The sequence below is a fragment of the Nicotiana tabacum genome, chromosome 17 (assembly GCF_000715075.1).
Source record: "Nicotiana tabacum cultivar K326 chromosome 17, ASM71507v2, whole genome shotgun sequence".
NCBI lineage: Eukaryota > Viridiplantae > Streptophyta > Magnoliopsida > Solanales > Solanaceae > Nicotiana > Nicotiana tabacum.
The window spans coordinates 147,858,747-147,930,835 of NC_134096.1; the positions used below are offsets into that span (position 1 = coordinate 147,858,747).

The 72,089-nt window shown below is 37.8% G+C and overlaps 3 protein-coding genes across 3 annotated transcripts; 2 read left to right on the forward strand and 1 right to left on the reverse strand.

The window, feature by feature from the left end:
• Positions 1-8,148: 8,148 nt before the first annotated feature.
• Positions 8,149-14,951, forward strand: LOC107764674 (uncharacterized). The gene is made up of 6 exons (XM_075235946.1): positions 8,149-8,268; positions 8,352-8,817; positions 8,919-8,938; positions 9,074-9,620; positions 14,759-14,812; positions 14,869-14,951. The coding sequence occupies exons 1-6, from the start codon at positions 8,149-8,151 to the stop codon at positions 14,949-14,951; spliced, it is 1,290 nt and encodes a 429-aa protein (XP_075092047.1).
• A 27,235-nt stretch (positions 14,952-42,186) lies between these two features.
• Positions 42,187-48,890, forward strand: LOC107817365 (sugar transporter ERD6-like 6). The gene is made up of 19 exons (XM_016643171.2): positions 42,187-42,539; positions 42,705-42,767; positions 43,036-43,125; positions 43,402-43,461; positions 43,564-43,629; positions 43,719-43,784; positions 43,883-43,958; positions 44,343-44,407; positions 44,487-44,579; positions 44,711-44,791; positions 44,874-44,958; positions 46,772-46,818; positions 46,893-46,955; positions 47,039-47,098; positions 47,227-47,286; positions 47,399-47,458; positions 47,869-47,983; positions 48,064-48,193; positions 48,544-48,890. The coding sequence occupies exons 1-18, from the start codon at positions 42,348-42,350 to the stop codon at positions 48,174-48,176; spliced, it is 1,455 nt and encodes a 484-aa protein (XP_016498657.1). The 5' UTR covers positions 42,187-42,347; the 3' UTR covers positions 48,177-48,193; positions 48,544-48,890.
• LOC107817366 (uncharacterized) lies at positions 48,395-51,307 on the reverse strand. The gene is made up of 4 exons (XM_016643172.2): positions 50,413-51,307; positions 49,022-49,111; positions 48,849-48,916; positions 48,395-48,652 (listed from the first exon to the last, which is right to left on the reverse strand). The coding sequence occupies exons 1-4, from the start codon at positions 51,112-51,114 to the stop codon at positions 48,487-48,489; spliced, it is 1,026 nt and encodes a 341-aa protein (XP_016498658.1). The 5' UTR covers positions 51,115-51,307; the 3' UTR covers positions 48,395-48,486.
• Between the last annotated feature and the right edge of the window lie 20,782 nt (positions 51,308-72,089).

A 72,089-nucleotide genomic window follows, 5' to 3' on the forward strand; every position in this document is an offset into this window, starting at 1 on the left:
AAGTAAAAGGAGCAAAACTTCACTCCTTAGATCAGATAGTTCTCCTTCTAATGCCGGAGGAAGGGTAATCATACTTTCAGACAAAGAAATAACGTTTCCATAAGGATAAAATAGACAACAGTAACACATTATCAGACCACTCGGGCAGGTTAACTCCACGAGAAAGAAATAATTTATCTATGATTCAAGGATCAGAGCTAATAATATTCATGCCTTGAGAGGATAAAACTCTTTTTCTACAACCACCCATTGTAATCCCACAAGTGATGTTTGGGGAGGGTAATGTTACGCAGACCTTACCCCTATCTATGAAGGTAGAGAGGATATTTTCGAAAAACTCTCGGCTCAAGAACGTAAAAAAATAGAGCAATAGAGAAACAATAGCAACAACAATGTAATAAGATAGTGTAAGCAAATAATACAACGAATAATGACAGAGATCCAGGGATATGAAACTACAAGAATAGTGCCAATCCTACTGCTAATACTGACATACCGTATAGAAACAAGGGACTAGGAATAGGAAGGTACCCAACTAGTACTACTACTACTGGTAAGACAAAGCAAAACTCTAGATTGTCTATCAACCCACCACCCTAATTTTCGACCTCCACACCTTTCTATCGAGGGTCATGTCCTCAGTAAGTTGGAGCAGAACCATGTCCTGCCTAATCACTTAACCCCAGTTCTTCTTAGGCCTCCTTCTGCCCCTCCTCTGACTCGCCACGAGCAACCTCTCGCACCTCCTAGCCGAGGCATCAGCGTCTCTCATCTTCACATGACCAAACTATCTCAGCCTCAATTCCCTCAACTTCTCTTCCACAGGAGCCACACCCACTTTGTCCCTAATATATTTATTCTTGATCTTATCTTTTTTGGTATGCGTACACATCTACCGTAACATCCATATTTCTGCTACTTTCATCTGGGGGACATAAGATATCTTGACTGGCCAACACTCGGCTCCATACAACATGGCCGGTCTAACTACCGCTTTGTAGAACTTGCCCTTAAATCTAGGCGGTAAATTTCTGTCACACAAAACACTAGAAGCAAGCCTCCCTTTCAATCACCTCGCTCCTATAAGGTGTGTGACATCCTCGTCAATCTCCCCGTTACTCTGTGTAATAAAATCAAGATATTTGAAACTATCTCTCTTGGGGATGACTTGGGTAACAAGCTTCATGTCCACTTCTACTTCATGCATCCCGATACCGAACTTACACTCCAAGTATTCTGCTTTTGTCTTGCTCAACTTGAAACCTTTAGACTCCAGGTTCTGTCGCCACACCTCCAGCTTAGCATTAATCCCGCCACGCGTCTCGTCAATAAGCATTGTATTATCTGCAAATAACATATACCATAGCACTTCCCCCTGTATGCTACGCATCAGCACATCCATCGTTAGGGAAAATAAAAATGGGCTAAGAGTTGATCTCTGATGTAATCCCATCATCACTGGAAAATAATCTGAATCCCCTCCCATGGTTCTCAACCAAATCTTAGTTCCATCGTACATATTCTTAATCACCCTAATTAACGCTACCGAAACGCCGCTAACTTCCAAACATCTTCATAGAACCTCCCTAGGGACTTTGTAGTAGGCTTTTTCTAAGTCAATGAATACCATATGTAATCTTTTTTTCCTATCCCTACACTGCTCCATCAACCTCCTAACAAGATGGATGACTTCTGTAGTCGACCGCTCCGGCATGAATCCGAATTAATTCTCCGAAATAGACACACTCCTTCTCACCCTCATTTCCACTACCCTCTTCCAAATTTTCATGGTGTGACTCAGCAGCTTGATACCTCTATAGTTAGTGCAATTCTAGACTTCTCTCTTGTTCTTGTACAATGAGACCATCACACTCCACCTCCATTCTTTCGGTATCCGCTTCATCCTAAAAATGACATTAAACAATTCAGTATGCCACTCCAAGCCTGCCCAACCTGCGTCCTTCCAAAAATCCACCGGAATCTTGTCTTGTCCGGTCATCCTACCCCTACTCATCTTTCGCATAGCCTCCTCAACTTCCCCAATCTTAATATGCCTACAAAACCTGAAATCTCGTTGGACTTTTAAGTTCTTCAACTCCCCGAGCACAATGCTCCTGTCCTCATCCTCGTTTAGGAGTCTATGGAAGTAGGGGTGGGCATCGGTCGATTCGGTTCGATTTTATAGAATTTCAGTTCGGTTAATTCGGTTTTTGATTTGTGATTTTAATTACCAAAATCGAACCATAATAACTTCGGTTCGGTTCGGTTCGGTTCGGTTCAATTTTTTTCTTGTTCGGTTCAGTTTAATCAGTTCGATTTTCGGTTCAAATTCATATAATTCCCTTTATGATAATCCTTGACTGAGCTTAAGACAAAACAGAAGTAGCAGCAGTGGTAGTGGCAGCATTATAGGAGAACCATTGGGTGTTCATTTGCTCCAGAACCAACTCATTATCTCTTAATATTTCATTAAGAGAACCATTCCAATGAGCTCTCGCAGTCATCAATTGTGTTGGAACGCACAGCAAATATGTTTTTGCTTTGGTACATCCTGGATGATGAAATTCGAACGTTCAGTAATGCAGATGAAAAACTGTTTGATTTTATCTATTTCCCATACACGGTACACATATTGCTACAAAGAATATCCAACATATACTATTAGCTAATAAATTATATTAGTGATGGTGGAAATAACAATCTTATAATGTGATTTTGTCCCAAGGCTAATGTACAAATACATTGACTATTTTGACACTTGGTTTCTTTATCGGTTCTTCAATTTTTTGGTTTAACTAAAAACCGAACCATTAAAATCGACCACCAAACCGAACACCGAAATTCTTAAAATAATAAACCGCAAACTGACCGAATAAACCGAAAAACCGAAACCAAATAAATCGAAATTTTCGATTCGGCCGATTTTTTCGATTCGGTCGGTATTATGCCCACCCCTATATGGAAATATGTTTGCATCCATTTTGAGTGGTGCAGTTAGTAGGAATATAACAGTGACAAATATAAACCCGCCGAGCTTCGTTCTATAAGTAAGACTGCAATGCATGATGTATGGATTAAGTGCACGTTACAGGTCTGAAATGCTACAGAAAAAACTGATATTTAAGTGGATAAGGACGAAGGGGGAACCCATTATCTGTCAGAATTTTGAACCGAACATCACTTGCCCTTGGAGATTCCTAGATTATTCCCCACAAAATAGTGAAAAATATAAGTCCTTCCTCACTATGTTAGGTGGAAGGAGAGCTTAATCCTTACCAAAGTGCACATGATAATCGTAGCACAAGTATCAAGAGGATGCTCTGTCAAATCCTTCTCCATCTATGCAAGGCGAATGAGTACATTACTCCACGTGGATATCCACCAGCCATTAAGCAGATGTTTAGGCTTTTAATATTAGGGTTGCTTGATGTTATTATGCTTTAGTTTTTTTTTCCTTTGGTCTAGTTGTTGTTTAGTTTTCGTCATGTGTGTCCCTTTTTGTAATTATGAATATGTAAATTGGTCCTTGGTAATGTTTAAATGTCAGTGTATTAAATGTCTTCCAATATTAAACTTTACTGTTTCATAATTGATGATGCTGAGGATGACATTGCAACTCTTGATCCTTCTTGTTTTACTGTTCAGGAATATGGTCCATGGTTTCATCCACCATCAGCCGAATAGTGTGGAGTTGTTGGTCTATCTCATCAAAGGAGGCATTAATATCTCTGCTTGGTGGCATTGTTCTTTTTTGAAAGGGAATTTAGTATATGAAAGAGGTGAATATAAGCATTGTTGTCAAAAGGCGAAAAGCTCTAAAAAGCACTCCAGGTCTATTGGGCTTTAAGCACTTATATTTGTTGTTTAGTAATGCTTGATTCAAAAAGAACTCATGGGCAATGAGTGTATACACCTTAGTGCCTTGCCTACACTAGAATTTAAGCGAGGCGAAGCACACTCCCTAAGCTTTTCAGAGCTTCAGGGCTTAAAATCGTCTTAAATGAGCCTTTGACAACATTAAGGGGATGGTGAGAGGTGCGGTACGTTTTATAGAGAGGAAAAAAAAAGAGGTGTAAGGGTGATAATTTATTTGAAGTGACAGCTAATGGCAAGCGATGGTGAAATGTTATGAATGAATTGAAAGGGGTGGTTTTAAATAGACACGTTGATTCAAAAATGTGTAGTAGACATTTAACAACACTCGAAAATTAATCCCCATGGATGAATGTGTTAAAGTTCAACAACTACACCTTTTAAAGTTAATACTTAACTCCAAAATATTTAGATTTTGTTTCAAATAAGCTCTTCATTTTGCTTCAATAATTCCTCTCGGAAGTCACCTCTAAGAATTTGAACCTTGAACATGACACTCTTATTTGAACTTTTAAGAAGTTCAAATACAAGATCATCTCTCTCCTCCAGGCTATTGTCTTCAATAAATTTTTTTATCCCCTATTAAGTCTCTTCCTTTTCCGATATTAAGAGACATTGTCCATCGATCCCCTTCACAACATATAACAGAAGTCACTGCAACATCTTGAAGATGATTATGGATTTTTCCACGCAAATTTTTGTGGAGCAAAGGGTCCCAAGTGAGTAAGTTATTGTATCTTAATCTTACCCTCCTCATTTTTAACGCTTTGTGCTCAAAACTACTATCTACCCAGTCAATGATGTTCCTCATCGGGAAGTTTTGGCAGAAAACTTATACTGCAACGCCGATTCTTTTCTAACAACTTATGTAGGACAAAAAGTTGGTGCTAAATTCAGATCAACAGAAATCTGTAATGGTGTAATTAAGAAGTTCCAAAAAAGCCATGCTACTTGAAGATGCTACATCTTTCAAAGGGAGGCAGACTTACATTCAATCAACAACATGTTGGATATAATTGCTACCTACTACATGTCACTCTTTTCCATCCCAAGTAAGGTACAAAAGCAACGGGACAAAATAAGAAGAACCTTCCTGTTGAAAGTAACAGTAAGAAGCACAAGTGCTACTTGGTAAAGTGGTCAAAAGTCACAGCCTAAGTCTCAAGGTGGTTTGGTATTAGAGATCTTGCTGCTCAAAGCAAATATATGTTAATAAAATGGCTACGGAGTATGGCCTGGAGGAATCTAACCTTTGGGAAAAGATAGTAACGGCAAAGCATGGAGTTCAAAGTCAATGGTGCACCATGCTATCAAGGGCCCCTCATGCTGTGGTCTTTGGAAGAGAATACAAAAACTTTGGGACGAGTTTTTTCAGAACATTTCTTTCAGTAGGCAATGGATTACACATCAATATTTGAAAAGGCAAATGGCTGGATAAGTCAACTCTAAAGAATGACTTTCCAAACCTTTTCCAGGTTTCATGTGCTCATATTCTACCATTTCACATAGTAGAGAAGGTAGCACCTGAAACCTACACTTCAGAAAATATGGACATGATTGAGAGCTTGAGGACCTACTTGCAAGACTAGAGAGTTGCACAGTAAATGAGCAGACAGCCGATAGCCTAAGGTGGGGCCAGTGTTATAAATAGCGCTCGCTACAGCACTAAAAGCGTGTAGCGACGCGAGGCGAGTGTGTATCGCTACAGAGGGTCTGTTGCGTTGCGATTCAAAATAGCGGTCGCCTCTGTTTGTGTAGCGAGAGGCGACAGTGTGGCGAGAAGCGAGCGTAGCGTCGCTATTTTAAAAAAAAAAAAAAAAGGCACTTAAGTCGCGATTAGGGCTTGGGTGAAATCACTTCTTACGAGCAGCGATTCTTACGGGCAGTGGCCCTTCTTCTCTAGTTCTCCTTCAGCGACAAAATTAGGGCTTGGGTTCACATCTTCTTCTTCTTCCATCGCCAGCCATCAGCGGCCCCTTCTTCACCAGGTATGTTTCTTTATTTTCTTTTCTTCTTCTTCTACTTTCTTCTTCTTCTGGTCGATCGTCATTGCTGGTCTTCTTTTTCCTTTTTCTTTTTCTTTTTCTTTCTTCTTTCTTCAGTTATTGCTATTTTTCTTCTTCTTTCAGCTCTGTTTTTCTTCTCTTTCAGCCCAGCTCTATTTTTCTTTCTTCCATCATCTTTTTCAGCTCTGTTTTTCTTCTTGGTGAAATACATAAACGGCCCCTTTAAGTTGTCCCTAACGATCAGACAGACACCTCAACTGACACGATTATCAATTAGACACTTTTTCTTGACTAAAGTGCGACCTCGTAAATCCCTCACGCTGACATGGCAAAATGTGTATTTTGCATTCACATATGAGCGCGTGAAATCCTCAAAATAAAGTTTTTTTCTTTTCCTTTTTTAAATTTTAACCTTATTTTATTTGAATATACCATAATTTATTTGTGGATCCCACTATATTTTAAATTTTTCCCACATTAATTTCACTTTCTTTCCAAACTAATTCATCTCAGCTGCCAAAAACTTTCCTAACCTAAATATAGCAACATCAGTAGCACCTCCATCTTCCACCATTTATCCACCTTCTCTCCTTCAATCTTGAAAAAAAATAATCAATAACAGCCACCATACTATAACAATATCACTGAGCACCCGGAAAAAACAATCCCATTTCCGGTAATTTTTACCCATGACCTTCCCCCATTAGTCTGCCTCCTCTCCTTCAGTATTGAAAAATAATCAATGGTAGCAACCTCGCCATAACAATATCATTGATACCCATAAAATTTCAATCTTATTTTTGGCAATATTTACCCATGGTTAAAGCTGCTGGGTCTTCATGATTTGTTTGCCGGAAAAAATGGACGGTGATTAATTTTAGTGTTGTATTTTATGGTGTTATGGTGGAGTTCTAAAAATGAAAATAGGAAAAAGAATAAATAGAGAGATGGGTGCTCTAAAGGCTATGGCATTTTTTTCATGAGATAGATTTGCGGTGCTGCTTTTTCTTTTGGGTCTTGCTCTGTTTTCTTAGAGAAGAAGAAGACCTCAAATGGTTCTCTTATTTGATCTTTTTAAATGTGGGTATGTGTCATCCAATTTCTTGGATGGTGCTAGAAAATCAGTGTGAGGGGTTATTTGGGGGGAGGAGGTGAGAGGGAGAGTGTGAAGGAAGAAGATGAGGAGAAGGGGGGAGGGGGAGGGGAGTTGGTTAATACTACTAAAAAGGATTTTTTTAATGTATTTACTTTATATTTATCAAAAAATTTATTATAATTTACACATGTCATTCTTTAATTGGTTCATTTGACATGTCACTGGCGAGTGTAACTCACACATATAGTCTGCCAGACTCGGGTGTTCATGAGATACATTTAATAACCACTTGAAATGTTAAAATGAAAAAGGGATCAGGTGAGGTGTCTGTCTGATCGTTAGGGACAACTTAAAGGGGCCGTTTATGTATATTGCCTTTCTTCTTCTTCTTCTTCTTTCTTTGCTTTGTTTTTCTTCTTTCTTTCTTTCTTTGCTCTGTTTTTGGGTTCTTTGCTCTGTTTCTTCCATCATCTCTTTCAGCTCTTATTTTTCAATTTGTTGCTCTGTTTTTCAAAATCGAACAGAGGCAGTAGCTGTATTTTTTTTTGTTGCTCTGTTTTTCAAAATTGAGCAGAGGCAGTCAGGCAGTAGCTTTGCTCTGTTTTTCAAAATCGAGCAGAGGCAGTCAAGCAGTAGCTTTATTTTTATTTTTTTGCTATGTTTTTCAAAATCGAGCAGAGGCAGTAACTTTATTTATTTGTTGCTCTGTTTTTTCAATTATAGATTTATAGTCTTATAGAGTAGAATTAATTGCATATTGACTTGATAATTTTTTTTTCATAAAACAGCGTTGAAATGGCGTCATCCGATAGTAATAAACGAAATGATATAGCTTGGAATTATGCTATACAAGGCTCATCAAGATCCACAATTAAATGTGTGTTTTGTGAAAAAAATATATCATGGTGGGATAACTCGTCACAAGCAATATTTGATAGGTGGATTTAAAAATATAGTACAATGTCCCCTTTGTCCGCCCGAGGTTAGGGAGGAAGTAAAAGCGTTTGTTGATAAGAAAAATGTGACAAGAACTCAAGTGAATTTTGAAGCATCGGTGAATCTAATTGATGAAGATAATGAAATAGATGAAGATGGTGAAATGAACCCTGACCTCCCCCCCAAAAAAAAAAAACTCATAAGATATCTTCAAATAGTTCTAGTGGGTCATCCACGATGCCACGTACAGTGACAAAAGGTCCTCTCAATCTTTATTTCTCGGCAAAACAACAAGAAAAGGAAAAAGGTGAAGAAGGTCCAGGTATAGAAGCCAAGAAGATTTTGAGGGACCGCGCTGTAAGTGCCTTTGAAGCATGGAGTATGATACAGGGCTTCCTTTCAACTGTGTTAACTATAAAACTTTTGATAAATTCATTAAGGCTGTAGGACAATATAGCCCAGGAATGAAGCCTCCTAGCTATCATGAAGTTAGAGTAACTCATCTTAAAAAAGAGGTGAAGAAGATAGACCAAATTATTGAGGAGCATAAAGTGGAATGGAACAAGTTTGGATGTTCCATTATAATGGATAAATGGATAGTACGGAATGAAAAAATGATCATAAATGTGTTGGTGAACTCTCCAAGAGGGAGTGTTTTTCTTGAATCTCACGATGCTAGCAACTCTTCTACGGATGGAATCAAAATATACAACTTGTTTAGAAAGACTATTGATAAAATTGGAAAGCAAAATATTATACAAATTGTTACAGATAATGCTAGTGAGAATGTTAGTGCGGGTAGGATGATGGAAGCTATGTATCCACATATTTATTGGACTCCATGTGCTGCCCATTGTATCAACTTGATGTTTGGTGACTTATTCAAGGAAAACCCATATGCTTCAGGTAACATTAATATAGTTATCTTTAAAGCCCTTAACTTTATTTATACTTATGTCCTATCCTATTAAGTATTAACTATAAAATTGTTATTGTTACTTTTACAGTTTTCACTAAGGCCGTCAGGGTATATTCTTACATCAGTCAGAGGCCGTTGTTGAATTTGATAAGGAAATTTACAAATGAAAGAAATTTGGTGAGACCGGCCAAGACTAGATTTGCAACGACTTTCTTAACTTTGCATAGTTTTTACTTGTAAAAGAAAAACTTGAGAAAGCTAGTTCTTTCAAATGAATGGAAAGATAATAGATATGCAAAGGAAGCTGCGGGGAAAAAAACTGCCAAAGTTCTCATTTCTCCATCATTCTGGAATGACGTCGTTCGGGCTCTTAAAGTTGGTAGTCCTTTGATTAGCGTACTTCGTATGGTGGATGGAGAGAGAAAATCACCAATGGGCTATCTTTATGAAGCTATGGATAGAGCCAAAGAGACTATTGCAGCATCATTTGAAGGAGATATTAGGAAATATGAGAAAGTTTTTGAGATAATTGATACCAGGTGGGAGAATCAACTCCATCGACCTTTGTATGCAACAGGCCATCTTCTTAACCTGGGATTATTTTACAAGAACACTGTAGATGAAACTTTAGCTTCAGAGGTGTGGATTGGATACCATGCATGTCTTGAGAAATTGGTCCCTAATTCAGCGACGATAGATCAAATATGGGAGGAGTTTGGTAGGTACTCACAAGCAGAGGGCCTATTTGGTTTACAAGCGGCCATTAGAGCCAGAGACATAAGGTCGCCAGGTAACTAACTTTAATATAGATATCCTTATAACTTTAAATTAATTTATTTGATTTATACTTATTAACTTTTAAAATATTTTTCTATAGTTGAATGGTGGAAGCAATTTGGACATCTGTCACGACCCAAACTAACCTCTGTCGTGATGGCGCCTATTATGGAACTAGGCAAGCCGACTCATTTTCAAAAAAAATTAAATTTTCATTTCAAAAATAATTTCAAGGTTATGTAACATAAAACCTCCATTTAAAGAGTTCAAATCAAAGAAAAATAGAAGTGCGAAAAAGAAAAGCTCGACATTGGGGTGTCACTAGTCATGAGCATATACTACAATCTGTCTAACAATATCAAGGCTAACTCAACCCGAAAAATAGCTAAATACAACTAGAGGAAGATAAGAGGGAGAAGAGTAGGGGCTGCGATCGCCAAACAGCTACCTTGCTATCTCCAAGAAAATCTGCAACCAGGACACTCAATAACCGCTACCGTGTCCAGCTACACCTGGATCTACACACAAGGTGCAGGGAGTAATGTGAGTACGCCAACTCAGTAAATAACAACAATAAATAAAGACTGAGCAGTAGTGATGAACAACAAAGCATATAACGTTCATATCAGGAAATCTCAGTAAAATACCACATGCTCTTAAAAAAATCAGGATTTGATTCAAACATCTCGTTTAAACCCAGTTCCAGTAAAAATCATTTAAAGATATTTTTCCAACAGTTTTTCAAACAAAGGCTCAATGCAAAGGTGAGCAAAAATGATGAAATCATAAACAGCCCCTCGGGCAAAACATCACTCATATACAGCCCCTCGGACAAACCTCACAGTCACTCGTGCCACTCAGGCATACTTCACAATCACTCTTGCCACTCGGGCACACCTTATAATCACTCTTGCCACTCGGGCATACCTCAAAATCACTCTTGCCTCCCAGTCACTCAGCACTCGGCACTCGCACTTAGTAGGTACCTGCGCTCACTGGGGGTGTGTACAGGCTCCGGAGGGGCTCCTTCATCCAAAGCACTATAATCTGCATGGACAACTCACGTGCGATAATAATAAAATATGTTACAGGCGGGCAGCCCCGATCCACACTCATCCTCATAAATCAGGCCCTCGGCCTCACTCAGTCATAAAGTATGTTGCAGGCGGGCAGCCCCGATCCACACCCATCCTCACAAATCAGGCCACTCGGGCATTTTAGTAAAACAGGGCATTCGGTCCAAAATATTTATATGCATCAAAATAGAGATATAAAACTGAGTTATGCGGTAAACAAGTAAAAATATGACTGAGTATAGATTTTCAATCGAAAACAGTGAGAGGATAGTAAGAAACAGCCCCTAAGGGTCCAAACAGCATTGGCGCAAGGCCCAAACATGGCATTTAGCCCAATTTACAGAAAAGTTTTCTAAAACATATAAGTATCAATGGTTTCAACAAAGTATGCAACTTTACAGTTGCTACGGGGCGGACCAAGTCATAAATCCCCAACAGTGCACGCCCACACGCCCGTCACCTAGCATGTGCGTCACTAAAAATAGTAGAATGATACAAAATCCGGGTTTCATACCCTCAGGACTAGATTTACAATCGTTACTTACCTCAAAACGTGAAACTTTTTACTCTACTATGCCTTTGCCTCGCAAATCGACCTCCGAATGCCTCGAATCTGGTCATAAATAATTCGTTTCAGTCAATAGAATTCATTGGAATTAATTCCACAAGATAATAATGATTTTTTCATAAATATCTGAAAATTAGCTCAAAAATCACCCGTGAAGCCCACGTCTCGGAACCCGACAAAAGTTACAAAATCTGAAAGCCCATACAAAATTCGACCTCAACTCGACCCTCAAATCTACAAATCTTATTTCCAAATTTCTAAGTCCCAATCTCCGATTTACACCTCAAAATCATATAATCTAGTCGGATTATTCGATGATAATTCAATATTATGGAGTAGAAATAATCACAAGGGACTTACCTCAAGTTTTTCTTGAAAATATATCAAAAATCGCCTCTCCTCAAGCTCCAATTTATCAAAAATGGCAAATGGGACGAAATCCCTGTTTTTATAATTCTGCCCAGACATCTTCGGTTCTGCCTCGATCTTGGCCTTAGATCTTGGCCTTCGATCTTGGCCTTCGATCGAGGTCCTTGATCCTGGTCCTCGGTCCTGCCCCTCGATCCTGGTTCTCGATCCTGGCCCTCGATTATGTCTTCGACCCGGCCTTCGACCGTGACCCTCGACCCTGGGCTCGATCATGGCTTCGATCAGGCCCTCGACTCTGGGCTCGATCTTGGCTTCGATCGTGGCCCTCGACCCTGAGCTCGATCTGGGCTTCGATCGTAGCCCTCGACCCTAAGCTCGATCTGGGCTCGATTTCTGGGCAGAAGCAATTTCCAACAAAAGGAAATTGCAGCAGCTGTTATAGTTCAATTTTTGATCCGTTAACCATCCGAAACTCACCCGAGGCCCTCGGGACCTCAACCAAATATACCAATAAGTCCTAAAACATCATACGAACTTAGTTGAATCCTCAAATCACCTCAAACAACTCTAAAATCATGAATTATACCCCAATTCTAGCCTAATGAACTTTAAAATTTCTAATTTCTACAAACAACTCCGGAACCTATCAAATCATGTCCGATTGACCTCAAATTTTGCACACAAGTCCTAAATGACATATCAGAGATATTCCAATTTTCAGAATCGGGTTTCGACCCCGATATCAGAAAGTCAACCCCCCGGTCAAACTTCTCAAAAATAAAACTTTCGGCATTTCAAGCCGAATTCCTCTACGGACTTTCAAATAATATTCTGAACACGCTCCTAAGCCCAAAATCACCATACAGAGCTATTGGAATCATCAAAATTCAAATCTGAGGTCGTTTACATATAGGTCCATATCCGGTCCACTTTTCTAATTCAATTTGTTTTTTTTAATTATGAGACTAAGTGTCTCATTTCACTCCGAGTTCCTTCCGGACTCGAACTCACTAATCCGATATAATATAATATAGTTGAATAACACCAAAAAGAAGTAGGAATAGGGAAAACGGGGTTATAACTCTCGAAACGACCGGCCGGGTCGTTACATCCTCCCCCTCTTAAATATCCGTTCGTCCTCGAATGGGTCTAGAAACATACCTGGAGTCTCGAATAGGCGTGGATATCTGCTCCGCATCTCCCGCTCGGTCTCCCAGGTAGCCTCCTCCACAGGCTGTCCTCTCCATTGCACCTTCACTGAAGCTATATCCTTTGACCTCAACCTTCGAACCTGCCGATCCAAAATTGTTACCGGCTCCACATCATAAGTCATATCACCCTCCAACTGAACAGTGCTGAAATCCAAAACATGGGACGGATCTCCAATATACTTCCGGAGCATGGAAACATGAAACACTGGATGCACACTCAACAAGCTGGGTGGCAAGGCAAGCTTATAAGCCATATCTCCTATCCTCTGAAGAACCTCAAAAGGTCCAATGAACCGGGGGCTCAACTTGCCCCTCTTCCCAAACCTCATAACACCCTTCATGGGTGATACCTTCAGCAAAACCTTCTCCCCAACCATAAAAGACACATCACAGACCTTCCTATCCGCGTAGCTCTTCTGCCTAGACTGCGCCGTGCGAAGTCGCTCTTGAATCAATTTCACCTTATCTAATGCATCCTGGACCAAGTCTGTACCTAAGAGCCTAGCCTCACCCGACTCAAACCATCCAACCAGAGATCTACACATCCTCCCATACAAAGCCTCGTACGGAGCCATCTGAATACTCGATTGATAACTGTTGTTATATGCAAACTCCGCGAGTGGAAGAAACTGGTCCCATGGTACATCTTCACGGCACCCGGATGGATAGAATACCGCGAGCTGTGGGCCTCCTCAAAAATCAACTCTCGAAGCCCATCTACATTAGGCACATATATCCGGCCTTGTATTCTCAGCACCCCGTCATCACCAATAGTCACATCCCTAGCATCACCTCTCCGAACCCTGTCTTGAAGAACGAGCAAGTGAGGGTCATCATACTGACGCTCCCTGATACGGTCATAAAGAGAAGACCTGGAGACCACACAAGAAAATACCCGACTAGGCTTCGAAATATCCAATCTGACAAGCTGGCGCAAGGTCTGAACATCTAATGCCAAAGGTCTCTCTGCTGCTGGAAGATATGCTAAACTCCCCAAACTCTCTACCCGGTGACTCAAAGCATCGGCCACCACATTGGCTTTCCCCGGATGGTACAAAATAGTGATATCATAGTCCTTAAGAAGCTCCAACTATCTCCGCTGACGCAAATTAAGATCCTTCTGCTTTAACAGATACTGCACACTCCGGTGATCAGTATAGATCTCACAATGAACCCCATACAAATAATGACGCCAAATCTTCAAGGCGTGAACAATGGCTGCTAACTCAAGATCATGGATAGGATAGTTCTTCTCATAGGTCTTCAACTGGAGCGAGGCATAGGCAATCACCCTACCCTCCTGCATCAAAACACAACCAATGCCTATCCTCGAGGCATCACAATACACACTGTAAGAACCTGAAGCTGATGGCAAAACTAACACTGGAGCTGTGGTCAAAGCAGTCTTGAGCTTCTGAAAGCTCTCCTCACATTCATCCGACCACCTGAATAGAGCACCCTTTTTGGTCAATTTGGTCAAGGGCGATGCAATAGATGAAAATCCATCCACAAAGCGACGGTAGTAACCCGCCAAACCAAGAAAGCTCCTAATCTCCGTGGTTGAGAATGGTCTGGGCCAACTCTGCACCGCCTCTATATTCTTCGGATCCACCTGAATACCCTCACTAGTATTTCGATTTTCGGTTAAACCAAATATTTGGGTATTAGTTAAGAAAAATAGGTTTGAACATGTGGGTTCTTTTATGAGTCCAAAACTTATTACCCATTTTAGGCTGAAGCCTAATAGTCCAATACCCATTTGAACTTTGAAGCCCAATTTACCCAAACTTACTGATAGTCTGATACGTTACACTTAGTCACTTACTTCCCAATTCCCATTTCCCAAACCTAAATCAAAAATTAGATTTAGGGTTCTTTCTCAACTTTGTCTCTGTGCGACTGTTGCGACTGTTGCCTTTTTCCTCAGCTCTGTGTGACTGCTGCCTTCTTCCTCAGCTCGTCGCTCATCCTTCTTCCTCAGGTTAGTGTGACTTCTTCTGTGTTCTGAGTTGAGTTGAGTCCAGTGTCGTTTTGCAGTTTTGCTCACTGTTAATGCTGTTTTGTCTGAACTTTCTGATAGAGTTTTTGCTGGAAAAGGTGTTCAAGATTTCTTTGGTTGATTTTTTATTAAGATAAGGTTTCTTTTTTTGTGTTTTAGTTCTTTTCTCTTCATTCATTATGACAATATCTTCTTTTCTATTCAATGGCTGTTAATGCCGTCTCTGTTATGTGCAATGGTTGTTGGACCAATATCTTCTTTTCTATTCATTCATTATGACAATCTATTTCCTTTTTCCAGAGAAGCATAAAATTTCCTTCAACCGTTTAAAACCGAAAAAATAAACCGAAAATAACCGAACCAAACTTTGAAAAAACCACATCTAACCTTAAATACTTTGGTTTGATTTGGTTATTAATATTACAAAACCGAAAATCAATAAATCGAACCGTACTTTCATAATAACCGACCGACGCCCACCCCTAGTGGCTATGACCCCGCCACACCACAAGCTGGTGATGCTGAGGAAGATGTGAAAAGGATTGAGCACGATGCCTAGTACGACGATGAGTATCCCGGTGGTGAAGGTCGAGAAATGGGTGGAGATGGTGCTGCTGAGTTAGGTAGCACGTAGTTGTTTTTCTTTCTTTTGCTTGTAATTCTTGTACATACTTTTATTGGCATTTGTTTTAGCTTTTGTAAGGAATATATTTGAAGTAATAAATGTCATTTTAATCATAAAACTTTGGTTTTGGCCATGGTCGTGGATTAGCAGGTGTTAATACGAACGAGGTCGAACGTAACCTGTATTGAGTTGGTTCGAGCGAGGTCGAATGTGAGTCGATTCGAACAAGGTCGAATGCGAGTTAGTTCGAACGAGGTCGAATGTAAGTTAATTCAAATGAGGTCGAATGTAGTTTAATTCGAACAAGGTCGAATGTAGTTTAATTCAAACGAGGTCGAATGTGAGTTAATTCGAACGAGGTCGAATGTGGTTTAATTCGAACGAGGTCGAATGTGGTTTAATTCGAACAAGGTCGAATGTAGTTTAATTCGAACGAGGTCAAATATGGGTTAATTCGAACGAGGTCGAATGTGAGTTAATTCAAACGAGGTCGAATGTGGTTTAATTCGAATGAGGTCGAATATAGTTTAATTCGAACGAGGTCGAATGTAATTTACTTAATTGTGGCTGGGGGGCGGGTTGATATTGAGGTGATGTTGTTCTGGAGAGAACATGGGCGGATTTCATACATTTGTGTTTCGCTCATACTTGGAGAAATTTACATGTTTTTCGGGTTGGCATTCCAGTCCCAGTCTATCTAGTCCCTTCATTGGTTGACCTGGAGACGTGTTAAGAGGTTGGTCAATGAACTAACTGTCTGGTGTCTCGTTCCGTTCGCATTTTGACTTGGAAGTGTCCCCCTTTTCGCCTCGTTAAAAACTTCCTCGAGAAAACTCGATTGGGACAAAACTCAAGTGAGGGAAAAAGAGTGTGACTGGGAGGACGTTTTTTCTTAAAAGTTGAAATACTTGAGGTGGGCAATGTTTCAGTTGTTCGGTAGTAGTTTTCCTTCCATTGTTTCTAGTTGAAATGACCCTTTCTTTGTTGCTACCACGATTTTATATGGGTCGTCCCTAGTTTGCCTTCCCGCGGGTCTTTACTTGCTTGTGTTTTGGACTTGAGCACGTAGTCCCTGACTTTGAGTGGTTCGATCTTGGCTTTTTTGTTATAATAGCGTTCTGCCTGTTATTTTTGGGCGACCATCCTTATGTAGGCCATATCTCTCCGTCCTTCGACTTTGTCATGCTCTTGCCATATACTTTCATCGTTTCTCGATCCACTCTCATGGGAGTATCGCAAACTGGGCTCTCCGACTCTGACTGGCATTACCGCATCATTCCATAGACTAAAGAGTAGGGTGTCTCTCCAGTACTCGTCTTTGGTGCTGTGCGATAAGCCCAAAGCACTTCTGGTAACAGCTCCGGCCATAATCCCTTGCCATCCTCAAGCTTTTTCTTCAGGATGTTCAGTATTGATTTATTGGAGGATTCCGCTTGCCCGTTGCTCGCGGGATGGTATGGTGTGGAGAGTATTCCTTTGATATGCCACTTCTCGAAAAATTCGGCGACCTTTTTTCCAGTAAATTGGGGTCCGTTGTCACAACTAATCTCTTTGGGGAGGCCGAAGTGGAACACAATATTTATCCATATAAGGCGATCACTTCCTGTTCACGTATTTGGGCGAATGTTTCTGCTTCTACCCATTTTGAGAAATAGTCAGTTAAAACCAAAAGAGATCGTATGTTACCTCGCCCCACAAGGAGGGGGCCGACGATGTCCATTCCCCATTTGATGAAAGGCCAAGGGGAGGTGACCGAGTGGAGATGCTCGCCCACTTGATGGATCATTGGGGCGTATTTTTGGCATTGTTCGCATTTTTTTACGAAGTTTGTGGCCTCTTTTTTCATGGTAGGCCAGTAGTAACCTGCCCGTATGAGACATCTGACCAGAGCTCGATTGCCTAAGTGAGCTCCGTAGTGGCCTTCGTGGACTTCTTCCAGTATGCACCGCGTCTGATTCAGACCTAAGCATTTCGCTAGGGGGATGCCATACGTCCTTTTGTATAGGTCGTTGTGAATGATGTTCTACCTGGCCGCTTGCATCCGGAGCTTCTTGGCTTCCTTTTTATCATCTAGGAATACGTTGTCCTGCAAGTATGTAATTATACGGTTTCGCCAGTCCCAGGTTAGATTTATGATCCTTACCTCAATTTGATCTATCGATGAGTGGAGGAGAGTGACCATGTTTCCTTCTCCGGTTATGCTTTTAGTTGCTGCCATTAATTTGGTCGTTGTCCCCTTGGCCTTTCATCAAATGGGGAATGGACATCGTCAGCCCACAGGGAGGGGTCCGTTGTCCCCTCGATGTTTTGTGCTCGAGGGATTTGGTCAAATTGGCACTTGTCGAACTCGGGCAATAGTCCGTAGATCTCGGCCTGGTATTTTTGTAACATTTGCTCTTTGATCTGGAAAGCCCCTGTGACTTGGTTGACAACGAGTTAAGAGTAGAAGCGTAGGATGACCCGCTCTCCCCGTACTTTAGTGCTAGCCTTAACCCTACAATCACGGCCTCATACTCGACCTCGTTGTTAGTCATGTCCAGGCACCTTACGGACTAGCGAACCACTTCGCCTATCGGGACTTCGAGGACAAGTCCCAGTCCGGCCCCTGATGTATTGGAGGCGCCGTCGATGTACAAAATCCATAGATCTTGTGTTCGCAGAGAAGCGTGGGCGGCTTCTTTTTCGACTTCGGGCATTATTTTTGCGCTGAACTCGACAAGGACTTGTGATTTTATTGCTGTCTGCGGTTGATATGTGATATCATGCTCGCTTAATTCTATGGCCAACTTAGCTAATCTTCCTGATAGCTCGGGCTTATGCAAGATGCTTCTCAAGGGAAAAGTCGTGATTACCGAGATCGAATGGCATTGGAAGTAGGGTCTAAGCTTTCGTGAATCTATGAACAAGGCCAAGGCTAGTTTTTCGAGGTGGGGATACCTCGTCTCGGCATCGACTAGGGTTTTGCTAATGTAATAGATAAGGGATTGCGTACCTTTGCTTTCTCGGACTAGGACTGTACTCACTGCTACTTCGGATACAGCGAGGCAGATGAGCAGACGTTCCCGTGGTTCTTCTTTGGCAAGAAACAATGGTGATGTTAGGTAAGATTTTAACTCCTTCAGGGCTTGAATGCACTCGGATGTCCATAGCAGCCGTTGTCCTTCTTGAGCACGCCGAAAAACTTGTGCCATCTATCAGATGATCGTGAGATGAATCTCGACAAGGCGGCAATGCGGCCGGTCAGCTTCTGAACTTGTTTTTTGCTGGTTAAGTGTTCTGGTATTCCCTAAATGGCTTTGATTTGGTCGGGATTGACCCCGATGCCTCTTTGTGATACTAGGAAGCCCAGGAAATTTCCTGAAGTTACGCCGAATGCACATTTCTCAGGTTTAGTTTCATCCCATATCACCCGAGTATGTCGAAGGCCTCTTTCAGGTGGTCGATGTGATCTTCTTTTTTTTTGGACTTGACCAACATGTCATCTATGTAGACTTCCATGGTCTTGCCAAGTTGGTCTTTGAACATTTTAGTCACCAACCTTTGGTATGTCGCCCCCGCATTTTTCAGTTCGAAGGGTATCACCCTGTAGCAGTACGTTCCTTGGTGGGTGATGAAGATGGTCTTCTCATGATCCTCCTCTTCTATAAGGATCTGATTGTAGCCCGAGTAGGCATCTAAGAAGCTCAGCAGTTCATGCCCGGCCGTTGCGTCAATGAGCTGGTCGATGTGTGGTAGCGGGAATGAATCTTTGAGACATGCTTTGTTTAAATCCGTGAAGTCTATGCACATCCGCCACTTTCCATTCTTCTTTTTTACCATGACCACATTGGTGACCTACTGGGGATATTTTGATTCCCTGATGGAGCCATTTTCTAACATTTGTTTGACCTCCTCGTGGACTACATCGTTTATTGTGGAATTGAACTTTCGTCTAACCTACCTTACCGGGGGGTAGAACAGGTCGACGTTCAACTTATGTGTGGCGATCTCCTTCGGGATACCTCGCATGTCTGCATGGGAAAAAGAAAACAAGTCCGCGTTAGCAATTAAGAATTGACGGAATTACCTGGTCCTTGAAGCTTACGGCCGACGTAGGCTTTCTTGTTGTGGTCATTTTTATCAACTTGGACGGGGTCGAGGTCTTCTACGGTTGATCCCGCGTCGTCTATTGTTTCGGGATCTCTGATGACGTCCATCTTTTCATCACTGCTCGACCTCGACACAGTTAATTGCTATGTGTCCTCTGCTTTGCCCTTCATTTGTTGGGTGAATGTACAATCCTGGATGCGATAACATTCTTAAGATATGTGTTGTTCTCCTCGTATGCTGAATACTCCCCATAGGGTTGGAAATTTGATAACTTGGTATAAGCTGGAAGGGATAGCCCTCATGGCTTGTATCCAAGGTCGGCCTATTACGGCGTTGTACGCCGTATCCTGGTCTATGATGTGGAATGTGGTTTCCAGAATGATGCCGCCGGCCAAGATGGGGAGTGTGATTTTCCCATATGTTCGTTCAACTGCATTGTTAAAACCTGTTAGCGTGATGTAGCGCGATACTATCTTATCTTCGAGTTTCATTTGTGCAAGTACTCGAGGATGGACAATGCACGTGCCGCTCCCATTGTCTACCATAATGTGTCTTACATCTGTATCTAATATTCATAAAGTGATAATGAGGGCATCATAGTGAGGGAAAACCAAACCGTGGGTATCTGACTTATCGAAGATGATACTTTCTTCGAGTTCATCGTACCGTTCATGAGTGATTGACCGTTTGAGCTTGTGGGTTGTGGCGAACTTCACTCTATGGATCAAAAAGTCAGCACTGCCCCTGATGATCATTTGAATGGTGCGATTCGGTGAAGGTGGTTTCAGCGGTCCCTGGTGTTGTTCACGTCCTCGGGCAAAATTTGTCCTTCCTGGGTCGCTCAGCAATTCTTTGAGGTGTCCTTGATGAAGCATGTTCACGACCTCCTGTCTTAGGGCGATGCAGTCCTAAGCTTTATGACCTCGTTCTTGGTGGAACTCGCAGAGGGCGTCTAATTTTCTAGTGCTTGGATCTGACCTCATCTTTTGTCGCCATTTTACCTTTGGTCCGAGCTTCTCTAATGCATAGACTATTTCTGAGAGTGACACACAAAAATTGTAAGCATATAGTAAAAGGGACATATCTCTCTCGTTCCTGTGAGTCCCTATCCTTGGCCTAGATGGGCCCTCTTAGTGGTGGGAGAGGGGCATGATGGCGCTTCTGACATATGGCTAATGCCTTTCTCGGTTGGATCGTGGAGATGAAAGATCTCTCTTGGAATCATTTCTTCGATCCTTCCTAGTTTCGGCTTGTACCGAGATCAATCGATGAGTCAGCCCATTCAGGTCGTCCTCGTTGGCACAGACCTCGGCACAGTAGGCGTTGTGTATTTCATCCCAAGTGGTTGGAGGATATTTCATAAGTCAGTTTAATAATTTTCTGGTCGCCCTCGAGCCATTCCTGTTCAGCCCATTTTTGAAAGTTGCTACAGCCATTCCTTCTGATACATTCGGTAAGGTCATCCTTACTCTATTGAATCGAGCGATGAAGTCCCTCAATCCCTCTCCGGGTGATTGTTTGATGGCAAATATATCGTTCACTCTTACCTTCGCCTTTTTAGCCCCAGCATAGGCTGTTACGAAATTGTCGGCCTTCTCTTTGAATGTTTAAATGGAGCGCACGGGCAGCTGTGAATACCAAGTCAATGCTCCTCCGGTAAGGGTCTCGCCGAACATTTTCAACAAGATGGAGGAGACTTGTTCTTTGGCGAGATCATTTCCCTTTACCGCAGTGACATAGTGAGTTACAAGATCTTCGGGGTCGGTCATACCGTCATAAATTTTCAGATAAGGCGGCATCTTGAACGTCTTGGGTATGGCATGTGGGGCGGCTTCATCACTGTAGGGTTGCTCGACGAACCGACCATCGTCTTGTTTTGGCAAGAGTTTTGGGGCACCCGGTATTTTGTCGACTCTTTCTTGGTGTTTTCTCATTTGATCCCGAAGCATTTTGTTTTCATTTTTCATTTCTTCTATTTTCCTCAGAATGGCCGTGAGAGTGTCATTACCTGCATTATTAATATTGTGAGTGATACTTGTTACTGAAAGGGAGTTCCGTGCTGCTTGGCCGTTGCTGGTGTAATGCAAGTCCTTGCATCTTTCCTAACTGTGTCCTGAGTGGGCTTGTTTAGGATGTCGGTCAGCGTATTTGTTAGCCAAGCTTCGAGTAGCTGCTTCACCGCTGGTGGCGCCTCTTCTACTGTGGACGTGGAGGATCCTTTACCGCGGGATGCTATGATACTGCCGTGAGAGAGTAGTGATCCACTTCGTCGGGGAGAGGTGTTAGGCGTTATGCCTTTCCCTTCTGTTTCGGAGACCTCATTGATGGTGTTTAAGTAGTTGGTAGTGAGATCGGCCACTGCCTTTATCCTTTCTTCTCCTTTACCTGCCATGTCAGATCTGGGTGTACGGGGAAGTAGGAGCTTCTCTTCTTCTTTTTTGTGAAATGTGTCAGTTATAGATCTAGAAGAAACTAAAGATTTAACTAGGAATCCCCACAGACGGCGCCAAATTGTTTGACCAAAAAATATAGACTTTTGATTAAACTAATTAATATTGTATGACGAAGGGCTAAACTTAATTAATGGTAATAACTTCATATCTATAATCGGTTAACAACAATCAGGCAAGAGCAGTGTTGAGAGAAGATTAAATGTGATGTACGTTCAATATTTTAAGATCATTAACGATGGGAGAATATCAAGCAATAAATAATGATAAATGGCATTAAAGTAAATAAGGAGAATGATTCACTCAATATTGAATGGGGTGGATGATTCTTCTTTCTGATAATGGTGAAAGATAGATAAATACTAGAATGTTTGGACCCTTCTCGGATCTAATGGAAAAAGTGTAGAATAGTAGACAATCGAATCTCTTTAGAAAAGTAGTGATTGTCTTTTATCTAGAGAGAGAGACTGCTTTTTCAAGAATGTTCTTATCAGAGAATATTACCCCTCCCCCCCTCCCCCTTCCCTATCTCTTTTTCTATTTATATGGGCATTCCCCAGTCAACCCTAAGAGTACAGACACCAAAAATATTCAATAGAATATTCTCGTGAATATTCTTTTACAAAAACTAGCTGTTAGCATTCGACATCGGCCGTTATTGACTACTCGGCTACGAGCCCCGTTATTTACTAATCGACCTCAACCATATCGATTTCTACGATACCGTTTCGTGTCAAATCTTAATGAAAACAGATTTTGACCCATACAAAGGCCTCATTTTTCCTTGAAAATGCTCACCAAATGAAGATATTTTAAATTGAGAAAAGCTGAAAATCACCAAGTGTGCTTGTAGTGAATAGGCTTTTGGGTTTGGTAAGAAAGGATTTTTATAATGGGGCTGGTCTTATGTGGGAGGTATTTATAGATTTATTTAAGTTGAATATTTTGTAAATTGATATATACAATTGAATTTGATTAACCACTTGGAATTCTAACAAATTCTTGAATTCTTCAAAGTTTCTTTCTTTACGGGTAAGGTTCAGAATTTGCTTATCGGGTAAGGTTCAGATGGCATTTATACTTATTTTCTCACGTATACTTTGTTTGACAGGACATGAACAAGGTTTTGATCATTCTTGTGCCTTACCACATATTTTCCCATTTACTAAAGCCTATTTCATCTTTTGTTTTATTCTTTGTTATTCTTTCAACTCTTAATATTACATATGTTTTTGGAGATCAATTAGAGTATTTCTTTACAAAACTCTATCAAACTCTTTGTTTTTACTTTGTTTTTGACTGATCTTGTCACGATCCAATTTTCCTTCTGTATGACGTCGTGATGGCACCTAGTCTTTATGACTAGGTAAGCCTAACATTTACGGAATAATGAAATAAAAACATGAATTAAACAACTAACTGTTCAAAATACACAGTAATCCCAAAATCCGGAACATCGTAAGTCACAAGCTACAGAAGGAAACTAGTATCTCTATACACCAGAATCTAATAACAGAAGTGAGGAAGGTAAATGACATAGGAGGGAATAGAGGGGGACTCCGAGGTCTGCGGACGCGACAGATATACCTTGAAGTCTCCGTACAACAGCAAGCACTCTCAGCTAGTAGCGGGGCTGATAAGAAGTACCTGGATCTGCATACAAAACATGTGCTGAAGAGTAGTATGAATACACCACAATCGGTACCCAATAAGTGCCAAGCCTAACACAAAAATACAATAGGGGATCTCCCGAGATACCGTCTCGTAGTCCCAAATGTAAATGTGCAGGGAGATCTCCCGTAATACCGTTCCGTAGTCCCAAAGTAAATATATAAGATAAGGGGATCTCCCGGAATACCGTTCCGTAGTCCCAAAGTAAATATGCAGTACAAAAGGATCTCCTGGAATACCGTTCCGTAGTCCCAAAGTAAATATGCAGTACAGGGGGATCTCCCAGAATATCGTTCCGTAGTCCCAAAATAAATATGCAGTACAAAAGGATTTCCCAGAATACCGTTCCGCAGTCCCAAAGTAAATATGCAGCACAAACAATAGACATACAACTACATTACGAAATCTTACGATTTAGACTAAGTACAAGTCAAGGAAGAAGCAGGAAATTCATTAAGCATGCTGCACATAGTTCACATAAGCAATTAAGACACATAGACATGCTGTATTAGACTAAACATAATAGCTACACATATTGGAATAACTCAATTAAGAATGAAAATAGATTAATACTCATTAAAATTGTATAATTCAAAATAAAAGGAAAACAGGTTGCTGCTCAGTAAGACAATCGGGTTTTTTCCACAACTAGCCAGTGTACGTAATCGTCACCTCCCGTACACGGCGCTCACATATCACAATAGTTTCAAATCCTAAGGGGATTTTCCCCCACACAAAGTTAGGCAAGCCACTTACCTTGAACAAAGCTCAATCAATCGGTCACAATGCCTTTCCCACGAATATCCGGCTCTGAATGGCCCAAATCTAGCCAAAAGCAATTACATATCATAAATATAACCATAATAGACTCATCTAATTAATAAAATCAATACTTTAACAAAAATTTCGAAATTCGTCCTCAAAAGTCGACCCGGGCCCACATCTCGGAATAAGGTAAAAGTCACAAAATCTGAAAGCCCATTCACACACGAGTCTAAACATATCAAATTTACTAAAATCCGACACCAAATGGTCCTTCAAATTCACAAATCAAACTTTCCAAATCCCTAGCCTCAAACTTTCAAATTCCACCTTAAATACACACTAACTAGGTGGAAAAACAAATGGAGAAGTAAGATTATTGATCAAAAATAAGCACAAGGGACTTACCTCAAGAAATGCCTCGAAAATGGTCTAAAACATCGCCCTAAATCGAGTTTGCAAAGTCAAAAGTGACAAAAATCACGAAACCCTTCGGTTTTAAACACTGCCCAGGCATTTCTGCACATGCGAAGCCTGGGCTCACACCTGCGCGCCCGCTGGTACGAAAATGTGGGTGCAACTACGAAAATGACTAACATTGGCTGCCTCCGCTTCTACGACCACTAGTCTGCATCTGCGACCACTGGTCCGCATCTGCGCTATCGCAGGTACGGAGAAACCATCGCACCTGCGACCTCTGCTGATCTCCACCCCTTCCGCACCTGTGCTCAACCTTCCGCACATGCGGCCTCGCACCTGCGGCTAATACCCTCGCAGGTGAGATCATACCGGCAAAAGACCAAACTTCAGAAATTTCTCAACTTCCATTCCAAGTCCGTTAACTACCCAAAACTCATCCGAGGCCCCCGGGACCTCAACCAAACATACCAACCAATCCTAAAATACCATCCGAACTTAGTCGAGCCCTCAAACCACATCAAACAACGCTAAAATCATAAATCATCCTCCGATTCAAACTTAAAGAACTTGAAACTTCTAAATTCAACAACTGATGCCGAAACCAACCAAACTACGTCCGATTGACCCCAAATTTTGCACACAATTCATATTCAACATTACGGGCCTACTCCAACTTCCGGAATCGGAATCAGAATCCGAAATAATATAAGTAAGGAAGGTAAATGACATATGAGGGAATAGAGGGGGACTCCGAGGTCTGCGGACGCGGCAGATATACCTTAAAGTCTCCGTACATCCAGCAAGCACTCTCAGCTAGTAACGGGGCTGATAAGAAGTACCCGGATCTGCACACAAAACATGTGCAAAAGAGTAGCATGAGTACCCCACAATCGGTACCTAGTAAGTGCCAAGCCTAACCTCGATAAAGTAGTGACGAGGTCAGGTCCGGGCCCTACTAGAATATGATAATAAAGCAAGGCAAAAATAAAATATCGCAGTAAAATAAAGACTAAAATTTAACAAGAAAGAATTTATAGAAGGTAACAGCTCAATACACAGAAATACAACAAGGGATCTCCCGAGATACCGTCTCGTAGTCCCAAACGTAAATATGCAGGGAGATCTCCCGGAATACCGTTCTGTAGTCCCAAAGTAAATATGCAAGATATGGGGATCTCCCAAAATACCATTCCGTAGTCCCAAAGTAAATATGCAGTACAGGAGGATCTCCCGGAATACTGTTCCGTAGTCCCAAAGTAAATATGCAGTACAGGGGGATCTCCTGGAATATCGTTTCGTAGTCCCAAAGTAAATATGTTGTACAGGGGGATCTTCCAGAATACCATTCCGTAGTCCCAAAGTAAATATGCAGCGCAAAAAATAGAAATACAACTACATCACAAAATCTTACGATTTAGACTAAGTACCAGTCAAGGACGAAGTAGGAAATTCACTAAGCATGCTGCACATAATTCACATAAGCAGTTAAGACACGTAGACATGTTGTATTAGACTAAATAGGATAGCTACACATATTAGAATAATTCAATTAAGAATAAAAATAGATTAGTACTCATTAAAATGGTATAGCTCAAAATAAAAGAAAAACAGGTTGCTGCTCAGTAAGAAAATCGGGGTTTTTTCACAACTAGTGTGTGTACGTACTCGTCACATCACGTACACGTCGCTCACATATCACAATAGTTGCAAATCTTAAGGGAATTTCCCCAATATAAAGTTAGGTAAGCCAATTACCTCGAACCAAGATCAATTAATCGGTCACAATGCCTTTTCTACAAATATCCGGCTTTGAATGGTCTAAATCTAGCCAAAAACAATTACATATCGTAAATATAACCATAATAGACTCATCTAATTAATGAAGTCAATACTTTAACAAAAATTTCAAAATTCGTCCTAAAAGGTAGACCCGAGACAACGTCTTGGAATCGGGTAAAAGTCACAAAATTCGAAAGCCCATTCACTCACGAGTCTAACCATATCAAATTTACTAAAATCAGACACCAAATGGTCCTTCAAATCCATAAATCAAACTTTCCAAATCCCGAGCCTCAAACTCCCAAATTTTACCTTAAATACATACTAACTAGGTGCAAAAATAAATGGGGAAGCAAGATTATTGATCAAAAATAAGCACAAGGGACTTACCTCAAGAAATACCTCAAAAATGCTCTAAAACATCGCCCTAAACCGAGTTTGCAAAGTCAAAAATGACAAAAGTCACTAAGCCCTTCGGTTTTAAACACTGCCCAGGCATTTCCGTACCTGCGGAGCCTAGACTCACACCTGCACGCCCGCTGGTACAAAAATGTGGGTCCAGCTGCGAAAACGACTAACCTTGGCTGCCTCCGCTTCTGCGACCACTGGTCTGCATCTGCGACCACTAGTCCGCATATGCGCTATCGAAGGTGCGGAGAAGTTATCGCACCTGCAACCTCTGTTGATCTTCACCCCTTCCGCACATGCGCTCAACCTTCCGCACATGCGGCCTCGCACCTGCGGCTAATACCCTCGCAGGTGCGATCATACCAGCAAAAGACCAAACTTCAAAAAATTTTCAACTTCCATTCCAAGTCCGTTAATCACCTGAAACTCACCCGAGGCCCCCGGGACCTCAGCCAAATATACCAACCAATCCTAAAACACCATACGAATTTAGTCGAGCCCTCAAACTACATCAAACACCGCTAAAATCACAAATCATCCTCCGATTCAAACTTAAAGAACTTGAAACTTCTAAATTCGATAACCGATGCCGAAACCAACTAAACCACGTCCGATTGACCCCAGATTTTGAATACAAGTCATATTCAACATTACGGACCTACTCCAACTTTCGAAATTGGAATCCGACCCCGATATCAAAAAGTCCACTACAGGTCAAAATTTTCAAAAATTCGACTTTCGCCATTTCAAGTCTAAATAAGCTACGAACCTCCAAAATATAATCCGGACACGCCCCTAAGTCCAAAATCACCTAACGGAGCTAACAAAATCGATAAAATTCCATTCCAGCGTCATTTTCATACAGTTCTGACTACGGTCCAAATCCTAAGGCTTAAACCTCCATTTAGGGACTAAGTATCCCAAAACACTCCAAAAACTAAAACGAAACCTCCCGATAAGTCACAATAGCAGAAATAGATATGGGAGAAGCAGTAAATAGGGAATCGGGGCTATTACTCTCAAAACGACCGGTCGGATCGTTACAGATCTATAACATTAGATAATTCTGGGAGTCAGATCTAAAGTTGTGTTTTTTAGTAAAAATTTGAACCTTTTTGTTTGTCTTTTATTGTTGCCTTAGTAAGATTTTTTATTTAGGCTTGTGTATCATTTTCACATATTTTGATGTTATTTCCATTCGACTAGAAATATGCAAGTTAATTAATTGAAAATGTTGCATTCATTCCTTTTTAGTGAAATTCAATAATATGCGAATAATACAATAAGATATGTAAGAATATGGGTATGATTTATTCCTTTGTTGAATTAGCAAGTTATCTAAATAACTTCATCATTCATCATTTTTATCTTTTTCAGAAACTTTATTTTTCCCTTTATTTTTATCGTTTAAATCAAATAATCATTAAAGATACTTATTTGGTTTTAAATAGTTTACACTCACTGATAATGGGTACACGCGCAACGCGCCTCTAAGTAATGCCAACAGTATTGGAAAAAAAAAATTTGACCAGGGAACTTTCATTTAAATTTGGAAATTTATCTCATCCAAGAACTTTCATTTAAATCTAGAAAAGAAAAGTTCTTTGTTTTTAAGCAGAAGACCCACTGTTTGTAAGAATGTATTTAAACACATATTATCGAACTCTCATGTTAATTTGTTTGATATAAATGATAATTGGATATTGCAAATTTATCACATTATACAAAGGGGGGTTTGGCGAGTTATGCATGATTTGTCAAACATTCTGTTGCAAATTACACTTTAATCTTTATCATCTCCAACACTCTCTTTCCTCTATTTCCCTTTTAGTAAATTTTTTTCAAATTTCCCTTTGAACAACCTCTATCGAGTATACCACAATACTATCTATTATTTATTTATTATCTATCTGTTATTTCTATTATACATATGAGAAGCCTGATCAATGTAAAAAGTTTGAATCATCAAATATCCATTATAAGTTGAATGATATTTTATCTTTTAAAAATAAATATTTTCCATATAAAATATGTCTTGAAAATTTTAGCTTACTTATTATAATCATAAGTATATATAATCGTCTGCTAATTAAAGGTGTTTACAATCTTTTGGTATCAAAAAACTTTGAGGTATCAGATCAAAACAATATTCTCGTCCTGCTTAATACAAGCTAATTACATTCTTTCTTAAATTTTATAAAATTTTCTCTTCAAATATTCTTCCTTTATAGAGTTAGTTAAATACGAACTCACTAATTATTTTCACAAAAACTCACACTTTTTTATTTTACTTTTTAAAATTTTATAAGTCAAAATTTCTAATAATATTGATATTTAAATATTTTTAATCAATAATTCATATGGGGGCGCAACGCGTGTGTCCATATATATACTATATTAAAAGTGTGAAGCTACTAAGTCAAAGTTGATTTATGAAAATACCCATCTAAAATTGATTGACCATTTTGTCCTTCCCCCAAAAATTAAAAAATAAACTTCTATTAAATGGATAAGTTCAATTACGTTCAAACTGAATACAAAGTAAGAAATGTTACACCTTCCGCTATTAATTAGCTTAGTCCTTGCCCTTTAGCTTCTACCGCTAAAATCATCCGTTCACTTTATTTCACATACTTTGAATCATATTACAAAATGCATAATAAATTGGCGCTCCACTTCATTTCTACATTTATCCTTTGGACGTTTTTTGTCAAAACTTTATCGATGGGTTAAAACAAATCTTTCATAAGAAGGTATTGCTCTTTTGACTTTTCTGCTCCTCATTTGCCGTGAAGGTACCTATTATTGGTAAAATGAATCTCTTTTCTTATATGCACAAAGATGTGCAAAGACTTTTTCTTCCCATTATTATTATTTTGTTGGACTTCAAGAAATTTGGTCTATCTTTTAGACCTGTAGATTTTTCTATTATTTATTTTTTTGCGTAGCTCAACCAACTGCCTTATATAAAACTGGCCACTCTTAATTTCTGTATTGAACATATTCTTCAGTTTTTATAATATAACTTTTATATCTACTTTTTTGTAGTGCAGTTGAAAGTAATTTTAACACTTTAAAAATATTCAAACTGTACCAGGAAGTTGCATGCTTTGGCTCACAAACAGATGTGGAGATAGAATTCCTATAAAGTAGTACCGTTAGGATTCTTCATTAGCAGTGTCGCTTGTCTTTTAAATCCACTTGGCAAAAAAATAGAAAATAGAGTTGTAGGAAATTTAAAAAGTATGTATGTCACGACCAAAAATCCCACTAAGGTAAGTCGATTTTCATTATATTTCGAAGCTATTTTTGTTAAATAGAAACTAACACCGGAACAAATATGAATATAACAATCTTCCAAGACTGGTAGTACTGAGTCACGAACTCTAACTGAATACATGAAATGATCTCAAGGATCGAATACCCAATACTGTTTGAATAATAAATAACAGTACAATAAAATGAAAAGACTCTAAGGAACTGCGACGACCAAGCAGAAATATAGTATGAGTACACCACGGTCAGTACCTAGTAAGTATCAGTACTAACCTCAGTGGAGTAGAGATGAGGTACAATCAAGACACTCACTAGTCTAAAAACCTGTGCAATATGATATACAAATAATAGAAAACAAGTAACTATAAGGACAACACAAATCAACCAGTGAAATGCATAGCAGGCCAACAAAAACACCATTAATATCGTTCAACGATTAATAAATATAAGTACACCCAATTAAATCAAGTCCTTCAATTAAATATCTTTCACATATAATTCTTTCAAATAAATCTTTTTCAAATATAATTCCCTCAAATAAATATCTTTCAAATATACTTCCTTTAAATAAATCTCTCTCAAATATAATTTCTTCAAATAAATACATTTCGAATGTAACTCTTTCAAATAAATCTTTTTGATTAAAAATCCTTCCAAATAAATATTTTGAATATAATTCTTTCAATTAAAAAGTCACCATGTGACACTTCATTTCATAGTCATACAACTACGGGGCTCAGCCCATTTTTATATTTTTCATAAACACGGGTCTCAACCCTCTTTCATATCTCCACGGCACTTCGTGCCCATAATTAGATCATTATATTACCCTGGCACCTCGTGCCCACTTTTTATATTACAACTGCACGAACAATTCACGTGCCAATAAATAAACCATTATATTTTTTTCCGGCACCTCGTGCCCTCATTTCATATCACAACTGCAAGGACAATTCACGTGCCAATATCATCATTATTTACTCACGGCACCTCGTACCCACATTTTATTTTATAATCCGTCTGGCAATAGCCACAGGCTCCAAATTTCAACATAAATCAGACTATTATCAACTTACCAACAACAAGACGAATTGCACAAGGTATAAAAATAAACACAAAAAAATCACAAAATCACGTAAAAATCACCAATGGAACCACTCCACATCATCACATATCATCCCTGACAATAGCTACCATTATCTCTCCTATAGCCACCCTTATCACTCCTATAATAGCCTTCATTATCCCTCTGCCCTGATCATATCAATAGACACCCTTATCGTTCATATAGCCACCTTTATCTCTCCTATAGCCACCCTTGTCGCTCACATAGCCACTCTTATCACTCCTATAGCCACCCTTATCGCTCCGCCCAGACAATATCCCAACACACACAACAACAGTGAAATGCCACCCTTATACCCACATAATATCAACAGTGAAATGACGCCCTTATATCCTCAAAATAATAACTCAATAATTTACACAGAATATTATCACGGCAACATAACAAAAATCAATTCATAACACAATTTGCCCAATGGCCACCACAATTCCAAAGATATAACAATTTAATTAATTTCACAACAAATAGCCGAAGGCTCCACACAATGTGTATAAGACCTCAAAAACAATCAACAGAGATAGAAATTACTCAGCATATGGCAACGCCTTCATTAATCCGAATTCTCAATAATTATATAAACACCTTTTTTAAGCTCATTTAATTTATTATTTGCAAAGAAAAAATTCATAATAAAATTAAATTTCAAGAAATATCAAATCATCAAATTCACAGAATCCACATAATTATACAAGTAATAATCTCCTCAAATTGTCATACAAAAATAAATTCAATAAATGCGAATTGAAGCATGGAAAACAAATTATTAAATAAATGTCGACCAATATCCAATTTACTACATAATATGCCTAAGACTTTAACCCAATATATTTTGCACATATAAGCCCGAGTACGTACTTGTCATCTCGCGTACACGGCTTTTTATATTTCATATAAGACTCAATGCCTAAGGGGTAATTCTCCCACTCGAGGTTAAGCAAGACACTTACCTTTTTGAAGTTATGCTGATATTTTAAAATCACCTTCTTGCTTGAATTGACCTCCGGACCGCTCAAATCTATCCAAATTAATTGTATAATTTCATTAAAATTCATCGGAAACAATTCCCGGATAATAATACGTCGACTTAAAAATTTATTCCAAAAGTCAACGCGGGGCTCGCCTCTCGAAACCCGACATAATTTTTATAAAATTCGAACACCCATTCCGATACGAGTTCAACCATACCAATTTTATCGAATTTCAATATCAATTCGACCTCCAAATATTAAATTTTCGTTTTTGAAAGATTTTACAAATATTTTGATTTCCTCCATTTAAATCTGAGGTAAACGATGAATATAACCATAGATTCATGAAATATAATCACTTTAGGATATAGAAGACTTACCCTAGTCGAAGTCGTGAAAAAATCCTCAAAATCGCCCAAAACCGAGCTCCAATAATCCCAATCGAAAATGAAGAAATGACACATTTTCAATCCTTAAGTTTCTGCCCAGGTTCGCATTTGCGGACAAAAAATTCGCATTTGCGAATGAATAGTATTTTCGCAATTGCGATAAATGGTTCGCAATTGCGAATGAACAGTGTTTTCGCAATTGAGATAAATGGTTCGCAATTGAGAATGAACAATGTTTTCGCAATTGCCATAAATGGTTCGCAATTGCCATAAATGAACAGTTTTTTCGCAATTGCCATAAATGGTTCGCAATTGCCATAAATGAACAGTGTTTTCGCAATTGCCATAAATGGTTCGCAATTGCGAATGAAAAGTACCTCACCAGAAACCAGCAAACTCAAACTTCTCCGAAATGGTCCGAAACCACCCTGAAACTCATCCGGAACCTCCCGGACACAAACCATATATGAATTTCAATCATAAAATATGCTACAGACTTGCTCGCGCACTCCAAATACTGAAAGGAGGTCGTCTTGACCCTATATTGACCATGTTCAAACTCCCAAATTTCTTAACTTTACTAATCTCCCAACTAATGATCCAAAAATACACTTAAGCCCCTCGGGACCCGTCAAATCATACCAGCAAGTCCTAAAATATCATACGAACTTAGTCGAAACTTCAAATTACATCAAACAATGCTAGAACCACGAATCATACCCCAATTCATGCTTAATGAAATTAAAAAATTCCAACTTCTACATTTAATGCCGAAACCTATCAAATCATGTCTGATTGACCTCAAATTTTGCACACAAGTCATAACTGACATAACGGACCTATACAACATTTTAGTACTGGATTCCGACCCCGATATCAAAAAATCAACTCCCCGGTCAAATTTTTCAAAAATTTTATTTTCGCCATTTCAAGCCAAATTCCACTACAGACTTTCAAATAATTTTCCGGACACGCTCCTATATCCAAAATCACCATACAGAGCTATTGGAACCATCAGAATTTGAATCCGAGGTCATTTATTCAAAAGTCAATTCTCCGATCAATTCTTTCCATTTATGCTTCTAAATAAGGATTGTTCTTTTAATTTAATTCCGAATCTTCAGTAAATCAAACTCGACCACACCCGTGGGTCATAATATATATTGCGAAACTGTTCGAGACCTTAAGTCACTGAACGTGGCGTTAATTCTTAAAACGACAAGTTGGGTCGTTACATTCTCCACCTCTTAAACAAATATTCGTCCTCGAACGTGCTAAGAATTATTCTGAGGTTACCAAATTGATGATTTTATTTTTACACATATACTCACGGTTGATCCCACGTTATCGCATTTGAGATAAATCTGACAACACCGTCTCAATTGAGATTATTTCTTTTATCCATATTTGTAAACTTTAAGACCAATTTCTTACACTCCAAATATTTTCAAAAGGCCTAATTTTCTCAACAACGCACGATATTAGTCTCAACTGGATATAGAAACTCGTGCCTACGCATACATAAACTTTCTTGATAGTGTTGAAATATTTCGAATTTTTTTTTCAGGGTGTTACATTCTCCCCCGCTTAGGATCATTCGCCCTTGAATGAGAAGTAGAGTCCGCCCTCAAACACATAACATAACTTTTCTCTTCTTTCACACATATCAATCTCCCAAATTTTTCTAACTCCCAAATTTTTCAGAAATTTCGGTAGAGTTTCCCCTGTAAATGGGCCTATCCACCTGCCAGAGTAACACTAAAACAACTCCTAACAACACATCCACAACCCAACAAGGCACCATAATGTATATATCAATAACACTAATCTCAGCATTACAAGCACTGTATTATCATAATGATATCAGGACATGAATCACATCATATGTATGCCCATCACCACATCTCTGGTCTTAATAGTTGTTCATAATCGATTACAACATCGTCAACTAACCTCATATTAACCAAAACCTCATTTCGAATTTTCACAACACTGACAGCAAAATGTGAGACATGAAGACCTCATAACCATTTACCCGACTCAACGAGTCACATTTAACGCTATCTGGGTACTCACCTTATAGGCTAAAACCCAGTGCTTATAGCACGAATATGGCTAAATATGCACAAACAATATACAAGAATTGTCAAATAAGCCTAACAGGCATGTCTCAATATTAATACTATAGTACAATTTAATTTCACAAAAAGGAGAATTTAAACTCATAAAATTTTCATCACAAGGACCTCGTCCTTATATCACTTCCACCGCGGCTCGTAGCCCAATTTAAATATTTTACATCATAATCAAAATATGAGGATCTCGTCCTCAACTCCGAATCACAAGTATTTTGCACATTGTGCCAACTGAAATTTTCAATTTTCTTTCTTTCTTCTTTTCAATAAATTCCGTAAATAATTTTTCACAACACATAATGAACCCTCATACCGGTAGGGCATATAATTCATAAAATTGTAATCAATTATTCTAAAACACATTAAACCCACTGTAATGAATAATAAAAATTACTTTTGGACTTATAGCACTCAATAGTGCACAAAAATAAAAATGACAGAAAAGACTCACATCTTCAAATCTCCCAACAGGGATAAACATATAAGTGGATCACAAAATTATGAAGCTCACCCATAAATGGAGCATAATAGGAGGACTCACCTCAATTTTCAGAACCAAATCAAATAAAGGAAAAATATTCTTTTATAACAAATCAGGATCGTACCCGTAACGACACCATCTGGTGTAGTGGCCTCAGTCACACTATATCAACCATATCAACGGGCCGGGCCTCCACCTCTTAGGCGCCCTCTACCCTCCTGTCCTCCACCCCTAAATGGCTATGCACGTAGAGTATTAACTAGAATAAAACTTGTAGCCTGAGAGTTTTGATGAAATTCACCCCTCCCAAGTCTGGGACAATTTCTCTTGATATGTCTAGTATCACCTCACTCATAACAACCCCTATGCGGGTACGACTGCTCACACTGAGTCTACGCCGGATAACTGGAATAACCATTATAGGGACTCCATGTTGGTGGTGCATTAAAGAACTTACTGGAACACCCCGATTATTCTAAAATTATTTCCACGACCCCGTTGATACTGAAATGTAGAATTATTAAGGACGCGGGAATACTGCAAGTCCCAGCATCATCTCATACAAATCTCAGCTCTTAATCATATACAAGTTGCGGAGAACCCTTCAATACTACATAAATACATCTCAGGCCAAAACTCATGTAACACATGACCCCGCAATCTGATCGCTGATAGTGGACTTCCTCACTTGGTGCGAAGCCATAGGACACATTCCGATTATCCACAAAACTAACCTTCATCTCTCGTAGGACACCGGTCATAAGACACCTCAAGCCATTTATTTGGCGTATGTCATCCTCGTGACAGTTAAACTCGCTTCTTCCAGTGCGTTGGCTGCGTATGTACCCTTCGCTAAATGAAAATTCCATATGAAATATAGTCTCTAATACCACCAACTATTTTAGATCTATATCCACCTCGTGACCCTACCCCAATTGTGATAATTAGGCAATTAATTAAACCTTTTTAATATCATACTTATCAACTAGATGTCAGAACTTGCTGCACCCCAATGTGCACAACTGAATGATGTCTCAATACTTGTGCATCCTCGATCTGGACAACACGTTGTAATAATGGTTGAGCAACCCTGGCTCCCTTATAACCCCTCTGTAGTATCACGAACCGTTGGCGCATAGCTGATACCAAGTACGCAATTTCATACACGAGTGGATGCAAAAGAACATAATATATATGCTTCAAGCTGAATAAATGCCGCATGATAAGGAATAAAGAAGTGAATTTTTTCCTACTAGCTCTATAGCCTCTTGAAGATAAGTATAGACGTCTCCGTGCCGATCCGCAAGACTCTACTAAACTCGTTCGTGACTCGTAGAGCCTATGAACCTAGAGCTCTGATACCAACTTGTCACGACCCAAAATCCCTCCACATACGTCGTGATGGCACCTAATCTCTAAGACTAGGTAAGTCGAATTCCATTACATTTTGAAGCCATTTTTTTTTAAATAGAAACTAACAGCGGAACAAATATGAATATAACAACCTTCCAAGACTGGTAGTACTGAGTCACGAACTCTAACTAAATACATGAAATGATCTCAAGGATCGAATACCCAATACTATTTGAATAATAAATAATAGTACAATAAAATGGAAAGACTCCAAGGAACTGCGACGACCAAGTAGCTCAACCTTGAATCCTTACGATCTCGCTTTAACTCTATCCAAGTTCGATATCTCCAATACCTGGCTCTGCAGAAAAATATGCAGAAGTGTAGTATGAGTACACCACAGTCAGTACCCAGTAAGTAACAAGACTAATCTCAGTGGAGTAGAGACGAGGTACAGTCAAGAGACTCACTAATCTAAAAACCTGTGCAATATGATATACAAATAATAGGAAACAAATAACAATAAGGACAACACAAATCAACCAGTGAAATGCATAGCAGGGCAACAAAAATACCATTAATATCGTTCAACGATTAATAAATATAAGTACACCCAATTAACTCAAGTCCTTCAATTAAATATTTTTCACATATAATTCTTTCAAATAAATCCTTTTCAAATATAATTCCTTCAAATAAATATCTTTCAAATATGCTTCATTTAAATAAATCTCTCTCAAATATAATTTCTTCAAATAAATACCTTTCGAATGTAATTCTTTCAAATAAATCTTTTTGAGTAAAGATCCTTCCAAATAAATATTTTGAATATAATTCTTTCAATTAAAAAGTCACCATGTGACACTTCATTTCATAGACATACAACTACGGGTCTCAGCCCATTTTCATATTTTTCATAAACACGGGTCTCAGCCCATTTTCATATTTTTCATAAACACGGGTCTCAGCCCTCTTTCATATCTCCACGGCACTTCGTGCCCATAATTAAATTATTATATTACCCTGGCACCTCGTGCCCACTTTTTATATTACAACTGCACGGACAATTTACGTGCCAATAAATAAACCATTATATTTTTTTCCGGCACCTCGTGCCAATATCATCATTATTTACTCACGGCACCTCGGGCCCACATTTTATTTTATAATCCGCCTGGCAATAGCCACAAGCTCCAAATTTTAACATAAATCAGACTATTATCAACTTACCAACAACAAGACAAATTGCACAAGGTATAAAAATAAACACAAGAAAATCACAAAATCACGTGAAAATTACCAATGCAACCACTCCACATCATCACATATCATCCCTGACAATAGCCACCCTTATCTCTCCTATAGCCACCCTTATCACTCCTATAATAGCCTTCATTATCCCGCTGCCCTGATAATAATAGCCACCCTTATCATTCATATAGCCACCCGTATCTCTCCTATAGTCACCCTTGTCGCTCACATAGCCACCCTTATCACTCCTATAGCCACCTTTATCGCTCCACCCAGACAATATCCCAACACACACAATAACAGTGAAATGCCACCCTTATACCCACATAATATCAACAGTGAAATGCCACCCTTATATCCTCAAAATAATAACTCAACAATTTACACAGAATATTATCACGGCAACATAACAAAAATCAATTCATAACACAATTTGCCCAATGGCCACCACAATTCCAAAGATATAATAATTTAATTAATTTCACAACAAATAGCCGAAGGCTCCACACAATGTGTATAAGACCTCAAAAACAATCAACAGAGATCATTAATCCAAATTCTCAATAATTATATAAAAACCTTTTTTAAGCTCATTTAATTTATTATTTGCAGAGAAAAAATTCATAATAAAATTAAATTTCAAGAAATATCAAATCATCAAATTCATAGAATTCACATAATTATACAAGTAATAATCTCCTCAAATTGTCATACAAAAATAAATTCAATAAATGCGAATTGAAGCATGGCAAACAAATGATTAAATAAATATCGACCAATATCCAATTTACTACACAATATGCCTAAGACTTTAACCCAATATATTTTACACATATAAGTCCGAGTACGTACTCGTCACCTCGCGTACACGGCTTTTTACATTTCACAAATGGAACATAAGACTCAATGCCTAAGGGGTAATTCCCCCACTCGAGGTTAAGCAAGACACTTACCTTTTTAAAGTTATGCCGGTATTCCAAAATTGCCATCTTGCTTGAATTGACCTCCGGACCGCTCAAATCTATCCAAATTAATTGTATAACTTCATTAAAATTCATCAAAAATAATTCCGGATAATAATACGTCGACCTAAAAATTTATTCCAAAAGTCAACGCAGGGCTCGCCTCTCGAAACCCGACATAATTTTTATAAAATCCGAACACACATTTCGATACGAGTTCAACCATACCAATTTTATCGAATTCCAATAACAACTCGACCTCCAAATATTAAATTTTCGTTTTTAGAAGATTTTACAAAAATCTTGATTTTCTCCATTTAAATTCGAGTTAAACGATGAATATAACCATAGATTCATGAAATATAATCACTTTAGGAGATAGAACACTTACCCTAGTCAAAATTGTGAAAAAATCCTCAAAATCGCCCAAAAATCGAGCTCCAATAATCCCAATCAAAAATAAAGAAATGACAGATTTTCAATCCTTAAGTTTCTGCCCAGGTTCATATTTGCGGCAAAAATTTCGCATTTGCGAATGAATAGTGTTTTCGCAATTGCGATAAATGGTTCGCAATTGTGAATGAACAGTGTTTTCGCAATTGAGATAAATGGTTTGCAATTGCGAATGAACAATGTTTTCTCAATTGCCATAAATGGTTCGCAATTGCCATAAATGAATAGTGTTTTCGCAATTGCCATAAATGGTTCGCAATTGTCATAAATGAACAGTGTTTTTGCAATTGCCATAAATGGTTTGAAATTTCCATAAATGAACAGTTATTTTGTAATTGCCATAACTGGTTCGCAATTGTGAATGATCAGTACGTCACTAGAAACCAGCAAACTCAAACTTATTCGAAATGGTGTGAAACCATCCTGGAACTCATCCGGAACCTCCAGGACATAAACCATATATGAATTTCAATCATAAAATATGCTACGGACCTGCTCGCCTACTCAAAATACTGAAATAAGGTCGTCTTGACCCGATATTGACCATGGTCAAACTCCCAAATTTCTTAACTTTACTAGTCTCTCAACCAATGATCCAAAAATATACTTAAACCCATCGGGACCCGTCAAATCATACCAACAAGTCCTAAAATATCATACGAACTTAGTAAAAACTTCAAATTACATCAAACAATGCTAGAATCACGAATCATACCTCAATTCATGCTTAATGAAACTAAAAAAATCTAACTTTTACATTTAATGCTGAAACCTATCAAATCACGTCCGATTGACCTCAAATTTTGCACACAAGTCATAAATGACATAACAGACCTATACAAATTTTCAGAACTGGATTCCGACCCCGATATCAAAAAGTCAACTTTCCGGTCAAACTTCCCATAAATTCTATTTTCGCCATTTGAAGCCAAATTCTACTACGGACTTCCAAATAATTTTTCGGACATGCTGCTACATCCAAAATCACCATACGGAGCTATTGAAACCATCAGAATTTGAATCCGAGGTCGTTTATTCAAAAGTCAACTCTCCAGTCAACTCTTTCCATTTATGTTTCTAAATAAGGATTGTTCTTTTAATTTAATTCGAATCTTCAGTAAATCAAACTCGACCATACCCGTGGGGTCATAATACATATTGCGAAATTGCTCGAGACTTTAAGTCACTGAACGGGGCGTTAATTCTTAAAACGACAAGTCGGGTCGTTACAATGTAGTATATAAATTTTTTTTTTGAAGGTTTGAAAAAAATGAAACAAAAAAAATGCTTTTATTAAGGATTGAAGTTTGCAGCCCAAGTAGCCTTATTTTTGTTATAATATGATAACATAGAGAAGCAAAGGATTCATATCCAAATTATGTGGAGCTAGATTTTGTTTTGCCTTCTAGATAGGGAGGTTGAGAAATTGTTACCTTTGCCACTTGGAATCTTTTTGTTGATTATGCTGTAAAGTTAAGCATATCTTTTTCGTTCATTAAATACTTTCTGGTTTAAAAGTTAAATTTAGAAATTAGAAGATATTATTTTTTGATTTAATAGATAGTTACCTCATAAAGTATTAAAACACCAAACTACTAAAATTTGACATGTGATTATCGTATTAACTTTCGAATACAATTATATTTGTAGAGTTCAACTAACTTTCTTTTGCTAAATTGACAAATAAAAGGAGTCGTAATTTTAAATCAACCAAAAGTTACTTGTACATGCAACCAAAATTTATAATTAATTAACTCTTTTATTGCAGCAACTATTAATGTATCAATCAAAATTGACTGTTGCTTCTATGCATATGTACACCATGAATAGCTTGGCAATGATCTAGACTCTCTAAGGAAGACATATATTAATCAAGTTTGTGCAAGTTAACTACAAAATGCTACTTTTATTCAATAATAGCTTCTTGGTATGTATGAAGTTATAAAAAGAAGGTTACAGTAACGTGGAGTATTTGCAACCGTAGCCAACGTTCCTCATATTCAAATGTAAATTATGTGTTGTTGCAATATAGAAAACAAGGAAATCATCAAGTTAAATAATTGATATATTAGAAGAACAACAAAATTGAAACTGTTGGAATAACATTACTTTGTCGCGTTGAATTCTATAACAATAAGAATTTAAATGTAAAGCACATAATGGTAAACAAGAAAATTAATTTTAACCAAATGAAAAAAGGTTACACCAATTTTAATTCGAGGACAAAAGATGAAAATAGTTGATTGTGTATAATTGCGAACTATAACATAATTGAAGTACAAAAACGTACTATAAAAGAGATATAACCCCCCCCCCCCCCCCCAAAAAAAAAATCCAAACTACTTTCATAAATATGAATATAAAGATATTCTCACAATTCACATTCATCCTAAAGCAATTTCCAGTAGGTTTGTGTTTTATGGTGATAATAAACATCATATAATTTAGTTGTACCATTATCAAAATATTTGTTCCAATTAGCATGTGGTGTAACTTGCGAAAACAAGTAAATTCTTTTTCTTTTTTGGCTTATTCAATTAGAGCGGAATATTATTGGTCAATGTAAAATAAGAACCTTAATTTATCTTCCTTGGAGATTATTAGTCTTAAGTGCTCTTATCACCAAAAACTACTGTTTATCACTTAATCATGATAAAATTAAATTAAATTAAATTTCACGGTAAAACGACATAGATTTCAAACCATAAACAAAAAGGAAGTTATAAATAAGAACGGTGTCCATCCCGCTTCAATTGCCGCTGGAATGGTTCACCGTTATTTTAGAGTCAGTTGCGATATATACGCCATTGCCAACTTCATGAATCCCCTTTGTCCTCCTTTGATCTTACACCTTCATCCGAAAGGGAAAGGAAAAGGGAAAGGGAAAGGGAAAGAGAAAAGAAGGAAGGTGGAACGACGATGAGTTTCCGAGATGATACCAGCGCCGAAGATGGGCTTCGGAAGCCGTTGCTGCACACTGGAAGCTGGTATCGTATGAGCTCCAGGCAGTCCAGTATGATGGGCTCCTCCGCCCAAATCCTCCGCGAATCCATCTCCATTTATCTCTGTGTCCTCATCGTTGCATTAGGCCCCGTTCAACTTGGCTTCACTGTATTATAATTTCTTCACCATCTTTCGAGATTAATAATTTGCTTTCGACTTGAAGTATTTATATATATGAAACAAAATTATTACCATTAATCGCCCCTGACCATCTTGCATTTGCATTCCGTCTTTTAATGATTAATTATTGTGGTTGGTTTTGTAATTTTGCAGTGTGGCTACTCTAATCCTACGCAGTCCGAAATCACCAGCGATCTTGGACTTACCATTTCAGAGGTTTGGGTTTTCTTTCTTTACCGCCTTTTTTTTTTTTCCTTCTAATTAGTACTTTTTCCACTTTTGTTTTTTGTACAAAACCAACATAAGGTGGTTTCTCGTTTAGCTAAGCTACAAGTTCTAAACTGAAAGAATTAGAATTAGAATTAGTGATACGATCAAAACTGTGTGCTATGCCGTCCTTTTCTTTAAAAAGTTCATAGGTAGCCGGTTTTATTGATAATTTTACTGATGTTTGTTAAACATACCGCTCCTTTTTCATAAACAGTTTTCGGTGTTTGGATCTTTAGCAAATGTTGGAGCAATGGTTGGCGCAATTGCAAGCGGTCAAATATCAGAATATATTGGACGAAAAGGGGTAAAATTTTAAGACACTTTCGACAATAAAGTCTTGTTTCTTAATGATTAATATAGAAAATTTGATAAAGGGCTTACTCTATGCACAATGTATTTCTGCAAATAAATTGTTCTCACACATCAAATTTGTGAGCTACATGTCACCAATGGAGCAACTCTACCCTTACACTAAAACTCGCCTCAACAGAAGTTTGATGCTATGACAATATTTTCTTTTATCTTTCCACTGGTTCCTTAGTAACTTTTTCCAGTTATCCGTCTTCTTTCTGAAATGCAGACACTAATGATTGCATCAATTCCTAATATTATTGGATGGCTCGCTGTTTCATTTGCCACTGTAAGTGATTAGTTGTTATATCGTGCATCTTCTGGTTGCATCTGCATCTTTTATAGGTAGTAATTAACTTGAAAGTATGTGCTCTTTGTTCAATTTTAACAGGATGTCTCATTTTTATATATGGGAAGGTTGTTGGAAGGTTTCGGTGTCGGCATTATTTCCTATGTGGTAATCTTAAGTGTTTAGCTTCTGTATTGTTCTTGTTGAAGTTATGAAATAGTCCTGCTTGCTGGAATCTTCTTGCTTGTTATCTCCAGGTGCCTGTATATATAGCAGAGATTTCACCTAAAAACATGAGGGGAGTTCTTGGATCCATTAACCAGGTTGGTTTTGTGTTGGCTTTACACTTATACCTGGTCATTCTGTCATCTAAGTTTTATGGTTTTTAATCATGGCTAATCATTTGATCTCTTGGAATTAGCTCTCTGTAACAGTGGGGATAATGCTGGTATATCTATTGGGATTATTTGTAAGCTGGAGAGTTCTTGCAGTTTTAGGTGAGCAATATGTTTCCCTAACCATTTGGTGGTTGACAAATTGATTGTTGTCTTATTTAATTTTTCTGTTCTTACGGTGGTAGAATTAGTTGGAAATAGTTTATCAAGTTAGCATTTGATGACATTCATCTTGCTGAAATAAGTTGTCCTTCTGTCTAAAATCACTCCTTTGAGAACTATATGAAGTTGTTCTTCATCTGCAAGTTCATTGAAGCAACTTAAAAATATTGAATGAGCTGATGCTTTTCTGTGTATCAAATAGAATTTCCATTCTTCTGTTTGGACTGTTGAACTTAATGTGAAGTCACTCGTATCCTTGATTCGAACATATTTATTAACCTTTACATCAGTTAACTTTTTTCAACTTATAATTCCACTATGCAGGAATGTTGCCATGCATGATTTTGATACCTGGTCTATTTTTTATACCTGAATCTCCTCGTTGGTTGGTATGAGTTCCAAACTTATGTTTGTCATGACTACATTTTCATTGTTATGCTGTACTGATTGCAACACCGTATTATGTAGGCTAAAAACGGGCTGAATGAAGATTTTGAGACCTCTTTGCAAGTTCTACGAGGATTTGACACAGATATATCCTCAGAAGTGAATGAGATCAAGGTAATATATTGAACATGTTTAATGCTGGTTTCTCAACTATTTTGAACCCTCAAATTGCACTGTAGAAGCTTCTTGCAACTAAATTACTACAATGTGTTTATGCTCATTTGTTTCTCCTGTCATTTGTCTAGAAATCTGTGAGATCGTCAACTAAAAAAGTTACCATTCGATTTTCCGAGCTTAAGAGACGGCGATATTACTATCCTTTGCTGGTACACATTTGTGTTGAATTCTAAGTTTCTAAATATGCTGGTTTATATGTCAAGGCTCACTCTATGGGGTGATTTTATTCAGGTAGGTATTGGACTACTCGCACTCCAGCAACTCAGTGGCGTTAATGGCGTTCTATTCTATTCCAGTAACATTTTCAAATCTGCTGGTCAGTTCAGTTCCTTCATTATCTGTAGAAATGCATACCAGGATCATCAAATGATTAGAGTTAAATATAAGCCTTGGCCCTAACTCACACCCCAAAAGCTAGCTCGAAGGGAGGAGGATTGCCCAAGCCGATCTCATCCCGGTCCGATGTGGGATTCACTCCATTCATCAATCCCCCTCACGCCCAGATCCGGACATTCTTTATTCGGGGTTCCACTGTCCGGTGTGGAGCATGCACAATCATGGACCGGGGTTATTTTCACCTGCCCTTCAATTGGTCCGGGGGCATTCTGCCCCCTCTTTTGGGGGCCCACATCGACCACGGGCCTGGCTCTGATACCATGTTAAATATAAGCCTTGGGCCTAACTCACACCCCAAAAGCTAGCTCGAAGGGAGGAGGAAGCAAATACAATTGTGCCATTCTTTTTGTTATTTACTGTTGATATAAACGGTAAGAAAAGTAATAATCTGGATATCAGAAATGGGAAAAGGAATTTGAAAAAAAAAAAAAAAAAAAAAAAAAAAAAAAAAAAAAACCAATGAATTGTTTCCTCTGCATCCTAGATAACATCTTGCAATAGAGTGGGATGAGGAGGACTCCGTTTTGTGGGAGAGGGGATGGAAGATAAATATGTGTATCTTTCTTGTAGTTTTTGTTCCCTCTTGTTTAATAGCCATGTTTCAGCAATCTGGAAGAAATAAGGAAACTAGACAGCTACTGAGAACTGTAATTGGAGCCAATAACCAGCTTTACAAATGTGATGCTAAATGAAGCCGAAGAGAATTTGCAGTACCACAATCTATCTCAAAAGACAAATTTTGAACTATTAACTTATTATAATAAAATTTTTAAACCTATTAACTGCAAAGAAATCCTAAATATGATTCATAACAATCAAGCCACATTTTTAAGGTACTCTAGAAAGCAAGCAATAAGATGACTAATACTATGATATACAGCTTATTTTTTCAGTTGTGCTGAATTTCTTTTGTATGTTTGTGAAAATGGAGTTTTAATATTTATTCCTTTTTGGAATTCCTTCCAATATCATTTATCTCTTTATCGGGAACCTTAAAAGCAAGCCGCTTCTTGCTTTAGCTTAACCATATGCCTGGCAAATCTGGTTGATGAAAACTGATATGGAACTCTGTTAGTTAATGAGTGACTATTCAAATATGCCATGCCTTGTGCACTTTTCATTTCGCTTTATCGGTTCCTGAGAAATGCTTCCTATGTTATACGTCCCACAATCCTCATTCAGTTATTTCTTTTTAATAGCTAAAAAGTATGAAGTGTCATCTGTAATTATCTCTCAATCTAAGGTAATATGCCATTATCCAGATTCACATACACCACAGTTCCCTAAGGTAATATGCCACCATCCAGATCCACATACACCACAGTTCCTTTGGGTGTGTATTTGGCAAAAAACTTTACCAAATACCAGGTAGATATTTTATATTCATACATAACCCAACCGCGTTGTAACATGATGTCCATCCAGAACATAATTGTTCATAACACTGTCCTAAAGAGATGATAAATTGGAGAATTAAGGGCCCATTCCAGGAGACTTTTTGTGGTAGAATCAGGTAGAATAGACAAGTTACTACAAACTGTGATCTTAATCTTCATGATGTGCAGTTGTCCACTCTTAGAAAGTATAACGAGCCTATTCTTTCATTTGCCAAATTAATTCCAGGTGTATCAGAATTAGATTGTATGCATAGTATCACCTAATCGTAGAGAGGTTATGGAATGTTACAACTGGTTCAATATATGATTTTAATTGAATGCTCTTCAAATATGCAGGAATTTCATCAAATAAAGCTGCAACATTTGGTATCGGGGCTATTCAGGTAGGTCCCCTTCCTTGGATCTAATGTTAGCTTATATGCATATATTGTTCAAATTTAATGTACATCTTTTATAGGTCATTGTGACTGGTATCTCTGCATCACTGGTGGACAAGGCGGGACGCAGGCTACTCCTTATTGTGAGTCTTCCAGAATTTCACGTAGAAGTTTCTATTTGCTGAAAAAGAAAGCAAATGATAACTTTTCTATACTCTTTCTTCAGGTATCCTCATCCGTAATGACCCTTAGCAGCTTCCTTGTGGCAATGGCATTCTACCTGAAGGTCAGTTAGTTAAATTTACATTTGTAAGAATTGATCAAGCTATTATCTGAATTTAATGAGATTTCTTTATTGGTGTTGGGATTGACTCTCTTTATTGTCACTCCACTATTCTTTTCTACTTAACCCAGGGTTTTACGCCTGAAAATTGGCATCCCTTCCTTGCAGTATTGTCTCTGGTGGGCCTTGTGGTAAGTTCCTGTCTCACCTTCTATTGTGCCCACGCTACTATACCCTGCTCTCATCTGTTATTTGTCGTTACATTCTGTCATTCCTGAGACCATTTACCTATTAATTATCCAGGTCTTGGTGATGGCATTTGGTGTAGGATTGGGCTCCATCCCTTGGATCATAATGTCTGAGGTATAGTAAAGCTAATTTGTAGTTCATGAGGCCAGAAAAGATATATTTTCCTAAATACGGTTAAAGATAGAGCTTAAATAAAAAATGCCTATTCACACTCTGTAACATTCTCAGGAGACTGTAGTTGAGATATTTTAAGCAAAACTAGCAATAAAGATCTGGTGATGATGTTAGTGTTATAGGAAGTTCAAGCATCATTGACACGCTTTATGTGCTATCCTTACAAGCTTTTGGTTCAGATTTTCTTCCTAAATATATTCTTATTGAATTTGAGATATCCTTCAAGGATGCTAGCATAGGTTTTATGAGTCTTCCTTTTTAGGATTCAAGAGCCTCAACTACTCTAATAGATACTAAGTTTGTATGACTATAGGAAGTTTATTCTGTTTACCTTCTTTTGAGTTGTGCAGATTCTGCCAGTGAGCATCAAAAGTCTGGGTGGCAGTGTCGCAACGCTGGCCAATTGGTTTTCAGCATGGCTTGTTACAATGACAGCAAATTTGCTTTTGACTTGGAGTAAAGGAGGTTCTCTCTCTCTCTCTCTCTCTCTCTCTCTCTCTCTGCACCATGGTAGGAGTATATCTAAAGACTTGTGTATTTGGCAGGATCATTCACTATTTATGCACTGATATCAGCTTTTACGGTGGTTTTCGTGAGGCTTTGGGTTCCAGAAACCAAAGGGAAAACACTGGAAGAAATTCAGCAGTCCTTCAGATGATGCCAAATAAATTTGCAGTAAGACAATTAAACGGAACAATTGATGCAATTGTAGCTTCACTGAGAACTTGTTTTCTTCCACATTTACCATGTACCATTATATATTGTCACGTCCAAGAAGGGTTTCTCGTGTCAAGTGACTGCTAATGCATGAGGAGCAAAAATAATGCAGTTTGCAATATGTATATACGTTTATAGTATCCTGTGTTAAAGCATCAATTTTGATTCTGAACCCCGAATTATATAAATAATATTACAGAGGAAATACGAAGTTGTTTTCCTTCTTATAAGAAGACAAAAATTACATGGTATTAGATAGTGGAATTTGTGGTAGTGTCCTTCAGTATTTGGGCTTTTTCTGCATGCAGGGAAGTAAGGAAGTGCTTGAGACACCTGTTGTAGACGCAAGGTCGCTCTAGGTGAACCAGATGCCCAGCCTTCTCTATGCCATGAAATGTAGTCTTGTCACCTAGTTGACTGCCATCATGTAACACAAAAAACATCATCAGGTTTTGTCAACTTCTCTGTGGCATTTCTACTAAATTTATTGATGAAATAGTTAATTGTAAATCCGGGACCATATATCAAATGGTGCATCGCGAAACTACTTAATAACTTCTTTGTAAATATGTTTGAGTTTGTATGTAAGAGCATGTCAAGCCTGTAAACTTACTCTTTCATGTTCTGAGCAAGCTCCAAATTGAAAATTTGATCATTCTCACCCCAGAGGAGATGTATTCTCTATCAAAAAATGGCACATTAATAGATGGAAAGAAAGATAAGTAACTCACGTACAAGTTCTCCGTGTAAAATATTGCAGAGTACAACTCATGAAATGCCAATTACCTGTGGAAAATTTGGAATATTGGTATCTTTGTTGCTCACTACCAAGCCTTCTAGCAGTTCTCCTCTTTCTTTTCTGTTGGTGAACATTACCTGACATCAGTAGCATTATTGTTAAGTGGAGTAAGATCCTTTGTTCGGGTTGAACTTTATTACACTTTACATATGAATTACATGGGGATGAAAACTTGTTGCGAAATAGTATTGTATAAAACAAACATTCCTTCTCGACTAGAGATCATTAATCCTAATTTCATCAAATTATGAATTTACTACTTCGGTATTCTCGAAATAAACTTGAGACAACCAAGATTTGGTTTAAGAAACTTCGAATTTGACTTGCTCTAGCTGGTCTAAAATCTGAATCTAAGTGATTTTATGCAAATTTACTCTTCTAAAATGGATTTTCAGTCATTTGGCTTATTCAAGTCGTTGGCATATGTGAAAAGTTATTGGGTGTAGTTGGTTGAGCGAACTGGCGCTGATGTCAAGAATGAAACATATGGGTGAATGCCGTGTTAGAATTAATGTAATATATATAGCCAGAAATTGTGCAATGCGAACACCGTGGTGCCTCCTTTTAAATAAGTGGGGACTGGAAAATGTGGACAAATCTGCACTGAGATATATAATCAACGTTTCATATCTTCAAGTTATGAAAAAGTTGGAGACTTATTGCTGCACATATCAAAGCTAATAGATGTATAACACGTATGTCAATCTCTTGATATAAACATGCACTGGTGCGAGGTTTTCTGCATTTATAATAAGGGACGTGATTTGGACTCTAAACAATTGGGCCCACTGATCTTTGATATTAAGGGTTAGGTGATTACCCCAGAAAATAATTTAGTCAATTATTCATGAATCGAAGAAAAAAATTTATTATGACTCTATGGGCTTACAATCTCCTCTATTATCTTCTCTGTCTTTCTTTTTCTATTTTTCTTTCTTCCCTTTTTCGACTTCTGTTGGCAAAGAAAAGGAAAACGAGTTCCATGAAAAAAAGGAAAACGTGTTCCATAAATAACATTTTGTTTAAACTTAGCTGATTCAGGTGAAGAATATTAAAGCCACGATAATTTATACAATCGAAAATGAACTTGTGATTAACATACACAACTTAGTAAAAGTTTACCAATGTTCAACACGGCGAATATAATGACCATATCTAAAGTGAAAAAATGTGAATTTGGAACGAAGGGAGTACATGTTTTAGTATAAACCAAACGATTTACAAGTTTACAAACTAATACTGTATACAATGAGTTTTCACCCACTGAATTAGAAGTCGTATACGAGTTTAAGTTGGAAATAAGTAAGAAAAAATTAAACAAATAGGGACATAATCTATAGCTTGTAGATAGGAGTAGTTAAGATTAAATTTTACTAACCTCAAGAAAGTCCCTGTGAAGGCGATCAGGGAACCAAAGTTTCTTATAAGCAGCTACTTTGAGAAGTGCCTTTAGACCCTTAACAGAAGTAGGCAACAGCAGCTCAGAAGAAGAAGAGAATCCCAAACCATTTAGCGTCGAAGTGCTAATAGAATCAGTCATAGCCAATATGGAACCAGAAATCACTAAAGCCTCAACCAAATCAGGATACATTTCAGCCATCTTAAACGCCACCATTCCACCATAACTAAACCCAACCACTATGCACTTTTCCACACCCAATTTCCTTAGCCCTTTAGCCAAACACTCAGCTTGAAAACCAGGTGATCTATCGTCGCAATCGGTTACTGAGCCACCGAAGAAAAGTAGGTCCGGTACGTAAACAGAGTATTTCTTAGTCAATGCGCCAATTTGGAATTGCCACGTGACAATTCCTTCGCCAGCGAAGCCATGGACTAGAACGACTACGGGTTTGGTGGGGTCAGGTTTTGTGGTGGTTTCAGGGGAAGTGGCGCACTGGTTATTGGAAAAAGGAGTAGTTGTGGTGATTTTCTTGTTTTTCTTTGTGTTTTTTATGGTTTCAGAAGGAACCCAAAAGTTCATAATAGTGCCTGGTTCTATCTCTATACTATGAGGTTTGATTCCAGCCATTTTCATTAGGCCATGCAACAAAGGTTTCTGAGCTTCTACCAAGTTCACCATTTTTCTCAGCTCTTTTTTTGTTGCTGTTTCTGAGTGTATGGAGGATGGAGAGAGGTGAAGTAAAAGAGATTAGAGAGATGGGTTTTATAAACAAGAAAAGGGAACTAGGGAAGTGAGGTTAGGTGTTGGGTTGCTATCTGTTGTTCGTCATTGAATGTGGGGAGCTTATATTATACAATACCAATGTGATGAAAGCGGCAGTTGGTACTGTTGTATCTACTTCTAGATATTAGTGCTATTATTATAATCTTAGCGTATCTCTGTTAGTTCATCCAAAATTTCATTATTTCCACTATTGAATTGTTTGAAGTACATCGTCTTACAATAAATGACTAAATGAGTACTTATTAATTCTGACTATTTATATATCATGGTCTCCCTTCTTAATTTGGAGAATTTTTTTGTCATACTTATACATATCAGCTAGTTATATTTAAAGTTATTCTCTACTAATTGTTAGAAAAAATAGGTAAGTAACGGACAATTAAAGACTTTGAGGCGTGAAAGATCACTATCTTTCAAGAGTTATTGTCTGTATATACTTAGGGATTACAAGCAATTCTCTATCAGGATACAACAAAGCCTCAAACATACGTGCAGATTAAATTCGCTACTTCTGGATGTCTTCCGTATTTATAGATAAGAAAAGGAAACTTTTTTCTGAAGAGTTGCCCCTTTTCACGAATAGCCACAATTTTTCTGTTAATTCAAAATTTTAATTTTAAATTTTAATTTTAAATAGCAAAAAGTTGTTCCAAAATAAAATACGAAAATAAGATAAAAGCCAACTAAATGGCTTGTGGCCATCAATGTGGGACTCCCACATATTTACAAAGCCATCGATGTGGGACTTCCACATATTTACAAACTACTCTAACAATCCCCCACTAGTTTGCAATATCTCATAATATCATGCATACCGAAAAGTATCTTATATAGATTTGAACTTTCCATTAGTGTAAGTACCTTACAGTTTGACGAAGTTATTGGTATCCTAAGATTTGAACCAAAACTCCATTGTCAAACCGAAAGTATCACACACATAACATTATAAAGTAGCGAAACAATCCAGTATTATGCTTTAGCACTTTTATGGCCATGTGCTAATCCAAATTCATGAATATATACAAGATCAACTCCTTAAATCTTGTTAGAAGCGGCACCACCTCAATATTCATATAGGTGGAAATAGACTTTATGTCCATGTTACTACAGACATTTGCTAATTTCATTAAGAATTAATTCACTCTCTTTCTTGTAACAGTATGCACTAGGAAGTTTGTCATTATGCCCCTGTTATTACAGACATTTAACAACTCCTAAACTCCTCACATAAGAGTAAACAGTACATAGGAATCTAGGCTCTAATTGAGAAGATTCGTGCTTAATCAACACAAGCAACTTGTTATTATCCATTGAACTTATATTGTTAGATTGTATACTAACTCAAAGTTGGGTTCCAATCACTTATGTTAATTTAAGAGTTTTAGCCCCATTCCTTCACTAGTTTGATGTACTGCATCTCTATTTAATGCCTTTGTTAGTGGATCTGCCAAATTCTTGTTTGATCTCACATACACTATAGCTATAGTTCCATTTGTAACTAATTCTCTTATATAAGCATGCCTTAAGCTTATATGTCTTGATTTCCCATTATATATATATTATTGTGAGCTATACACATAGTAGTCTCACTATCACAAAATATTGAAATGGCTGGCATAGGTTGTGGCCACAACTTTATATCTAGTAACATATTTCTTAGCCATTCTGCTTCTTTTCCGGCAGCTGCTAATGTAATAAATTCGGATTCCATAGTAGAATGAAAAATGCAAGTTTGCTTCTTGGATGCCCAACTAATGGCGCCACCCCCCAAGGTAAATATCCAACCTGAAGTAGCCTTACTATCATGTATATCTGTAACCCAACTCGCATCAGAATATCCTTCTAATACAGTAGAAAAATCATTATAACAAATGCCCAATTGTTTTGTTCTCTTTAAATATCCAAGTATTCTAATTATAGCTTTCCGGTGAGTATTACTAGGATTACTTGTAAACCTTGAAAGTTTACAAACGGCAAATGCTATATCAGGCCTAGTGCAGTGCATAACATACATCAAACTGCCAATTGCACTTGCATACTTTAATTGAGCCACTGTTCTTCCAGTATTTTCAGTTAGTTTGATACTTGAATCATATGGAGTTTAATTTAGACTCCACTATGCCCGGGTGACTGAGCTTGGTAAGAATCTTATCAATGTAATAAGTTTGTGATAAAGTCACTCTCTTATCAGTTCTTTGAACCTTGATACCTAAGATAGTATCTACTTCATTCAAATCTTTCATTTTAAAGAGTGAAGTTAGATACTTCTTAGTTTCGAAAATTCCAAGCATGTTCGTACCAAAAATCAACATGTCGTCGACATAAAGACAAATAACAACTCCATAATCTACTGTAAACTTAGAGTAAATATATTTGTCTGCCTGATTATGTACGAAACCATTTGATAATATTATACTATCAAACTTTTCATGCCACTGTTTTGGTGCTTGTTTCAAGTCATAGAGAGACTTTATAATCTTACAAACTTTATGTTCATTACTAGGAAGAACAAATTTTTCAGGTTGTTTCATATAAATTTCTTCATTTAAATTTCCATTTAAGAAAGCAGTTTTAACATCCATTTGATGTACATATAGATCATATATAGATGCCAATGACTAAAGTACTCTAATAGATGTTATTCTTGCAATTGGAGCATATGTATCAAAGTAGTCAACGCCTTCCTTTTGCGTGAAGCCTTTTGCAACTAGTCTTGCTTTAAAGGTTTGTATAGAACCGCCTGTATTATATTTTCTCCTAAATACCCATTTACAACCTATAGGTTTAGATCCAGCAGGTAAATCAACTAAAATCCAAGTATTGTTGGACATTATTGAGGCCATTTCATCATTGATCGCCTCTTTCCAAAAAGCAACATCTCTTGAAGACATGGCTTCTTTGTATGTTCTAGGATCTTCTTCTATACTAAACAAAATAGGTATCTGATTACAGACTTTAGTTCTATCTCCCTCCACTAGAAAAACTATAGATTCCGAAGATATAAAATCCGGATCAAGAGTTTTTTTCTTTTCTAACTCTTTGGCTTCTTCTAGGCTCTAACTGAATATTGTCACTTTTCCTTTTATTTAAAAACATTTCAGAATGTGACATCTTTTATGTATCATGACTACTTTGACCTTGTGCAATCAACTGCTCATCAACAATATTATTAATGAATCTATTTTCTAAAAATTCAACATGAATTGATTCTACAACAACATTAGATTCTAGATCAAGCAATCTATATGCTTTCGAATTTTGTGCATATCCAACAAAAATACTTTTTATTTCTCTAAGTCCCAATTTTGTTCTTTGGTGATCAGGAACTCTATAAAAGGATATGCACTCACACACTTTAAAATAATATATATTAGGTTTTCTACCATTTCAAAGTTCATAAGGTGAAACATGAACACTTTTTGAAGACACTCTATTTAATATATATGACAAGCAGTAAGTAGTGCTTCACCCCATAGATTGTGTGGTAAATGTGCATTTAATAACATAGAATTAACCATGTCTACTAAAGTCCTATTTTTCCTTTTCACCAATCCATTTTGTTGTGGTGTATAAGGTGCACTCGTTTGATGTATTATTGCATGCTCTTCACAGAAATTACGAAATTCGGTAGGAAAGTATTCTCCTCCTCTAACACTTCGAATAATTTTTATTTTCCTACTCTTTTGATTTTTCACAACTGACTTATATTCCTTAAACTTTTGAAATGCTTCATATTTGGTTCTAAGAAGACAAACATATGTGAATCTAGAGAAATCATCTATAAAAGTGATGAAGTATCTTTTACCTCCTATAGTTAATTCTCCATTTAATTCACATAAGTCAGAATGCACTAAGTGTAATAATTCTGAAAATCTTTCAACTTTACGAAATGGTTTTAGTCATTTTTGCTTGTAAACATATTTCACATTTTCTTCCATGTTCAGTTTTGCAAGTGATATAATTATTTTTGGATATATAATTTAAAGAACCAAAATTTAAATGGCCTAATCTAACATGCCATAAATAAGAATCAGACACAACGGTATAAACAGAAGCATAATTTATTGCATTAACAGTTAGTTTGAACATACCATCACAATGATACCTTTTTCCTACAAACAGATCACTCTTAGACACAATTACATGATCAGACTCAATAATAATTTTGAAACCTCTCTTAGAAAGTAAACTAGCAGAAATCAAGTTCTTCATAATTTCAGGAACATAGAACACGTTCAGAAGAGTCAGCTTCTGTCCAGATGTAAAGTTGATTTCAACTGTTCCTTTTCCTACAACTTCGGTTGTAACATGGTTGCCCATCAGCAACTTTTCAGAATCTTTAACTTCCGAATAAATTTTGAACATATTCTTGTCGTGACAGACATGAATTGTTGCACCAGAATCCAACCACCAGTCTTGATTCTTTGTGGTTGTTGCAGCCATGTTCAACTTTTTAACCATCTCAGTTGGTATAGCAGAAATCATAACCACCAGCCCTTGTGAAGAACTTTCTACTGTTTTTACCTTCTCTGAATTTCTTGAATTTCCAGAACATCTCTTGAATGAAAATTTATTCCTGCTTTCTTAAACCTGCAGCCTCAAATCTTATGGCTTTTCTTTCCACAATGATAACAATTCATATTGTTTCTCTTTTTATTAAGAGACTTCTTTGAAACTTTCATATTTTTATTTTCGTTTCCCGACTTATTCTGACTAACAGTATTAACTATAGAACTAGAGGCATGAATAATTTCATCACGAGCACGAATCTCACTTTCAATTTGAAGATGAGTTCGAAATTGTTCTATAGTTAATTTGTCAGTAGAATGCAGAATTTTCTTTCTGTAGTTATTCCAGGAAGAAGGCAATTTCGAGAGAATCGCACCTATTTGAAGTGCATCAGGAATTTTCACTTCAAGATCACTTAGTTTTGAAACTAAGATTTGTAACTCTTATATTTGATCCATTATAAGCTTTGTATCTACCATCTTAAATTCGAAAAATCGTAAAGATAAGAATTTATCGATACCTCATTTCTCGTTTTCATATGCAGTCTGCAACGCCGTCCAGATTTCCCTTAGATATTTTAGATTGGAGTACAAATCATACAATCGATCAGTCAAAGTATTTAGAATATGACCTCAGCAAAGCAGTTCATCTTCTTCTCGTTTCTTCCTCTATACTTTGATCGCATCAGTATCCTCCGGGGTAGGTTCTGGTAGTGCAACCAACAATGGATCAAGGACATAAAAGATTTTTAGCGCAGTGAGTAAGAAGATCATCTTGCCCTTCCAACGAGTGAAGTTTGATCCATCAAAGCGATCCAATTTGATTAAGTCTTTCGGATTCTCAACAGTAGCCAATAATTTCTCCATAGCAGAAATAACTCTTGAAATTTTTAGAAAAAATAGGTAAGTAACAGAGAATTAAAGGTTTTGAGCCGTGAAAGATCACTATCTTTCAAGAGTTATTGCATGTATACACTTTAGGGATTACAAGCAATTCTCTATCAGGATACAACAAAGCGTGAAATATACGTGCAGATTGAATTCGCTTCTTCTGGATGTCTTCCGTATTTATAGATAAGAAAATGAGACTTTTTTCTGAAGAGTTGCCCTTTTCACGAATAGCTACAACTTTTCTATTAATTCAAAATTTAAATTTTAAATAACAAAAAGCTATTCCAAAATAAAATACAAAAATAAGATCAAAGCCAACTAAATGGCTTGGGGCCATCGATGTGAGACTCCTACATATTTACAAAGCCATCGATGTGGGACGTCCGCATACTTACAAACTACTCTAACACTAATGTCTGCATAGTTGGCTCCTACTGTATGAGGCTTCAAAATAAACAATAAGTTCTGCATGTTGTCTTTTTAAGTGTCAATTATATAAATAATAATACTAATTTGAAAAATAAAATACGATTTCAATCATATTTTATCAGGGTTCATGTTAGCATGCTATAATTGTGTGTGTGTGTGTGTGGGGGGGGGGGGGGGGTTCTTGCTAATGCTGTACCCCACAAGCCCGGAGGAAGAAAAAAAGAAAACAGAGAACATTGCAAATTTGTCTTGCTAATGAGAAAGTATTTAATTCTGTTGGAATTGTCTTGTAATAATGCTGTGGCCGCAAGTCACATTTAATCATAAAACTAAATATGACATTGACATCATATTTCGATCAATGACGACCCTTCTGACTTTCATTATCTCATTCATACTAGCAAGTTGTCTTCTATTAAATAAGATGAACTACTTCATGATAAAAATTAAATCTACCTTAGAATTTAACAATTACTCTACTCTACTTTGTTATGTAGACCGTAGAGTAGAGTTCGAAGGGTACACAAATTATATTATACCAAATTGACATACGAATAATATTGTTACGGCGCCATTATCATGGAACTTATGCAATTTGGGGACTTGCTCCCATTGTTTGAGTCAATTAAAAGCTGAACTTTGTAGTATATCGTAATTAAATCTATAGCTACATCTAGTTGAGTGCGACATGCAAATGTTGAAAGAGACTTCCGTCTTTCTATTGCAGGTAAACTCTAAAACATAAAGAGAAACTAAAATTTGTTGGAGAAATATATTTAGTTCACCTGTTAAAGAACTATATATAGCGTATACACTTGACTAAAGCTTATGCACACCTTAACGCAATGGAATGTAAAATTTTGTGCAATCATTAGAAATTTTGAAGTTTATAATTCTTGTCCCAAATTGATATTTTTGAATTACTTTAATTATGTGTGTGTATGACTGAGAATATCTTTTTGGATGACACTGTCTCAACCAATGCATATAAATTAAAATGTAATTACCTATGCTCCTATAACTTACAACCCATAAGATATACAACATAGAAATAAAAAAATTTGTTATTTTAACTTGGATAATCGGTAGAGGAATGATTGGCTAGATCATTTGCTTTGGTGCGGAAGAATCCCTTTCTAAGAGATATGTTTAAGCCGGGGAAGAAACCTGAAAACTATTGGCCATGTACCAATTAGAAGTACTTCAATTTTTTGGTTTAGTTGTAGAGAAGACATCGGCAGAGTTATTAAGCAAAAACTAAGGGACATTTTAAACTTGGACAGATTAATAATTTCATAGTCATAATTTATTTGGCGATTTCTTGCACGTCAACTAACATTGTTTATGTCCTTGAAGGGGCCAGTTTACTTTTACACGATTAATTGAATGATTAACACAACAATTTGTCTTCCCATGCAAAGGTTGTTTAAATTTTGATCAACCATACTGCCTACTTCAGACCCACATCCCTTTCATATGCAGACTTTTTGGGGTAAGACGAGAAGAGTGAGTGACCATACGAGGGATGCGTTTACACGTTAATAGTGCATACTCGCATATATGATATACCAAATTATAAGTATTAATTTATTATGATTAAATATAAATGATAAGTTAATGTGAGAATGTATAGTAATTAATTATAATTTTATGATAATTATGTTTGTGAAGACACGTGTCAGGTATTTATTGGGTTGATATAATACCCCGAGTAAGTGTCACGACCCAAAATCTCACCAGTCGTGATGGCGCCTATCTCAATACTAGGCAAGCCCAAAATCTTAATAAACCACCATATCTTTTAAATTTGAAAACAAAATAATTAAATTCAGCGGAAGAAATCTCACAAATACAAATATAATACTCGCAAAACCCGGTATCAATGAGTACATGAGCATCTATATGAATACAATGTCTGACTGATAAAAATCACTGTCCGAAAGTATAGAACAGTACAATAACTGAAGGAAAGAGAGACAAGGTCAGCGGACGCCAGGCAGCTACCCTGATAGTCTCCAACTGGTAACACATTGAGGTTTAACAGCCGCCGTGTCCGGAAACACCTAGATCTGCACACAAGGTGCAAAGTGTAGTATGAGTACAACCAACTCAATAAGTAACAAGACTAACCTCTGGGCTGAAAGTAGTGACGAGCTCCGCAGGTACAGTCCAGTATAAATAATAGTACAAAATGTAAGCATGCTTTTAAGTTCAACAGTTAAACTCAGTATAAGTGAAATGCATCAATACTGCATGATATTAGAAATATGACATCCTAGTAGAAAGACCTCAGGTAAATACTGGTCACAAATTATTCGGTCACTCGGTACAGTTTATGGCCAATCCAGCCTAGGGGTGTTCCAAACTGTCCTGTATATATATACACATCGATTGACAGTCAGTCACTCAGTACCGTATAAGGCCAATCCAGCCCTGGGGTAATTTATCCCCAAATTTATATGATATGGATAAGATCAATTTCCATGTAAATTCATTACAATACAAATAAGTAAGGCAAGTCCATGCCTTGGGAAAATCCATCCCGAATATATATAATCATCGTAAGTAAGGCAAGTCCATGCCCTGGGAAGTCCATCCATAATATATATAATCATCTACGCTCACTGGGGGTGTGTACAAACTCCGGAGGGGCTCGTTCAGCCCAAGCGTGATATAAAGCCTTTATGGCCTACTGCAGGTGGGCAGTCCCGATCCGTATAATAATAAAGCTTATAAGGCCTACTGCAGGCGGGCAGCCCCGATCCATAAAATAGTAAAGCCAATAAGGCCTGTTGCAGGCGGGCAACCCCGATCCAGAACAATAATAATGTATAAAGCCATCCTGGCCTGCTGTAGGAGGGCAACCCCGATCCATTTAATAATAACATATATAAAGCCAATATGGCCTGCTGCGGTGCGCAACTCGATCCCATAAATATCCTCACAATGAACGTATATCACTGAGTGTGAAATGTATATTTTTTAAACAATTAATTCAACAGCAACACGACTCCATGGGTCTCAAAATATTGGCACGTAGCCTACACATGATCTTTAATAAAAGTCTCAGCTCAATTTCTCTAACATGTTCAAATAATAACATGATTCTTTAATCTTTACAACTTCATAAAATTTATTCAAGTCATCATTTCTATGGTACACGTCCACACACTCGTCAACTATCGTGTGCGTCACCTCCAAATAGTTTGTATAACACAAATTCAGGAATTCATACCCTAAGAACCAAGTTTAGAAGTGTTACTTACCTCAAACCGTGTAATTCTTTACTCCGCTATGCCTTTGCCTTGTGAATTGGCCTCCAAGCGCCTCGAATCTAGCCACAATTAATTCGATTTACTCAATAAAATTTATTGATATAATTCCATAAGAAAATACTAATTTTCCATAAAAAACCGAAATTTAGCTCAAAAATCGCCCGTGGGGCCCACGTCTCGGAACCCAGCAAAAGTTATAAAATCCGAACACCCATTCCTATACGAGTTCAACCATACTAATTTTATCAAATTCCGATAACAACTCGACCTCCAAATCTTAAAATTTTATTTTTGGAAGATTTTGCAAAAATCTTGATTTCTTCCATTTAAATCCGAAATAAATGATGAATATAACTATATAATCATGAAGTATATTCACTTTCGGATATAGAACACTTACCCCAATCCATATGGTGAAAATCGCCTAAAATATCGCTTCAATCCTAGCTCCATAACTCCAAATGTGTTAAAATGGCCGAAACCTCAAAATATATCTTCTATCCAGGCATTTACTCTTCGTGATCACGAAGCACAAAATTTTTCAGCCCCAAAATTGCTTTTCGCGATCGCGGAAAACCAATCGCGGCCGCGAAGAACAAACTCCCCTAACTCTTCCAGACAGCCTCTAGTATAATGGTCATGATGTTTTGTACAAAACTCCAAATCGCAAATGGTTTAACTTTATGAGCACTAAACACCAAGGGCTATAACTTGCATTTGTTTCTCATCTCCCAATTCATTATAGATTTCTAGATATAAGCTTCCAAAGCCAGCCCTATGCAACAGAGATTTCCAAACTCTTCCCAGATAACCTATAGTATATCTACCATAACTCTTTGTACACAACTCCAAATTACTAATGGTTTACCTTTCGGAAAACTAGACATCAAGGGTTACAACTTTTATTTTTGGATCATCTCCAAATTTCTTATAGATTGCGAGATATAAGCTTCCAAAGTAGGGTCAGTGCAGCAGAGATTTATTCTACGCGATCGCGATACACAAGTCCCCAAACTGTTGTTTGCTCCAAATGTTCACGATCGCGATGCACACCTCTGTAGGCAGACACCAGCAATTAAAAATGGTCTAGAAATTGTCCGAAATCACTCTGAAACTCACCCGAGCCCCTCGGAACCTCAACCAAATATATCAACAAGTCCTAAAACATCATACGAGCTTAGTCGAAGCCTCGAATCACATCAAACAACGCTAAAACCATGAATCACACCTCAATTCAAGCTTAATGAACTTTAAACTTTCAAATTCTATATCTTGTGCCGAAATACATCAAATCAATCCGGAATGACTTTAAATTTTGCACACAAGTCATAAATGACATAACGAAGCTATTCTAATTTCCAGAATCGGATTCCGGCCTCGATATTAAAAAGTCAACCCCCCGATCAAACTTCCCAAAAATTCAACTTTCGGCATTTCAAGTCTAATTTCACTACGGACCTCCAAATAATTTTTCGGACACGCTCCTAAGTCCCAAATCACCATACGGAGCTATTAGAATCATCAGAATTAAATTCTGAGATCGTTTACATATAAGTAAATATCTGTTTAATTTTTCCAACTTAAGTTTTCAATTATGAGACTAAGTGTCTCATTTCACTCCGAAATCCTTCCGGACCCGAACCAACTAACCCGATAAGTCATAAATCAACTATAAGGCATAAATTGAGTAGTAAATTAGGGAACGGGGTTATAATACTCAAAACGACCGACCGGGTCGTTACATTCTCCCTTACTTAAACATACGTTCGTCCTCGAACGTGCCAAGAGTTGTTTCCAAGCCACCAAATCACTATTCCATCTTATCACGCACATACCCGGGGTGATCCCATGTCACCCTATTCTGTGTAAATTGTATAGACCTGACAACACAACATAACTGAAAATCATTAATTTAATCTTAGCCCAAAAACCTTGGAACCAAATTTCTAACATACAGAATTATTTTCAAGACCTGAATCTCACATCTACTCACTGTATAAGCCTGAACAAACTGTACCCGGCTATAACCATAATCCCAGAAACAATCGCATAACATACTACACAACTCGCATACTCGTAACACTATTTATAATTACAGTAACCACTCAAAACCAACCAAGTACTAGTATAAAACTCTGCATTCAACAGAACCTCATTCCAAAACATTCGTACACTGTCGATGATGAAAGAACAATCAAAAACTCATAACCACTCATCAGATCAACTAGCGATGGAGCTCTCTCGCCCCAACTAGAACCACAATCCTCTCCTAAGCTGACTTTCAATATTATCCTCCCAATATACCGGGATCAAACCTGATAGTATCCATTCTAGGTCCAATGACCTTATATTATTAAACACAACTATCCTATTGACATGCCACACCAATACAACTCAATCCACAGCTGCACAACCTTGTACCCAAAATGGAAGATGTCTCAAAGTAGAGACCCGTATTGTAAGTTCAGCAAGCACCACCACAACTGTAATGCTATAAGCTCATTATATATAGTAGAACCAAGACACACAAATTTAATAACAGTAACCAGCTCTTCTAGATCTCACATTAACATCATTCGCATGGACAACTCACGTGCTATAGTATCAATATCTGGACCCGCACGGATAACTCACGTGCCAATAATATCAGTATATGGATCCGCACAGACAACTCACGTGCCAATAATGTTAGTATATGGATCCACACGGACAACTCACGTGCCAATAACATAATCCGCCTGGCATGGTCACAGGCCTCCAGTCCAAGCATATCATAGAGGAGCAATCAAATAAGTACACATGTATATGATAAATGAATTAAGATTCACATACTCCTGTACTGGTATAAATAGCACGCCATTGTGTAAGCATGTACAAAGTCTGCTATCACACTTCAAATCGGTAATTTTAAAACGCAGAATTAGTAATTGTCCCGTTTATTTAGGGAATTATCTTCTTTCTAACCTCAAGTATAGCCCAGATAGTTCTCAACAAAGGTATGAATACGGGAAACGTTATAACTTTACGCTTAACAGTCAACTCTAGGCATATAATAGCCTAAGCATTCTTCCGAGTATGAATACTTGCTCTAATGCCCGCACATGGGCTCAAACCTTACATATAGGCGCATTCATAGCGCATAGCTATCATAAATAATTAGCGCAACTAGTGCCTCCACCGAGTTTTAATTAAAATAGTCACCTCAAATAGGTCGCAACCCCGAAACAATATACTTCTGAGAACTCCCAGTCTCCAAATTTATCGAACACATGAATCACCGTAATTGATCCCAACTCTAGTACTTGAATGACTAACACATTTTTCATGCACCATAATCCCATAAGGAATACTTTCATAATTCTTCCATGCCACATAGAAATAATTTGAATATCAGCAGTCTATCAAGCAGGTGAGTACTGCAATACCGATGAACATCCATAAGTCAAAACATAACGTGTCTTCTGAAATGCGCACCCTTCTCAGGAATTACCGAGCAGTTATAACATTCATCGATATATCTGAAACTGACCATGCTATCCAACATTCGTTACCTTCTCGTCAAGACTGAACTGTCACCTTGTACATGTAAATCCTAATCCCGTACAACACACCACATCTATTATGCCATCATGTGACAAGCACAAGAATCCAATTATCAACTCTGAGTCACTAGCAAATTACATACTCAGTTAGTTAGAAACCTTCCTCTTGCTTCCTTCCAGGAGGAAATCACAATACACAACACGTTTCCCACACCAGTAGAAAATATCCAGTTCAAACCATGGTAGAAACCATCAAGAACACTTTGAAATTCATCTACACATAACCAAGCTATTAGAACTAAATTCCTCTAACTCGACCAAACCACGTAGGTCACCAAAACCCAAGAATATTGCCACCAAAACATCTATAGGGTCTCACCACATCATAATTACCCCTATAAATACCACAACCGAAATACCCACTCTGAAAATACCTTATTTAAGTCTAAGGCCATTTCATTCACCTTCCTGATACCGAAATATAAAATCCATAATGATATAGAAAAATATCATATGTCTCGACACCATCCAACTTAAATCTCATATTTTAGCCATAAACAAATCTGCCAAAAATTCTCAATTGTTACATATTAATCTCGAATCCATTAGAACTTTCTCGAGAGTCACCCCCTTTGTTCAAATCCACATTACACCGCCAAAATGGGCCAAAAGTGTCACGACCCAAAATCTAACCATGGTCGTGATGACGCCTATCGTGTTACAAGGCAAGCCTACTTTCCAAAATATTTCTACTAAATCGATTATAAGAATTTAATAAAATATTTCAATATTTGAATTTTTCATAAACTAAATCAACTCTAAATATAATTATAAAAAATACGAAAACGAGCCCCAAACATCGGGGTGTCACTAAGTCATGAGCGTCTAAATCTATGAACTAAGAAATGAAACTGTCTAACTGTCAATACAATCCAAAAGAAGAGATAAAAGGAGTAACAAGTTCCTGCGGACGCTAGCAGCTACCTTGCAATCTCCACAGATACCCGGCCTGAACTCAACGATCGCCGCGCTCTAACTCACCTGAATCTGCACATAAAGTACAGGGCGTAGCGTGAGTACAACCACCTCAGCAAGTAACAGAAATAACTAAGGAACTGAGCAATAGTGACGAGCTAGGTAAAACAGTCCAATTATTTATTTTCATAATTTAAAAATAAACATAAATAAATAGGTAAATTCCATAACACAGTAAATGCCACAAAGAAGTTTAACAAATAAATGCAGCAACAACACAAATAAATACAAACTCACAACAGTGTCACTCCATCACTCATCACTCAACACTTGGCACTCAATACTCATAACACTCAACACTCTGCGCTCACTGGGGTGTGTACAGACTCCGGAGGAGCTCCCAAAGCCCAAGCGCTAAGCACGGACAAATCATGTGCCATCATATCAATACCTGGATCCGCACGGTCAACTCACATGCTACGCAGACAACTCACGCGCTATGGCAATACCTGAACCCGCACGGTCAACTCACGTGCTACGCGGACAACTCACGCGCTATGGTATTAATATCCTCACAACCATGCCCTCGGCCTCACTCAATCAATATCAATACCTGGATCCGCACGGTCAACTCACGTGCTACGCGAACAACTCACGCGCTATGGTATCAATACCTGGACCCGCACGGTCAACTCACATGCTACGCAGACAACTCACGCGCTATGGTATTAATATCCTCACAACCAGGCCCTCAGCCTCACTCAATCATGTACCTCACTAGCCTCACCATCACCAACAAATAAGGGAACACAACCCACATCAAGTATCACCGCATATTAGCAAATAATAGAGACTGAGATAAACAGGTACAATGATTTCTATGACTGAGTACAAATAATGTGAGCATGAATAAAGCCTAAGAATGATCTCTAACATGAAGGCAAACAAGTTCAACAACAATTAAACACATAACCACAGATAATAGTCATTAGGCCTCATAGCCTCACGGGACGGACCAAGTCTCAATCCCCCGCGGTGCACACCCACACGCTCATCACCTAGCTTGGGTAACACTTCCAAGCAATCATGTGATGTCAAATCTCCGGGTTTATATCCTCAAAGCCAGAGTTAAAACTGTTACTTACCTCAACAAGATGAACCCAACGTCGAGCAAGCTAATCAATACTCAGGAAATTTCCACTCCGTGCGTATCCACCTCTGAATGCCCTCTTGTCTCCTCAATTCAATGCCAATGATCCGAAACTGAAATTCACCCCTTAATGATAATACAACGATCTACTATACTAAGCAACTTGAATCTACAATATCAACATCCATTGGGACCAATTTAGTAACAAATCCCATAGGTTCATTGTATTCATAAATTTCATCGCCAAGATTACCATTCACCTTCTCTCTTATTTTCTCAAAAGTACTATTCATGCCATGAACTAGAGTTTTATAATCCAATCTTTCAACCATTAAAACTTGTAACAAATGCTTCAAATACTTCTAACTACTCATAATAAACGAGTTTGAAGCATTGGAATTACCTCTAGTAGATCAATCTTGAAAAATTACAACTTTGGTGATTTTCGTGTTCTTGAGGATTTGATGATGAAATCTTGTATTTGGATGTAAAAATGATATTAGAACTCATGTATATTGAGGGATAATCAACCCAAAACATCATTAACAACTTACCTTGGTTAATTGGACTTGCCTTGAGCTCAAAATCGCCCCTTCACTTCAAGAACCCTAACCCCCAAATACACAAAATACCCTCTTTACCCGACCTTGTATTTATAGGCCCAGATTTATGGGTTTCGGATGTGGCCCTGGATGCTTCGCATCCCCACTTCACTCCTCTTTGAAGTTCGGATGCGGACCTGGACGCTATGGCAACACTTCACTGCCAGCCTCTCTTTCGGACGCGGCCTCGGATACTTCGCATCCGCAGGCTCCTCCGCCAGCCTTTGGTAATTTGGTCATAACTTCTTGTAGGAATGTCCAAATAACAAACGGTTTGAAGCGTTAGAAACTATACTCAAATACCATTAATTTGATAGGTCATCCACCACATAAATCCTTATATATATATATATATATATATATATATATATATGCTCGTCCAAAGTTTGGTCTTGTGCGTACTCATTTGCAACTTTAGTCTATCATGAAATTCTCAACTTGACTTGCACTGAGGGCTCTCCCTAGACCCCACATCACTTATAATATGACTCGTACACTTATTATCATATCTAATTGATATCCATTCCATTAATAGACCTCGTCTTCACACAAAATAATATAATTAGTGCACATCGACTTTCTTAATAGCGCTTAAGTACTTCAAAATTTTTCGGGGTGTTACAAAAAGACACGTGCCCCATCAGCGCAACAACACTCAAAGAAGTAATTCTACTTTAATACCACCTATCAAATTCATACTTTGTGCGCACTACATCATTCACAAATAACAACTCACTCATCCCACGATTTTCATATACTCATAAAGCACAATATAATGTGTATCCAGAAATATCTTCACTCGAGTAATTCTCGAACTCCACCTCTGCAAGACATCTCTGATTCCCAAGTATACTTCAGACTAAACAAAAAATATTTGACACATAACCATGAATTGAATTATCAATAGTAGGCTCCCTCACTTGGCTCAAAGCTATAGATTAAAATATTTGATAACTCACAATACCCATGCTTTATTACTGCCTCAATATCGCAGTCAGTTCAACAAAAATTCTTCTCAAGCTCAAGACACACCAACCATAAAATACCCCAATCATCCGCTAATCTCGCATTAATTCTCTTAACACTCAAGTCAACTTTCTCAACCAGATTCAAATTCAAGTCTCAACACATATGCCCCGCTGGCAGAAAAGAAACTCTCTATTCACATCATAAGCAACACACCTACATAGATTACTCCGCATGAGATAACCCGACTGCTTAGTCTCAAATTGGCATCTTGTTATACCCTTTCACAACCACAATTACTATTAAATCAATTAATCTTTCTGAGTCCAAACTCATTAACCAGACACGAGTATTTAACAACGTGAAAGATCTTTCAAAACATTCACACTCGAGATTGTGCTTCACATCAAAATGAAAATAAAACACCCAATGGCCTTCCTTTACATTTCAAGGAAACACTTTTCATCACATTCAAGTCGTCTTAACACATCCCGCAGTTACATCATACTCATCACAAAGCCATTCTACCGCTCATCGAGCCACAAATTCCACTCGTAGGGACATTATCGGACATATGAGCCTAAATATACATGTTACAACTGAAGCTACCGAACCTAAGTTGCGGTCTAAACCTGGCCTCACGTCCTCCAGACTGGCCCATTACCAAATCACAGAATACATATCTCGAACCTCGTTCATTGAATCACAAGCCATCGATGCACAACTGATACTAAGTGCTCACATGCGCACACAAATGCGTGGAAGAAATTCAAAGAGTTATGTTTCAAGCTGAATCAATTCTGCACGATAGAATACAAGAAAGTGAAGTTTTTCCTAAGGGTTCAGCAGCCTCTCGAAGATAAGTACAGACGTCTCTGTACCGATCCGCAAGACCTTACTAAACCTGCTTATGACTCGTGAGACCTATGTAACCTAAAGCTCTAATATCAACTTGTCACGACCCAAAATCTCACCAGTCGTGATGGCACCTATCTCAATACTATGCAAGCCCAAAAGCTTAATAAACCACCATATCTTTTAAATTTGAAAACAAAATAATTAAATTCAGCGGAAGAAATCTCACAAATACAAATATAAAACTCCCAAGACCCGGTGTCACTGAGTACATGAGCATCTAATATGAATACAATGTCTGACTGATAAAAACCACTATCTGAAAGTATAGAACAATACAATAACTGAAGGAAAGAGAGACAAGGTCAGCGGACTCAATGCAGCTACCTTGATAGTCTCCAACTGGTTAATACTCTGAGATCTCACAGTCGTCTTATCCGGAAGCACCTGGATCTGCACACAAGGTGCAAAGTGTAGTATGAGTACAACCAACTCAATAAGTAACAAGACTAACCTTTGGGCTGAAAATAGTGACGAGCTCCGCAGGTACAGTCCAGTATAAATAATGGTACAAAATGTAGGCATGCTTTCAAGTTCAATAGTTAGACTCAGTATAAGTGAAATAAATCAATACTTCATGATATGAGGAATATGACATCCCAGAAGAAAGACCTCATGTAAATACTAGTCACAAATTATTCGGTCACTCGGTACAGTTCATGGCCAATCCAGCCCAGGGGTGTTCCAACCTGTATATATATACACATCGATTGACAGTCAGTCACTCAGTACCGTATAAGGCCAATCCATCCCTGAGGTAATTTATCCCCAAATTTAAATGATACGGACAAGATCCATATCTAGTAAATTCATTACAATTCAAATAAGTAAGGCAAGTCCGTGCCCTGGGAAAATCCATCCCGAATATATATAATTATCGTAAGTAAGGCAAGTTCATGCCCTGGGAAGTTCATCCAGAATATATATAATCATCTACGCTCACTGGGAGTGTGTACAGACTTCGGAGGGGCTCCTTCAGCCCAAGCATGATATAAAGCCTTTATGGCCTACTACAGGCGGGCAGTCTCGATCCGTATAATAATAAAGCCTATACGGCCTGCTACAAGGGCAGCCCCGATCCATAAAATAGTGAAGCCAATAAGGCCTGCTGCAGGTGGGCAACCCCGATCCAGAACAATAATAATGTATAAAGCCATCCTGGCCTGCTGTAGGCGGGCAGCCCCGATCCATTTAATAATAACATATATAAAGCCAATATGGCCAGTTGCGGCGCGCAGCTCGATCCCATAAATATCCTCACGATGGACGTCTATGACTGAGTGAGAAATGTACATTTTTAAAACAATTAATTCAATAGCAATACGACCCCATGGGTCCCAAAATATCGGCACGTAGCCTACACATGATCTTTAATAAAAGCCTCAACTCAATTTCTCTAACATGTTCAGATAATAACATGATTCTTTAATCTTTACAACTTCACAGGATTTATTCAAGTCACCATTTCTATGGTGCACGTCTACACTCTCGTCAACTATCGCGTGAGTCACCTCCAAACAGTTTGTATAACACAAATTCAGGTATTCATATCCTCAGAACCAAGTTTAGAAGTGTTACTTACCTCAAACCGTGTAATTCTTTACTCCGCTATGCCTTTGCCTTGTGAATTGGTCTCCAAACACCTCGAATCTAACCACAATTAATTCGATTTAGTCAATAAAATTTATTGAAATTATATCCATAAGAAAATACTAATTTTTCATAAAATTCCAAAATTGAGCTCAAAATTGCCCGTGGGACCCACGTCTCGGAACCCGACAAAAGTTATAAAATTCGAATACTCATTCCGATACGAGTTCAACCATACCAATTTTATCAAATTTCGATAACAACTCTACCTCCAAATCTTAAATTTTTATTTTTGGAAGATTTTGCAAAAATATTGATTATCTTCCATTTAAATCCAAAATAAATGATGAATATAACTATATAATCATGAAGTATATTCACTTTCGGATATAAAACACTTACCCCAATCCATATGGTAAAAATTATCTCAAAAATCGTTTCAATCCGAGCTCTATAGCTCCAAATGTGTTAAAATGGCCGAAACTTCAATATATATATCTTCTGTCCAGGCATTTATTCTTCGCGATCGCGAAGCACAAAATTTTTCAGCCCCAAAATTGCTCTTCGCGATCGTGGAAAATCAACCGCGATCGCAAAGAATAAACTCGCCCAACTTTTCCAGACAACCTCTAGTATAATGGTCATAACGTTTTGTACAAAACTCCAAATTGCAAATGGTTTAACTTTATGAACACTAGACACCAAGGACTATAACTTGCATATGTTTCTCATCTCCCAATTCATTGTACATTTCTAGATATAAGCTTTCAAAGTCAGCCATGTGCAACAGAGATTTCCAAACTCTTCCCAGACAGCCTATAGTATATCTACCATAACATTTTGTACACAACTCCAAATCACAAATGGCTTACCTTTCTGAAAACTAGACATCAAGGGCTACAATTTTTATTTTTGAATCATCTCCAAATTCTTTATAGATTGTGAGATATAAGATTCCAAAATTGGGTTAGTGCAACAGAGATTTGTTCTACGCGATCGCGGAAGAGCTTCCGCGATCGCGATTCACAAGGCCCCAAACTGTTGTTTGCTCCAAATGTTTGCGATCGCGATGCACACCTCTGTAGGCAGAAATCAGCAATTAAAAATGGCCTAGAAATGGTCTGAAACCATCCCGAAACTCATTCGAGCCCGTCGGGACCTCAACCAAATATACCAATAAGTCCTAAAACATCATACGAACTTAGTCGAAGCCTCGAATCACATCAAACAACGCTAAAACCACAAATCGCACCTCAATTCAAGCCTAATGAACTTTGAACTTTCAAATTCTATATCTTGTGCCGAAATTCATCAAATCAATCCGGAATGACTTCAAATTTTGTACACAAGTCATAAATGACATAACGAAACTATTCCAATCTCCAAAATCGGATTCCGACCTCAATATCAAAAAGTTAACCCCCGGTCAAACTTCTCAAAAATTTAATTTTCGGCATTTCAAGCTTAATTTCACTACGGACCTCTAAATAATTTTTCGGACACGCTCCTAAGTCCTATATCACCATACGGAGCTATTGGAATCATCAGAATTAAATTTCGAGATCGTTTACACATAAGTCAATATCCGGTCAACTTTTCCAACTTAAGTTTTCAATTATGAGACTAAGTGTCTCATTTCACTCCGAAATCCTTCCGGACCCGAACCAACTAACCTGATAAGTCATAAATCAATTGTAAGGCATAAATTGAATAGTAAATTAGGGAACGGAGTTATAATACTCAAAACGACCGGCCGGATCGTTACAGTAAGTATTTACCAACTTTCCACCTGTAATTGGAAGTGAAGGTCTCTTATCACTAATCCAAGCCTCTAAACTGTTTCCATCAAGCCTGGCTCATCAATTAATCAAGTTGCCTTTTTTTTTTGGTTGCTGCTATCGGATAATAAAATGATTAAGCAATGTTTTCTTATTACGTCTTTTTAAATGTTTTCAATCATCAGTCATTAAATATATAAAGATAGAAATAAAGTTGCTATTCCAAGATTGTAAATTTGGAAATATAGA

Bases quoted from the DNA above. Each gene is read 5' to 3' on its own strand.
- LOC107817365 (XM_016643171.2), top strand. From the start codon at position 42,348: ATGAGTTTCCGAGATGATACCAGCGCCGAAGATGGGCTTCGGAAGCCG. The intron at 42,540-42,704 runs GTATTATAATTT...GTAATTTTGCAG, and splicing joins CCGTTCAACTTGGCTTCACT to TGTGGCTACTCTAATCCTAC. The intron at 47,459-47,868 runs GTATAGTAAAGC...TGAGTTGTGCAG, and splicing joins CTTGGATCATAATGTCTGAG to ATTCTGCCAGTGAGCATCAA.
- LOC107764674 (XM_075235946.1), top strand. From the start codon at position 8,149: ATGCCACGTACAGTGACAAAAGGTCCTCTCAATCTTTATTTCTCGGCA. The intron at 8,269-8,351 runs GTAAGTGCCTTT...AAATTCATTAAG, and splicing joins AGATTTTGAGGGACCGCGCT to GCTGTAGGACAATATAGCCC. The intron at 14,813-14,868 runs GTTAGTGTGACT...GTCGTTTTGCAG, and splicing joins CGCTCATCCTTCTTCCTCAG to TTTTGCTCACTGTTAATGCT.
- LOC107817366 (XM_016643172.2), bottom strand. From the start codon at position 51,114: ATGGTGAACTTGGTAGAAGCTCAGAAACCTTTGTTGCATGGCCTAATG. The intron at 49,112-50,412 runs GTTAGTAAAATT...TACTGATGTCAG, and splicing joins TTCACAGGGACTTTCTTGAG to GTAATGTTCACCAACAGAAA. The intron at 48,917-49,021 runs GTAATTGGCATT...ATTTTTTGATAG, and splicing joins ATATTCCAAATTTTCCACAG to AGAATACATCTCCTCTGGGG.